The sequence below is a fragment of the Bos indicus genome, chromosome 8 (genome assembly GCF_029378745.1).
Source record: "Bos indicus isolate NIAB-ARS_2022 breed Sahiwal x Tharparkar chromosome 8, NIAB-ARS_B.indTharparkar_mat_pri_1.0, whole genome shotgun sequence".
NCBI lineage: Eukaryota > Metazoa > Chordata > Mammalia > Artiodactyla > Bovidae > Bos > Bos indicus.
This window is the reverse complement of record NC_091767.1, coordinates 89,835,595-89,907,683: the sequence shown is the minus strand read 5'-3', so window position 1 is coordinate 89,907,683 and position 72,089 is coordinate 89,835,595. Positions and strand designations below refer to the sequence as shown.

The window sequence follows — 72,089 nt, the reverse complement described above, 5'->3', positions numbered from 1 at the left end:
GGACTCATCCAGGGAATGAGCTCCTCAGTTCTGAGGGAGATCTGGGCGGCATACCTAACGGTTATTAAATAGTTAATTTTCCCTTTCTCTTGAATGTTTATTATAACTAAAGGAAAGGGAAGCCTCATCAGACAAGGAGCTTCAAGGAAACATGTGCCTGTGAGATTCTGTCAGAGCCTATCTTCCCAGTGAGGACTTGAGAAGCAATCATGGTAGCTACTAGATTTCCATGACCACCCCCACTTTAGTGACAGAAGAACTCTTTTGTATTATAACTAATACCTACATTGTCTCACCTGAACAGATCCTTCCCCACGTTTTAAAAACTACAGTTTTATGTGTAGTCTCTCTGAGTCCAGAATAACAAACTATGATTTTAGCAGTTTATTACAATCTTGCTTGGATGTACTCTGGGAGAGATTTGAGTGGTTTTTTGTTTTTCTTTAAGGGAGATTCTTCTGACATACCAAATTATATCTTCTCAAGTTACATACCAAATTCATCTCCCCACGTTACATACCAAATTACATCTCCTCAAATTACATACCAAATTCAACTCCGGAAGGGAGAAAGCAAGTGAAAAATGTGTGGTTGATCTGGAACTTCAGCAGACGGTGCTACTATCTTACATGAAGGTAGAGATTTGGCAGGAACTTAATCACCTTTTGATGCTTTGTGATTTTCTGGTTTTTAAAGGATTATTTTGAAGAAAAAATTTAATTTCAGTTTTATTGAGGTATGATTGACATTTAAAATTGCAAGCTATTTAAAGTGTGCATCATGGTGATTTGATATACATACACATGGGAAAGGATTCTTCCCATCGATTCATTAATGCATCTGTCACCTCACGTAATTAACCTTTTTCATTTTTTTTGTGAGAACATTTAAGTTCTACTCCCTTTGATGTTGTTCAGTAGCTCAGTTGTGTCTGACTCTTTGCGACCTCGTGGACTGCAGCATGCCAGGCTTCCCTGTCCTTCATCAACTCCTGGAGCTGCTCAACCTCATGTCCACTGAGTCAGTGATGCCATCCAGCCATCTCACCCTCTATTGTCCCCTTCTCCGCCTGCCTTCAATCTTTCCCAGCATCAGGGTCTTTTCCAGTGAGTCGGCTCTTCGCATCCCTTAGTCAATTTCAATTATACAACACAATATTAACAGCTATAGTCGTCATGTTATACATCAGCTCCTGAGACCTTTTTAAAAATTATCTGTTTTTTTTTTTTTTTTTAATTTATATTTTGACTGCACTGGACCTTTGCTGTGGTGCTCATAGGCTCCTGGTTGCAGCGTGAGGGCTTCTCTAGTTGTGATGCTCAGACTCTCTAGTTGTGATATGCCAGCTTAGTTGCTCCAGGATCTTAGTTCCCCAACCTGGGATCAAACCCACCTCCCCTGCATTGGAAGGCAAATTCTTAACCACTGGAGCATCAGGGAAGTCCCTAGAGCCTCAGTTCTTGCTCATCTTATTGCTAGAAGTTAGGACGCTTTTACTAATCTCTCCCTATTTATTCCATCACCCAGTCCCTGGCAACCACCATTATAATTTGTGTTTCTATAAAGTTTTCTTTTTTTAGGATTCCACAAATAAGTCATACCATACAGAATTTGTCTTTTTATGACAGTTCACTTAGCATAAGCCTTTGAGTTTCATCCATTTTGTTACAAATGGCAAGATTTTATTTTTCTTCGTGGCTGAACAATACTTCATTGTGTATGTGTATACCACATCTTTTTACCCATTCATCCTCCGGCGGACACTCAGGTTGTTTTCATATCTTGGCTACTGTGAGTAATGCTGCAATAAACATAGGGATGCAACTATCTCTTTGAGACAGTGACTTGTTTTCCTTCAGACAAATACCTGGACATGGGATTGCTGGATCATATGGTAGTTCTATTTTTAATATTCTAAGGAACCTCCATACTGTCTTTCATAGTGGAGGCACCAATTTACATTTCTACCAATAGTGCACGAGGCTTGTATTTTATTCACATCCTTGTCAGCACTTGTTATCTCTTGTCTTTTTGAAAATAGCCATTCTAACAGATATTGGGGCTTCCCTGGTGGCTCAGCTGGTAAAGAATCCACCAGCAATGCGGGAGACCTGGGTTTGATCTCTGGGTTGGGAAGATCCCCTGGAGAAGGGAACGGCTACCCACTCCAGTATTCTGGCCTGGAGAATACCATGGACTGCATAAGCAATGGGATCGAAAAGAGTTGGACGTGACTGAGCAACTTTCATTTTCAGTTTCATTCTAACAGCTGTGAGGTGATACATCACTGTGATTTTCATTGCATTTCCCTGATAATTAGTGGTATTGAGGACCTATTCCTGTATAGTTGGCCATCTGCATGTCTTTTCTGGAAGGATGTCTATTCAGGTCCTTTTTACATCATTTTTACATCAGATGGTTTGTTTGTTTGTTTGCTATTGAGTTGCATGAGTTCTATATAGATCTAACCAGATATATCATTTGAAACTATTTTCTTTCTTTTGGTAGGTTGCCCTTTCATTTTGTTGATGACTTTGTTTGCTGTGCAGAAGCTTTGTAGTTTTTTTTTTTTTTAATAAATAATGTTGGGCAGTTTATTAACCAATGGAGTATATTACATAACAAACTACCCTCACATCTTTCAGGAAGAAAAACCACTCAGTTTGAAAAGTAAAGATGTCACCCACTGAATTTAAAACACACAATTAAAATGCGCTTTAAATATTTCTTTGGGGGGTTGGGAACACAAGACTTCTACTCAATTAAGAGAAATGTTTTAAGAGTCCAGATCTTTTATTTTCTTTATACTCATCATACCATCAAATCATGGAAATAGGCTTCAACAGTTCAGGCTCCTCTCCAGTGGTTCTCATGAAGCATGTGTCTCTGGGTGGAGCAGGCTGCCTCTTTAGTTGAACCCAAGTACCTTTCTCTTTGTCTTCCTCTGTTTCCTTCCTTCATTTTCCTTCACACCTTTCAGGAAGCTATCTTGGCTCTTAGGATGCCTAACATGCTGAATGTGTGCTAAGTCGCTACAGTCTTGTCTGTCTCTTTGCGGCCCTATGGATGGTAGCTCACCAGGCTCCTCTGTCCATGGGATTCTCCAGGCAAGAATACTGGAGTGGGCTGCCAGGCCCTCTTCCAGGGGATCTTCCTGACCCAGGGACTGAACCCATGTCTCTTATGTCTCCTGCATTGACAGGCAGGTTCTTTACCACTAGCATCACACATGTTGATTCTCTTGGCAAAAATCTTGGTCTTAACTTGTTTGTTTACAATGATGCTAACAGCTTGGCTGGGTAACATCATCGACTCTTCCAGTGTTGCCATGGTAACATTCGTGGGGCATTCCTTATCGAACAGTGTCCATCCCCTTGATATCTACAATCTCACCTTTCTTGTAGATTCCCTTGTATGCAGCCAAAGGAACAACTCCATGTTTTCTAAAAGGCCTAGAGAACATGTCGTGAGAGCCCCTCCTTTTTCCCTCCATATCGGTCATTTTGGTGAGTTACTGGAAGATGGCGGTTCTGGATGAAAAGGCAGAAGCTTCATTGAATTAATATAGTCTCACTTGTTTATGTTTACTTTTGTTGCCTTTTCTTTTGGTGCCATGAAGAAAAAAAATTGCATTTTAAGAACAAAACCCATTTAGTTTAAAAAGTGAATTGCTATTAACATTTGTCTTCTCATTTTATGTCAACAGCGAAGAACATATATTGGTCTTTCAAAATCTTTAATATGATAAAACCTGTAAAATATTAATAACATAATTGAATCAATGCATTTAATGCCTCTTTTGATACATTTATACTACTTTGCACACAAAGAACATCTTTAGGGAATTCCCCAGGGATCCAGTGGTTAGGACTCTATGCTTTCACTGCTGAGGGCCTGGGTTCAACCTTTGTTGGGAAACTAAGATCCCACAAGCTGAACAGCACCCCCAAAAAGAAAAATTCTTTAATCCAAAATTCTCAGTATATTCAATGTTTCTCAATAAAAGAATATTTTGCAAGAAACTACACATTTCTTGCTTTTCCTCATGCTTAGCTGAAGTGGTGTCAGTTATTAAATTTGCTCTGCATATGCATGCCCCATCCACTTATCAGAGAACTTTCTAGAAGCTCACATCTGTTACTGGAACAGCACAAATCCAGTCTTGTGTACATGTACCAGGGTCCCCACCACCTCTTTTGTTTCCCTGTATCCTTGGCAGTCCAATGTCAGCACCCTGACTGGGCTTGTCTCTGGGGGCAGTTCCTACAATGATGATTTCGTAAATTAAAAACAAAAAAGAGTCCAGGGCTCTGGTCTATGGTCAAGAAGAATCATGGAGGAGTGAGAATGGCATCATCGGGTAGCACAGTGCTCTAGGATCTCCCTAGAGAACTGGAGATTGGAACTGCTGATTTCTGGACTCCAGGCTTGCTCTGAGGATGAGGACGTTGTCATTCCTCTAGAGCAGGGCAGCCACCCTGACTGCCTCCCAGACCCCAGGGGCTGCAAGTGAGTGGATGAGCCTGGAAGGACCTGTGTTAACGGAGAACTCACGCCCATCCAGCAAGGTGTCTTCTCCTGCCCTCCACATGGTTCCTGCTGGAGGTTTGGAACTACTGATTCCTGGAGAAGCCAGAACCTAGCCATTTAAAATGTGAGACCTCTCAAATTTTACATGTTGGCAAACATTTACATTTTTTTAAAAGTATAGTGTAGGCCAAAGAAAATAGATGTGAGAGCCCATGAGCCTACAACAACATACATTCTCCTCCAGCCCCTTGTCACTGCAGCTGATTGGGACAGAAAGAAGAGCAGCCCCTTCTTGGGGAGGGCAGCCCATCCGCTGTGTGTCAGTGAGCATCTGGGACAGGTACCCAACCTTGGCTCTGCTGGGAACCCGATGAGGACATGAAGAATCTGGTCATCCTGATGGCCAGACTTGTAACAGAATTGATATTCTTTCTGTCATTTCAGATTATCAACTAAGATTGAGTTTCAATGAGAGTTTTTTGGGGTGGTTAATAAAACCCCCTTGAAAATGTAAACTATGCAAGGGCCTACAGGTGCCCTCAGAGAATCTGTGGTCCAGAGAGACTTGCATCTGAACACAGGCCAGGGCAGGCACCAACAGCCTCTGGCTTGGCGGATCCTCCCTGCATCTACCTGCTCTTTCCTTGTATTTCTACAGCCATTGGAGGTTCCTGCTACATGGTTCCTCCGGGAGAGAAGACAATCAGGAAGTTTTGGATGGCTTTCTCTGCAGAGAAAGAGGAAGGTTTCCATCATCTTTCTGGTTCCAGTTCTGCATGGAAGGGACCTTCATAAATAGAGATGGTCCCAGCAGTTCTCTATTTACTCCCACCCTGTTTATTGTGGTGGTAAAATGATCGCCATTGATTCTTATAGATGATTCTCCTTGGTTCCCAGTGTCATGCTAGGTGCTTTTGCCGTAGTTCTCTCTTTCACTTCTCTTCCAAGTGGGAACCAGTGAACCAAGATGGTTTGCCAAGCAGATGCACTTGCTGAAATGACGCCTGCTGCCTGCCACAGTGTGGTGAGAATCAGAAGGTGAGAAAAAAGACTAACTAAGGAAGGCTTAGTCTCATCTTGCACTCAGCAAAATCTATAGTTAATTTCTCAGCATTTGTATAAAGTAGAAAACTCCTAATAATTTCAAGTGTAACCTATTAGGATGATGGGAGAAAGATTTGAAGTGGTTCAAGGCTATCTTACCTCCATTATCCTTGGTAGGATACAAAGATATGACTTGATCTTGTTTCTGTCCAGAAGAGTTGCCATACATCACCGCCACAGAAGTTCTGATTACATCACCTTTGCAGCACTGAAGTGGTGGAAGGTTTTCCTGGGTGAGAATCACATAGCCTGTCAGGAAATGAGTGCATTTCATACTTAATTGCCATAAGAGTGCTCTCAGCTCTTTGCTATTGGTATAAACTGACTCCAGAATAATAGAGCAAATGCCCTCCATTAAGACTAACTCTTTCCATACCACGCTGCAATGAAGACAGGTGTTTGAGGGCGCCATATGTAATTAGGAACCTCCTGTTATAAAAGGGCATTCACCATAATTTGGCACCTGTCATTGAAACTAACATATGAGCCTGGCTCTAGGAATGTATCTCATTAGTTGGGTTATTTGCAGAAATAGGCAGAAAACTCTTACCTTCACATCACCAAGCAAACTATAAGCAGATTAATCTCAGAGTCCTATTCAGTTCAGTTCAGTTCAGTTCAGTTTAGTCGCTCAGTCGTGTCCGACTTTTCGAGACCCCATGAATCACAGCACGCCAGGCCTCCCTGTCCATCACCAACTCCCGGAGTTCACTCAGACGCACATCCATCGAGTCAGTGATGCCATCCAGCCATCTGTTGTCCCCTTCTCCTCCTGCCCCCAATCCCTCCCAGCACCAGGGTCTTTTCCAATGAGTCAACTCTTGGCATGAGGTGGCCAAAGTATTGGAGTTTCAGCTTTAGCATCAGTCCTTCCAATGAACACCCAGGACCGACCTCCTTTAGAATGGACTGGTTGGATCTCCTTGCAGTCCAAGGGACTCTCAAGAGTCTTTTCCAACACCACAGTTTAAAAGCATCAATTCTTCGGCGCTCAGCTTTCTTCACAGTCCAACTCTCACATCCATACATGACCACAGGAAAAACCATAGCCTTGACTAGACTGGAAAAGTAATGTCTCTGCTTTTGAATATGCTATCTAGGTTGGTCATAACTTTCCTTCCAAGGAGTAAGCGTCTTTTAATTTCATGACTGCAGTCACCATCTGTAGTGATTTTGGAGCCCAAAAAAATAAAGTCTGACACTGTGTCCACTGTTTCCCCATCTGTTTCCCATGAAGTGATGGGACCAGGAACTCTATTTTAAAAAGACCATGTATGTTTCAATAGTCAAGGCATTTAGAATAATTAAAATCTTTATTTTCTTCATCTCTTTAAAATATCTTGAGGCACTACTACTAATGATTTTCTGCTCAAGCCTGTTTATCAAGATGATATTTCTGTGCACAGGAAACTGACATGGTGTATTCAAAGGGCATTTTCATTGCTAGGCTTGGGATTTTCAAAACAGGGCACATAGATTGTACTGGAGTGTTTTAATAAATGCTCTTAATGGGTCACAATAGAACAGGAACTGTTTTCAAAACCAATGTGTAATATGATCCAGACGATTCTCAGAGACAGGCTTCTAAGGACAATGTACCTCATACTGCTACGATGGAACATGTATAAATTACGCACTTTTTATTGGAATAGTTGAATGTCAGTTAATAGAATCAAAGAAGGACCAACAGATCTTACAAGGGCAGACAATTTCAAGAAATCATTCAAGATTATAGCCTGATTTCTTCTTGTTCCACAAGTTCTTCAAAAATAGATGCTTTGGTAGGAGATTTCCTATGACAGTAATTCTTTACTTCATTTGGTTTTTGATGAAAATATGTTCAAATGACATATTCTTTCTCTAGACTAGTATTTGAATGCATGAACTGATTTTCTTATTAAAATAATTGGAACCAATTTTTAACCTCCCAAAGACACATTTGGGTAATTTTTACATCACTTTTCTGTCTACAAACTTGGAAACATTAAACTTGTTATTTAGTTTTTCAAATGTAGTATAGTATAGTAGCTTCTTGTGGTGTTTTTTTTAAGCTAGGAATATTACGAAAATTAGTACTCTTCTAGAGGGGTGTGAATTTCTAGAAGCAACATTTCTACTTTGCCTCAGTTTTGAGGAGATGCAGGAGCAGGCCTGTCTGGGGGTCTGGCACCGCTCGCTCTGCTGGGAGAGCAAGAGCCTCTGGTGCCGCGCCTTCCTCAGTGCTTGCTGTTAGCCGCCGACTGTCTCCTGAGCATCGCCCAAGGGTCATTTGCATTGTAATTTACAGAACTTCAAGCAGGTGTCTCATGAAAATATAATTGATTTCCCCCAAGAAAGAGCCCAGATTTAAATATACTAATTAATAAAATACAGTGACTCCCATTTTTGAGAACAATGGCATTTCCTTAGCTTTCATTCCATAATAAAGAGGAAAGCTTGTTTCCTGAGACTGTGAAATATCAGCGTGACAGTTCAAAGGTTGTTCCATCTGATTGTCCAGTTGTAAGAATGAAACAGTACAGATACAAGGCACGACAGACGTGCATGTAAGAATAAGGATTTTAGGCTGTCATTAGGAGACTGAAATTTTATGACCACCATCTCAGATACCTAATGAGTCCAGATGTTTAAGAATATTTTTCAATTTAATTCTAGTTTGTCATTGTTTTGTTGTGTGTTGTGGTTTTTGGTGGCATGAGGAGGAAAGAATCTTTTTGGACAGGGTCCACAGTAGCACCAGCAGGGTAGAAGCTGCCATGCATGTCAAGGCAACTGGAGCAGGATTTGACCTAGAGGAACATTTCCTGTTCTATTCACAATGACCATTGGGAGCATCTTATTTAGTTCATATTAGCATAGGTTCTGAGACGTCCTGCACAAATACATCAGTATGATCATTTTTATCCACTTTTTCCTCAAAATTACTTTACTATGATCTCTCTCCTTTTTTATAGGACACATTTGAACATTTCCTAGGACACTCACTTAAAAAAAATTAACCAATATTATTGGGACTCCCCTCATGGTCCAGTGGTTGGGAATATGCCTGCCAATGCAGGGGACGTGGGTTTGATCCCTGGTCCAAGAAGTTTCCACATGCTACAAAGCAGCTAAGCCTGTGCACCACGACTCCTGAAGCCTGTGAGCCCTAGAGCCTGTGCTCGACTTTGAGAGGAGCCACTGCCACGAGAAGCCTCAACACTGCAACTGGAGAGTGGCCCTCACTCGCTGCAACTAGAGAAGGCTCATGTGCGGCAACGAAGTCTTAGTGTAGCCAAAAATAAAATCAATAAATAAAATAAAACACATTTTAAATGTTAAAAATTAACCAATAGTATAAAGTATAATTTGTATAGATAGAACACATCTCTTTTCAGGGTATCATTTGATGCATTTTGACAAATACACACAGTTGTGATACCTTGTCCCAATCCACACAGGGAACAATGCCATCACTGCCAAAGTCTCCTTGTGTCCCCATGAACATCTCACACACCCTCCCCCAGCGCTGGACGATTCCTCGTCTGATCTCCATCACTGTGGAGGAGTTTTCCTTGTGTTGGAACTTTATATAAGTGGAATCACTTATATAAAGTGATTTTATACGCATGCTTACCTACACATGCTCCTTTGTGTCTTGTTTTTTTTTTTCTACTGCATAATGTTTTGGGGATCTACTCCTGTTGTGTATCAGCAGTTGGTCATTCTTACTGCTGAGTTGTCTTGCATTCTATCAATGTACCACTTTTCGTTTATCGATTTTTCTGTTGGTGGACTTTTGTGCATGTTTTTTTCAATATTTCTCTGTACTTTTGTACAAACGTGGTCTGTAATTATGTTCATCAAAATTTTAAAATTACAATAATTATTAAAAATTCTAAGTATAGCAGTTTTAATTTAGTAATCAGTAACCCAGAGAGAGACCTTTATGCAGAAGAATAGGTAGTCTCATGGCAAAATCTCAAAGATATATAGTGTATCATTCTGATTTATTTGGTCATTTTCTCTGAAAAAGAATTAAAAATTTGTTTTCATATACGCTTTTAAAAGCACAGAGATGGCTTATGTGAAAAATTATGCTAGATAATATATTAAATTTTCAACCTATAAAACCAAAAGCCAAGCAAAAGCAGAATGCAAATATGCCAGTAGTAAAGGTCAAAGTAGTTACTGGAATTGAGCTTATAGTTTGACTGGATTCTTCTTGGCAAGAATTCACACCAGGACCTTCCTGTGGCCCAGTGCTAAAGAGTCTGCCTGCCAGTGCAGGGAACACTGATTCAACCCCTGGTCTGGGAAGATTCCACATGCCAAGGGGCAACTAAGCCTGCATGCCACAGCTGCTGAAGCACTCTAGAGCCCGTGCTCTCCAGCAAGGGAAGCCACCACAAGTGTGTAATACTGTTATCTACAGGCACAACACTGTCAGCAGAGCTCCAGAATTCGTTTACCTTGCATAACTACCACGTTATACTTGTTTAACAGGAACTCCCCATTCCCCTCCCCCCAGCCCCTGGCAACACTATTCCACTCTCTGCTTCTAAATATCTGACTACTCTAGGGACCTCATATAATACTTGTCTTTCTGTGACTGGCTAACTCCATGTAGCATGATGTCCTGAAGGTTCATCCATGCTGTAACATATGGCACAATTTCCTTCTTTTTGAAGGCTTAATAATAGTCTAGTGAATGTATACACCACATCTTCTTTATCCATTTATCTATCAATGAACATTAAGGTGGGATTCCCAGTGGTAAAGAACCTGCCTTCACTGCAGGAGATGCAGAAGACACAGGTTCCATCCCTGGGATAGGAAGATCCCCTGGAGGAGGGCATGACAACCCACTCCAGTATTCTTGTCGGGAAAATTCCATGGCCAGAGGAGCCTGGTGGACCACATTCCATGGGGTAACAAAGAGCTGGACAGCACGCACGCATAGACGTTAAGGTGCTCGCCCATCTTGGCTCTCGTGGCCACATTTTTTTCTCTCTTCTTTGCACATGGACCAGCTTTAGTCCAGGCAGATGCAACTTCTTCTGTGCAACACTTACAGCAACAATTTAGTGAGTGTTTGAATATTCTTGGATCTCAGCATTTCTGAATCCCTCCCCCACCAAATCCTTCCAATGAAGCGGGGGCTCAGATGGGTCCCAAATACACCTCATCTGATGTAGTTGCATGGATGTGGTCACACCTTTTAATTTGGAGTCTCCAAGGTGTGGCTGGTACCAGGACTTCCCTCGTGGTTCAGATGGTAAAGAATCTATTTACAATGCAGGAGATCGGGGTTTGATCCCTGAGTTGGGAAGACCCCCTGGAGAAGGGAATGGCAATCCACTCCAGTATTCTTGCCTGGAGAATTCCATGACAGGCCATGGGGTAGCAAAGAGTCAGACGCAACACACACACACACACACATACACACACACACTTGGTGTGGCTAAATGTGTACCTCCAGACTTTCTCAGCTGGAAAACCTGATAGCTTTGCTATATGAAATTTGCTATATGCTGCACAGAGTTGGACACGACTGAAGTGATTTAGCAGCAGCAGCAGCAGCATATAGTTTTGCTATATAAGAAATGGAGTGTAGATATTAATATTTTCTCTTGCCTCCTGAGAGGATAAGAAAATAAAGCCTTCACCATCATCAAGGAAAAAAAGAACTGGATTTTGTAGGTCATAAAAAGATCTTTGAGGATTAGGGACAATTAGAGTTTCAGCATGTCAGGTGGAGGAAATCCCTGAGGGAAACAAGAAGAGGGAAGCATTTTCCTGAAATGGAGGAGGAGTCAGAGAAGGGATATGCAGAGGGAGAGTGACAAGGCTCTGCTTGGGCTCTGAAGCCTCACCCCTCCCAGGGCTCAGAACCCTACGCTCCACCTGACTATTCCAAACAGTTCCCCACGTGGGGAAAGTCCCAGGATACCCACAAACCCAGGACAAGAGAAGGGAAATACAATGTGGTGAGAGTGGGGAAACCCCATGCTTCCTTCCCGCTAGCATAAAGCTGGGGGTCTCACTTTGGCCAACACAGCGCTCTATGAACTGCGTTCCGTTGGGGCTCCCATCACCCAGACCTCACGCGCATGACCTTCATGTCCGCTGTTCCCTTGGATCTTTCTCCAGGTTCTCAGCATTTGCTGTATCCACATGGCCCAGTACCTACAGAATCTTCAGAAATCAACTAACTGTGAGAGGCCCTTCATGACTATCTGATATAAAAAGAGCACCCCATAAGTCTCTATCATTTTATTTTGCTTGATTTTTCTTTGATGCCATACCCTGACGTTATTTATTATGTTTTTTCAATGAGAATATAAGGGTACAGAAAATAATTTTTCTATTTCATTTTATTGTTTCTGCAGTCTCTGGAAAGGTGCCTGATGTTTAGTGGAATGTCATTCTTAATTAATATTAACCTGAGAGGACAGATTTTCCCTCTCACCCATTACCCAGGTCAGGTGTTGTTGTTCAGTCTCCAAGTCGTGTCTGACTCTCTGTGACCCCATAAACTGCAGCTCGCCAGGCTTCCCTGAGCTTGCTCAAACTCTTGTCCATTGAGTCGCTAATGCCGTCCAACCATCTCATCCTCTGTTGCCTGCTTCTCCTCTTGTGCTCAATCTTTCCCAACATTGGGGTCTTTTCAAATGCATTGGCTCTGCATCAGGTGACCAGAGTATTGGAGTTTCAGCTTCAGTATCAGTCCTTCCAATGAATATTCAGGACTGATTTCCTTTAGGACTGACTGGTTTGATCTCTTGCAATTGAGGGGACTCTCAAAAGTCTTCTCCAACGCCACAGTTCAAAAACATCAGATCTTCAGTGTTCAGCTTTCTTTATAGTCCAACTCTCAAATCAATATATGACTACTGGAAAAACCATAGCCTTGACTAGACAGACCTTAGTCACCAAAGTAATGTCTGTGCTTTTTAATATGGTGTCTAGATTTGTCATAGCTTTTCTTCCAAGGAGCAAGCGTCTTTTAATTTCATGGTTGCAGTCACCATCCGTAGTGATATTGGAGCCCAAGAAAATAGTCTGTCACTGTGTCCACTTTTTCCCCAGGTGTGAACTGAGCAAATGGGAGAAACTGCAATGGTCTGAAGGAGCAGCAGATGGCGCTATAAACACAAGATGCATGAACCTGAAAGTGTTCTATAAAGTTATTTATTTTTTAAAGAAAGAGAAATTTAGACAAAATTGAGCAGTCTGTAGGGACTGCTGGTTTTGTAAAATGTGAGTGACGCTGTAAGACTTGGCCACCATCATCTTCCGCCTTTCACCTCTAAACTGCCGGAAATCCTAGTGTGATAAGGTTAGTGCCAGTGACCAAGACAGCTGAGCCACTGGATTTCCCACACTCACTGTGAAGTGGTAGGATGTCTCCTCGCATCATCAGCCTGTTGCCTGGATACCCCGTGAGGAAATATCTAACACATTTGGAAGGGGTCATATTGATGAAGTAGCAATACAGGCACATTATTAGGAAATATGGCGATAAATGGAACTCCCTAGGTGCTGCTAGTGGTAAAGAATCCACCTGCCAATGCAGGAGACAGAAGAGATGCGGTCTCAAGCCCCGGGTCAGGAAGATCCCCTGGAGGAGGGCATGGCAGCCGACTCCAGTATTCCTGCCTGGAGAATCCCGTGGTTAGAGGAACCTGATGGGCTACAGTCCATAAGGTTGCAAAGAATTGGACACAACTGAGGCGACTTATCACGCATTCATGCATGGAGATAAATACCAAAAGGATGAGCAAAGAGAGCAGAACTGACCTGCCTCTGGGGACTTCCCTGGTGGTCCAGTGGCTAAGACTCTGAGCTCCCAGTGCAGGGGGTCTAAGTTTCATCCCTTGCCAGGGAACTAGATATCACATGCTGCAACTAAGAGTTCTCATGCTGCCAAAAAAAAAGGATCCTGCATGGGGCAAAGAAGATCCCACATGCTGCGACTAGGACCCAAAGCAGTGAAATAAATAGAGAAATGACCTGCTTCTGCTAGGGTGACCAATGATTCAGATTCACCCAGGTCTCTCCCAATTTTAGCATTCATTCAAGCCCATGAGATTGACAACAGGTTTTAAAACAATTTAAGATATCAAGTGATGACTAGGACCCAATGACACAGAAATTCTTATCTTGCTAAGTGGAAGAATAAATTGGCAAAGCCATCCGAGAGTAGTTGGGCAATATCTGGAAGAATTGGAAATGTTCTTCCTTACGGCTAAAAAAAAAAAAACACCCAAAAGTCCACAGACTCCCAAACTCTTTTGCATGTGTGCACCAAAGTACCAAACATGTATTCATAGCAGTAGCACTATTCATAAGGGGAAAATAAAACCCTGGAGACATCCAAAAATGCTTAGAACGAGGAATAAGTGAATATAGATTATACAATAGAATATTACAGTGAATAAGATAAATGACCTAGAGCCATATGTATCAATGTGTATATATCTTAAAAAATAAAATTGATAACAAATACAGTTTCAAAATGAAACATAAGGCTAGCAGAAAGCATGTACCAAATGTAGGGTAGTGGCTATCTCTTGGGACTGATGAAGGGGATTGGGGCTCAGAAAACCCAAAGGGGTAATTTCAACTTCATCGCCAATGATCTCATGTTATAGAGATAAAGATCTAAAGTAAAATGTCTACATGCATTTTTCTGTGTAATGGATACAAAGGTGTTTATGAAATTATTCTGTTGTTGTTCAGTCACCAAGTCGAGTCTGACTCTGCGACCCCATGGACTGTAGTGCTTCAGGTTTCTCTCCCAGAGTTTGTTCATACTCATGTCCATTGAGTTGGTGATGCTGTCTAACCATCTCATCCTCTGTTACTCCCTTTCCTTTCGCCTTCAATCTTCCCCAGCATCAGGGTCTTTTCCAATGAGTTGGCTCTTTGCATCAGGTGGCCAAAGTATTGGCCTTCCAGCATCAGTCCTTCCAATGAATATTCAGGGGTGATTTCCCTTAGGATTGACTGGTTGGATCTCCTTGCAATCCGAGAGACTGTCAAGCATGTTCTCCAGCACCACAATTAGAAAGCATCAGTTCTTTGGTGCTCAGGCTTCTTTATGGTCAATTCTCACATCCTTACATGACTACTGGAAAAACCATAGCTTTGACTATATGGACCTTTGTTGGCAAAGTGATGTCTCTGCTTTTTAATAGGCTGTCTAGATTTGTCATAGCTTTTCCTCCAAGGAGCAAGCATCTTTTAATTTCATGGCTGCAGTCACCATCTGCAGTGATGTTGGAGCCCCCAAAAATAAAGTCTCTCACTGTTTCCATTATTTCCCCTTCTATGTGCCATTAAGTGAGGGGACCAGGTGCCATAATCTTAGTTTTCTGAGTGTTGAGTTTTAAGCCAGCTTTCACTCTCTTTTTTCACCTTCATCAAGAGTCTCTTTGGTTCCTCTCTGCTTTCTGCCATTAGGGTGGTAGGATCTGCGTATCTGAGGTTGTTGATATTTCTCCCGGCAATCTTGATTCCAGCTTGTGTTTTATCCAGCCCGACATTTCTCATGATGTACTCTGCACATAAGTTAAATAAACAGGGTGACAATATGCAGGCTTGTCGTTCTCTTTCCCCAGTTTTGAACCAGTCTTTTGTTCTATGTCCAATATTAACTGTTGCTTCTTGACCTGCATACAGATTGCTCAGGAGACAGGTAAGGTGGCCTGGTGCTCCCATCTCTTTAAGAATTTTCCACAATTTGATGTGATCCACATGGTCAAAGGCTTTAGTGTAGTTATTCTCTGTATCTGCCTGTAATTTTTAATTTCTCCAAATTAAAGAAGAGCTAAGTATGAAATACTATGAGATCCCTCAAAATAGTGAGACTACACAAAGTAAGGTTTTGTTAGGACAAGCTTTCCCTCTGAAGAGAAAGGATGAGTTAATTTATCTTAAGTCAAACAATGTTAAATAGTCTTTAAGAGCTGAGAAAATAACACTAATGCTGAGACATTAGTCTGGATTCACCAGAAAGTAAAGCCTGAGTCAAAGGTGAGTGTGTAAGTTATTTTGAAACATGACTCCAGAGAGCAGAAGTGGAGGATTGTGGAGACTGTCACAGGAAAGGAAGGGAGGACAACACGAGCATAAATTCTCAAGTCAGTCATCGTGGTGGGCTGTGGGCAATGGGGACTCTCTCTCTGTCCGACAGGACTCTCTGTGGAGCTGTGAGAAATGACTCTGGGAAGTGTCTCCATCTGTGCCTGTTGCCAGTGACCAAGGGCTGCCTCTCATTCCATGGCTATAAGGGAGGTGCGCGTGGTGTTGGAGATACCTGGGTCCAAGGCAATGATACACCACGAGTTGGAGGCAAGATCCCCCCAGGTGCTCCCTGCATGGAGCTTGTTATTGCCTTAGTTATGGGAGGAACGCAGGCGGAGTGGATATGAGGGAGGCAGGCACACGGCGTGCCTGGTTGGGGATAGCATTTCCATTTTCCCAAGGTAATAAGAAGTCTGCATTGAAATAGTAAGGAGGGAAGTCAGACATTGGAAAATGCTCCCAGGCTTAAAGGATATGAGCTCCAAAAAGAATTAGGAAGGAAGGAAGGATGGCTGACTTCCCTGGAGACTTTATTGGAAAGGTTCCAGAAGTATCTTTCCACAAGGATAGGGCTGAATGGAAGAAGAAGGACGTTTGAGACTTTCTTGACAAGCCAATAATTTTGAGAATTTTAATTCTAATTGTAGATTCTCTTTTTCTTCCCTCTCTCCTTTCCTCCAATCATACTTCTTTCCTTCCTTTTTGTCTCGCAAATCTCTTCAGTCGTTTTATACCACAGTCTTCTTTTCTAAGCTGTATTCTGAATCCTATTCAATTTAAACTCATATTTATAACAGAAAGTAGATTGATAACTGGATAGTCTTAATAAATGATTTGAGGCAACATAGGCAGATATTTTATCTGATTCCGTCACCAACAAGTGGTTCTAAAAAAAAAAATCAGTTTTTCTTATCTTCAGCACTGAAGTGTTATAATGTGAAATCCATTCCTTTAATAATGTGATTTTGGTCCATTTATTTACTAAAGTTAAATAAACATTTTAAATATCTATGATGTACTTTTTTTCTTTTAAAAATAAGTTTAAAAGTTTTTAAGTTTCTTTTTGTCATTTAAAAATATTTTACAAATTTACATTGTAACTTTCTCCTCTCCCTTTTCATGCCCTCCCTCCACTGCTCCAAGTAAAATTTATGTCTTTGGCTTTTATTTCCGCCCCCCCCCACCAACGTAATATAATGACATTAAAATATTTTTCAATTGCATATAATTGATTGGGCTTCCCTGGTGGTGCTAGTGGTAAAGAACCTGGCTGCCAATGCAGGAGATGTAAGAGACATGGGTTTGAGCCCCGGGTCAGGAAGATTCCCCTGGAAGAGAGCCTGGCAACCCACTCCAGTATTCTTGCCTGGAGAATCCCATGGACAGAGAAGCCTGGCAGGCTATAGTTCATGCGGTTACAAAGAGTTGGACACAACTGAAGCAACTTAGCATGCATGCATTATTGATTACATATTATATGTTACAGGTGTACAATACAGTGATTCACACTTTTTAAAGGTTATAGTCCCTTTATAATTATTATAACATGTTGGCTATATTCCCTGTGCTGTACAATACATCCTTATAGCTTATTCATTTTATGCATAATATTGTAGTTTGTACCACTCGACTCCCTCCCCCTCTTTTCCCCACTGATAAACACTAGTTTGTTCTCTATATCTGTGAGTCTGTTTCTTTTCTGTTGTATTTGCTTATTTATTTTTTAAGATTCCACAGGGGACATGATTCCTCCAGCTCTGTTCTTCATTCTCAAGATTTTTTGGTTACTTGGGGTCTTTTGTGCTTCCATGCAAATTTTAAAATTACTGGTTTTAGTTCTGTGAAAAATGCCATTGATATTTTGAGAGGAATTGTACTGAATCTGTAGATTGCTTTGGGTAGTATAGTCATTTTAACAATAATAATTTCTTCCAATCCAAGAACATGGTATATCATTCCATCTGTTTGTGTTGTCTTCAATTTCTTTCATCAGCATTTTATAGTTTTCATGTCTTTTACCTCCGTAGATAGGTTTATTCCTAGGTATTCTATTCTTTTTGATGCAATGGTAAGTAGGATTATTTCCTCGATTTCTCTTTCTGTTAGTTTGTTGTCAGTGTGTAGAAATGCAACAGATTTCTGTATATTAATTTTGTATCCTACAATTTTACTGAATTCATTGATGAGCTTTAGTAATTTTTTGGTGTCATTTTTAGGATTTTCTATGTATAGTAGCATGTCAACTGCAAACAGTGACAGTTTTATTTCTTCCTTTCCAATTTGAATTTCTTTTATTTCTTTTTCTTATCAAATTACCCTAAACTAGGACTTCGGATACTATGTTGAATAAAGTTGGGTTAACGCTGGCCTAACTGGCTGGTAGAGTTGGGTCCAGGAGTCTGCTTATAGGGCTCAGGGGTCCTGGAGCTAGTGTCAGATCTTTGGTGAGGCAAAGATTGCCAGACACAGTTGGAGAAGGGCCTGGGGCGTCCTGACGCTTGTGTTGGCCTGCTATCAGGTGGGCCTGGCACCCCGTCATCCAGGGCAGGACTTGGCCAAGTCCTCAGGCTGTGGGATTGTGATTTTCTTAGGTCTGTGCTATCCCTGGCAGGTGAGGCTGGTCCTGAAGGTAGAGCAGGATCCCTAGAGCACAGGGTGAGGGTTCAGGGGATTGGGGCTGATGCCTGCCCACTTGTGGATGGAGCTGGATCCCAGGCCCTCTGGTGGGCAGGGCTCTGTAGAGCAGCAGCTGTGGACTCAGGGGCCTTAAAGCAGCCTGTCTGCTGCTAGGCGGGCTGTGCCCCATCCAGCTAGTTGCTTGGCTTTAAACAGATGGCTCAGCTGGTAAAGAATCCGCCTGCAAGGCAGAAGACCTGGGTTCAGTCCCTGAGTTGGAAAGATCCCCTGAAGGGAATGGCTACCCACTTCAGTATTCTGGCCTCAAGAATTCCATGAACTCTACAGTCCATGGGTCGCCAAGAGGCGGACATGACTGAGCAACTTGCACTTCACTTCAGGCATCCCAGCTCTGGTGCCTGCAGGTTTGTGGGCCAGAGTGGGGCTGAGTCCTGGTGCTAATAAGCTAGAGGGAGGATTCCAAAATGGCACTTGCCAGAACCAGCATCCATCTCATAGAATGAGCTCCCCAGCTCCACCAGTATCCGCGTCCCCAGAGTGAGCACCAGTTGCCTGTAGGCTTTCACGGAGACTCTCCAAGATGAGCATGTCGGTCTGACCCAGGCTGCTATCAAATTACTGCTTCTTACCTGGGTCCTAGATCATGTGAAACTTTGTGCACACCCTTGAAGAGTGAAGAAGTCCCTTTGGCACTCCTGAAGGTAAGCCCCACTGGCCTTCAAAGTCAAACACTCTGGGGGCTCATCTTCCCAGTGCAAGACTGCTGGGCTAGGAAGACGACATGGGGCTCAGATCTCTCACTCCTTGGGGAAAACCTCTGCAGTCATAATCATTCTTTGGTTTGTGGGTTGCCTACTCTGGTGCATGGGACTTGACTGTATCACATCTCTGCTGGTCCTACCTATTTCATTGTGGTTCCTTCTTTATATATTTTCTTTATTTGTAGCTCTTTTCTGGTAAGTTCCAGTCTTTTTCAGTGATGTGTTTCTCAAGTAGCTGTGATTTTGTAGTGCCCATGAAAGGAGGTGAGCTCAGGGTCTTTCTACTCTGCCATCTTCTGTCTAATAGTTTTTATCAGACACGATTTCATGACATTTTCCACATACTAAAAACGGTCTCAACTTATCTAATTTAGGTACGTTTGGGAACTTTCCATATAAAGTGTCACACATGAATTTTATTTATGAATATGTATGTATTATTTAGATATCATCATAATCTACAGGGTCTGAAACGATATGTGAGGGTAAGGACTATGTTAATAGTCTGTGGTCATAAAAGTGTAAACATTCAAACTAATTTAAAAAATTCTGCTTAGCAAAACAAGCAACAATAAAATCCCAAAACAAAACACACACACACACACACACACACACAGAGACATCTGCTGATTTCCGTACTCTATACTTGGGAATTGGCCAAGGCAGGATAAGAGACACACTGTTAAATGTCTTTGGCATCTAGATGGATAATCTAAATAGATAAAACATTAATAGGTAGCTATGGAGACTGCAGTGAGCTGCAGAGTGCACACCACACCCAAAGATACTTACCAATTTTATCTTTCCTTCTGCAGCGGGAAGAGGTGTCAGCATAAACAGTATGAGGACAGGCAATATGTGGAAAATTGAAAGTACTTGGGAGTTAGGTAATACATAGAAAGGAATGATGAAAAAGTATAAAGATTTTTAAAGACAAATGCTACCTCTATTACACAAAAGCAGGGGACCATTTCAAGAGGCATCTGGTAGTCTCAGAAGCTCTTGAAGTCTTATAATCTAGTTAATAGGTGGTGCTAGTGGTAAGGCAATGGCACCCCACTCCAGTACTCTTGCCTGGAAAATCCCATGGACGGAGGAGACTGGTAGGTTACAGTGCATGGGGTCGATAGAGTCAGACACGACTGAGCGACTTCACTTTCACTTTTCACTTTCCTGCATTGGAGAAGGAAATGGCAACTCACTCCAGTGTTCTTGCCTGGAGAATCCCAGGGTCGGGGAAGCCTGGTGGGCTGCCGTCTCTGGGGTCTCACAGAGTTGGACACAACTGAAGCAACTTAGCAGCAGCAGTGGTAAGGAACCTGCCTTCCAATGCAAGAGATGCGGGTTCAATCCCAGGGTTGGGAAGATCCCCTGGAAAAGGAAATGGCAACCCACTCTAATATTCTTGCCTGGAAAATTCCATGGACAGAGGAGCCTGGCAGGCTGAAGTCCATGGAGTTGCAAAGAGTCACGTATGACTAAGTGACTGAACACACATATATACGTAACAACAAATAATAAATTAATTAAAAATATATTTGCATTAAGTTCTTAGCTAAGAGGTAAAGCTAGGATGTACTGGTTATCTCCGTAGTGATGGAAGAGACAGAGCTCTTCAAATCCATGACTTTGGCTTTTTGCTCTGACCAAAGCTCAGCATCTCCTCCCATCCTCCTGACGCACTCCCCCAAACACAATGGGTCCTCTTCTTCAGAGCACACATTAGCAGATATAATGTTTGTCATTCTGATGTCCATTTAATTTGTTTCCAGAAAAGTTCAGACAGGATTTTATTTGCAAAATGAGGAGGAAAGGAGAAAGCATTATATGTCTGGTATTATTCACAGAAACCAGACAGGTTTTATTTCAGGCTATAATTCATTTGAGAAGACAAAGAGAACTTTGACCTTAGTTCATTTAGTCTTGTTTTTAAAAAGAGGAACATCATTTGCTTACCTTTAAGGTGTTTTTAACTTCAGGCTTGGTCAAACATGACATTTTATTCCAGAGAAAAACTCATTTTGGAAGGCACTATGAAGTAGATAATAAGAATCTGTGGATCTCAGTTCAGCCATTACTGTGTCTGTAACCTTGAGTTAGTTACTCTTTTCCATTAAAGTTTCTTTATCAACATCCCTGTTCAGTTACCTTAACTTTGCCTATACTTTTACTGGTAATCTCTTCATCAATATATGGTTTTTCAACTTCAGCAGCCATTGGAATAGCCCAAGAAGCCTGGTTCCTATTACCAGACATGGGGAATTTGAAAGGTCTCAAGTAATTCTAATGGGTGGCCAGGGTTGAGAGCCACTGTGTTCAAAAGTTTCTCAACTTGAAACATCTGATGTGAATTCTATTTTATGCTTGGATTAATTCTTTTATTAATTCCTTTAATTGCATCTTACATTTACTCCTGCTAAATACTCATTGAGATTCTGATAGGCTATTGGAACAGATAAATTTTTTAAAATTTCCAATTTTTAAGAATGTTAACTAATGTGTAGGAGATGCATTTAGAATTCAAATAGCATAGACCTTAGCTTAAAAGGTACACACTGTTATTTTTACCATATTTATCATCATATATTGCTCTGATAGTATATTGTAGATGATAGTATATTGTAGATGAGTGAATCAGCGAACTAAAATGGACTGGAATGGGTGATTTTAACTCAGATGACCGTTATATCTGCTACTGTGGGCAAGAATCCCTTAGAAGAAATGGAGTAGCCATCATAGTCAACAAAAGAGTCCAAAATGCAATACTTGGATGCAATCTCAAAAATGACAGAATGATCTCTGTTCATTTCCAAGGCAAACCATTCAATATCACTGTAATCCAAGTCTATGTTCCAACTAGTAATGCTGAAGAAGCTGAAATTGAACAGTTCTATGAAGACCTACTGGAGAAGGCAATGGCACTCCACTCCAGTACTCTTGCCTGGAAAATCCCATGGACGGAGGAGCCGAGTAGGTTGCAGTCCATGGAGTCGCTAGGAGTCGGACACAACTGAGCGTCTTCACTTTGACTTTTCACTTTCATGCTTTGCAGGAGGAAATGGCAACCCACTCCAGTGTTCTTGCCTGGAGAATCCCAGGGACGGGGGAGCCTGGTGGGCTGCCGTCTATGGGGTCACACAGAGTCAGACACGACTGAAGCGACTTAGCAGCAGCAGCAGCAAAACAAAGTCAGAGAATTGAATTTACTCCAACTTCAAGTCTTATTATGAAAGTTACAGTAATCAAGACAGCATGGTATTGGCAAAAGAATAGACAAACCAATCAGCAGAACAGAATAGAGAGCTTAGAAATAGACCTACACAGATACAGTCAATTGATCTTTGTCAAAGGTTAAAGATTTTTAAGGTCTCCCTGGTGGCTCAGACGGCAAAGAATCTGCCTGCAATGCAGGAGACCCAGAGACAATGAAAAGATTAGGGGCTGCAAAGGTTTGGGGATAGGGAAAGGAAGGATGAATAGGTGGAACACAGGATTTTTAGGGCATTAAAATTATTCTGTGATACTATAATGGTGAGTACATGACTTTATGCAGTTGGCAAAACTTAAAAAACCATACAATACAAAGAGTAAATCCTGAAGTAAACTATGGACTTTGGCTAATAATAATGAATGAATATTGATTCATCAATTGGAGCAAACATACCACAACAAAGCAAGACGTTAATAGGGAAAACTGAGGGCAGAGGGTGAACGGAGAAGGTAAGACGTCTCTGTAGTTTCTGTTCATTTTTTTTTTTTTCTGTAAACCTACTGCTGCTACTGCTGCTAAGTCGCTTCAGTCGTGTCCGACTCTGTGCGACCCCATAGACAGCAGCCCACCAGGCTTCCACGTCCCTGGGATTCTCCAGGCAAGAACACTGGAGTGGGTTGCCATTTCCTTCTCCAATGCATGAAAGTGAAAAGTGAAGGTGAAGTCGCTCAGTTGTGTCCGACTCATAGAGACCCCATGGACTGCAGCCCTCCAGGTTCCTCCGTCCATGGGATTCTCCAGGCAAGAGTACTGGAGTGGGGTGCCATTGCCTTCTCCGCTGTAAACCTAAAACTTTCCTAAAAAATAATGTCCATTAGTTAAACAAATACACCACAGAAATATCACAGGCCCCACTTAATGAAATTATTTCTCATCAGCATCTAAAATTTTTTAAAAATTATTAATAAAATCCGGTTGATTAGAGATAGTCCAAATGATGGTGAGGTGGGGGAGCACTAATGGCCATTTGTGTCCGTGGAATAGGGAGCTGTTATGAGCTACAGTGGGGAGAATATCCACAGACACAGTCTTACCAGGTTGGCCTGTATCTTGTCTTTCCCACTAATAAACAGGTGTCCAGTCCAAATGCATTAGTGGAAATGTTGCCCTGCCTTTCGATTTTGGAGTCACTGGTAAGACTAATTCTTGCAGAACTTGAAGCTGGGTAGAAAGTAGGAAAGATAAAATTTGTGGCAGATGGATGGGTCTCAAGAAAGTCTTCTCACATAGATTTCATTTTCCCCCAGCTGTAAACAAGGGCAAGTCAATGGATGATTTGGAAGTTTCCTCCCAATTCAAATGATAGGAATCTTTGATGTTTTGGGTACAGTAGGAAAAATGTTTAAAAGTATGTTTAGGAGATAATAAGTCTTGGGCTTGCAGTCATCACTTAAGAGTGGAATTTAAATTTTCTCAACTGAGCCTTAAAAGCAGGAGCAGGCAAACTTGTTCGGTAAAAGTTTAGACAGTAGGTGCTTTTGGTTTCATGGGCCATGCAGTCTGTCACAACTATTCAACTCAGGTGTTACAGTAGAAAGCTGTTACAGACCCCTATTGTTTTGTCAAGAAAACAGAAGCTTATCCGTTGGTAAGTGGAAGATGGATGAATTCCTTTTAAATGGCACCCCATTCCAGTACTCTTGCTTGGAAAAGCCCATGGATGGAGGAGCCTGGTGGGCTGCAGTCCATGGGGTCACACAGAGTTGGACACGACTGAGCGACTTCACCTTCACTTTTCACTTTCATGCATTGGAGAAGGAAATGGCAACCCACTCCAGTGTTCTTGCCTGGAGAATCCCAGGGACGGCGGAGCCTGGTGGGCTTCTGTCTATGCGGTCGCACAGAGTCAGACATGACTGAAGTGACTTAGCAGCTTAGCAGGGAGATCTAAGACTTTCTCGAGAGCTGTGGGGGCACATGTAAATTAGCTCAAGCCCTTTCTTTAGATATAAATACAAGCTTATTCATTGTGATTTATTATGTTAATATCTGGAAGGTGGTGCCTTAGAAAATATTTTTTAAATTCCTGTGGCTAAAATAAAGCAGAAATCCATCGTTATTTAGGTGAGGTTACAATGAGCACCTCCCCTCACCTGAATGACCCATATGGTCCATTTCCTGTGTGGTACCAGATGCATTACATTGATTGCTTAACTCCCATCCAGCACTTCTTTTTGTTTTGACTTTGCATTTTTAGCTTACATGTCTCTCTCCGAGGAGAACAATATGGTACTGGGGAGATTAAAGCTGAGATGATAAATGCTTGGGATTTGAGAATTGTTCTCCGAAGAGAAATAGAATCGGTACAACTTGCCCAGGAAAGATACAAATTTCAACATCTCTTTTAACACCTGCTCTTGTGCAATATATTATGGAAAACTGTGCCTAACACAGCATGATTCTTCTTCCATTCCTTGCCTCCTCCCAGGGGACACTAAAAGATGCTAGAAAATCCAAAAGGCAGAGGGAACCCCCAAACTTGGCTTCAAACTGGGACAGAGAAGCTAACACAGAGAGGGAGAAAGCCTGCAAACAAGCTAAAGTACATCAACAGGCACCCAGCACACCATCTTTAAGCCAAGGACAGAGAAACAGCAATGTGGCAAAAACATTATGGTAACATTAATAAGTAATCAGAAAGTTATGGAAAAGATATTTCCTCTGCTTGGAATATGGGACCAAGAAAAACCAAGTTGAAACTTGGGATTGTATTAATGCCTGGGGGCACTCGTGAGTCACAGCAGATGGTTCTCGGTCCTGTAATTAATTGCTCTACATGAATATGAGCGTTTTGTCCTTTAAAAATTTTAAATTCTGCCTTGTAACCACCATATGGTCCCCTGTCATCTACACAGTTTTCTGTCACTTAAGCAGTGACTTATTATTTATTATACTCCAAAAAAATTTGCAGAGTGAATTGGTATGAGTAAAATTATTCAGTAGAAACCCGTTTCTGAAAGTGATTGCTGAGTGTCTCGGGGCATCATCTCATGTCCCTGAAAAACTCACAAAGTAAATATTTACCACAAGCAAAGCACGGAGCAGAGTTACTCTTATTTTCAACATCATCTTCATGGCGATACTCTGTGCTAACTAATTTTTCCTAATTTTGCACATGTTGAAGAAAAACTTTGCATAATTGTTAAAAATGAACACCATCTCTTCGACTCCAGCAGCCTTGCACCCTTGTTACCATGGACAAACATTTGATTGTTGTTCAATTTTTCACCTCAGCTCAAGGAGGAGTGTGGAGGCTCAGTTCCAGAAAAGAACCCAGGTGCCTGTCATTCCATAATCATGGATCTACACCCTGGGCCTGCTTTGTATTATGTGTCTGTCTTGTGGTGATGGGTTTGTGAAGATTGGAGTTCTTCCTTGCTAAGACTCACAGCAAGGCTGTGGTTGTCCCCATGGGTCTCCACATCGTGATTTTTCAAGTGAGCACTGGGTCATCTGAAGAAGCAAATATAATCTGACCTCATTCTGATACCAAGATGTGACATAATTGCTCACAAAAGGGACCCAGACAATTCCTTCACTTCTTTGTTGAGTAGAGGAACAGCCACAGCTCATTTTCCTTTGGGAGATTCTTCCCAGGACTGTTTTCCTCCCCAAGGTAGTATAAACTGAATTTGAGGCGCCAGTCTCATTCTGTGTTATACTTACTGCATAATTGAGTTTCTCCATTTTCCTTTGAAGAAAAGGGTAAGGAAGATGGGAGAACGGAGAAAGGAGAAGAAAGCACAGCCAGTGCTGCATCTTTGTCAACCTGGACATGAGAAAGGGGTCCCTCCAAGGACACAGCTACTTTTAACTCATGTCACCAGCATGTGAGTGGTACACTGAACCTCTTCCATGGGTGAGACGGAGACCATGGCACTTCTGGAGAAAAGAATAAATAACTCTTCAAGATATTATCCACCCAGGTGGCTGGGTCATCTCTACCAATAGCCATGGAGCAGAACATGAGAAACACACACACACAATTGATCATCAGCCAGCCAGTGAGGAGAAAGGTTGACTGAGAACCATCGTCTCTGAAAAGTGATGGCCAGAGAAAGAAAGAGAGCAGCTGGCTCAGTTTGGAGAAGCTTCTGGGCTTGGTTTGGAGCAGTTTCTTCCTCTTTTTTTCTTTTAAAAGATCAATGAAACCAATAAGCCTCTTTGTTGTTGTTTAGTCTTTAATTTGTGTCCGACTCTTTTGCGACCCCATGGACTGCAGCCTGCCAGGCTCCTCTGTCCATGGGATTTCCCAGGCAAGAATATTGGAGTGGGTTGCCATTTCCTTCTCCATGGAGGGGTTTCCAACCTTAGAACATTCCCCCAAATAAGGGAGAAGTGGGTGAACATTTCCTGAGGATTCTCACAAATGGTCCTCTTCCTATCACCTGCTACTGAGAAAAGGAGTTAAACCAGGAAAAGGTACAAAGAAGCCCCTCAGACTGGCTGCAGGGGCAGGGTGGGCTGGGACAGCTGAGGCCTTCACTCACCGTTCATGTTTCTTCAAGCTGGGAGGAAAGTAGAGAAAAGGCAAAATGATTACACTTGCAAAGAGCTAATATTCTTCATTCATAAACAAACACCTATGGGAAGGGAAGAGAAAAAAGGAGCAAAAACCATCCACTCCCTGAAGGAGAGATGGTGAAGGATGAAGACACGCTAAGAGTGATGTTTTGGGCCCATCCTGGGAAGGAGAGACCCACAAGAGCCAGCAGACATAGAGGAGAAGGCTCCCAAGGTGGCAAAAGGAGGCTGTTTCCCAAACCTGAGGATCAGTCCACAGTGATAAATGGCACTGGCATATGATTTAACCAAATTGCCGAGCAGTGGGAGTGGGAGAGTCTCAGCCAGCTGAGCTTCCCAATCCTGAAGTGGCCACTCCCCAGGAAGGCAGAGGACATAGGGGTGGCCATGTCCAAGCCTAGCGCCCACTGGGAGTGGTGCCAGCATCATTCAGGGGGTGGTGCTGGGACATTAAGCCCATTTCAGAGATTAGAGCTGCCTCAGGGAAGCGAGACTTCACAGACTGATGGCAAAGACTTCACAGACCTCTCTTTTCTCTTAAACCTTCAGAAGTGACAAGGAACTTAGGAACAGATATGGAAATTCCAGCTTAAATAACATGAGAACACCTCTAATGCTACCTCAATCTTCTTGAATTGGGATACCTGAAAGTGAAAAAGTGAAAGTGTTAGTTGCTCAGTTGTGTCTGACTCTTTGTGACCCCACAGACTGTAGCCCACCAGGCTCCTCTGTCCATGGAATTCTGTAGGCATGAGTACTGGAGTGGGTAGCTATTTCCTTCTCCAGGGGATCTTCCTGACCCAGGGATCGAACCCAGGTTTCCTGCATTGCAGGCAGATTCTTTACCACCATGGAAGCCACCAGGGAAGCCCAGGATACTTGAAGGCAGTATGAATTCAAACACTTTGATAATATGGTGTGAGCAGACTTTATATGCAGGTGGGAGAGCAGGAGAAAAATGGACCAAACAAGCTGGTGCTCCCAGCCATGTGTCAATTGGCAACGTGAGTCAGGTTTCATAGAAAAATTTGATGAGAAAACCGTAGAGGAAAAGCTCTTTGAGAATTCAGTACTGTGATGGCTCCTGTGATCAACAGCAGAAATGAAGACAATGGTGGGTAGAACCTGTTCTTTCTGGTTGCCATGGGAGCTTGAGGAACAGAGGCAAACCAAGCAGGGTGCATGTATTGTTTAATTAAAGTCTTATCTTCCATGTTTGTAAGATCTATGTGAGTGGCTTTCAACCTATTTTGTCCTGGACTGTGAGTAAGAAAGGCATTTTCTATTACACATGCACAAGTTTGTAATACTAGCAAAGTTTTCATTTAAAAATACATACTCATACTACATATGATGCATTCTGAGTGTTACTGTATATTTCTATTCAATTTTTTAAGTGCAGCTGTGGTGATAAGACCTCAAAATGATCCCTGATGGTCTCTATCTCCTAGTGTTCCCATCTTTGTATGGTTTGATTATTAGTATAAAACTTTGCTAGAAAGGGGGAAAAGTAGAAAAATGCACAAAGAAAATGACTTGAGTAAGCAAAGAAGTGAGATTGGCTTGGGGTTCTTATGGTTAGCTTTGGAGCCCAGATGCAGGCTCATACATGTGGGCAGGGGCTCAGTGGTTTAAATAAATCTCCTTTGGCCCCACACAAGGGAAAGGAAAGGGGTGGGGCTTGATGCTATCAATAGTCATATATCAAAAATGGGGTCAGAGACTTCCCTGGTGGCCCAGCGGCTAAGACTCTGCTCTCCCAATGCAGGGGGCGAAGGATCAAGGAACTAGGTCCCACACGCTGCAACTAAAGATCCTGCATGCGTCAACAAAGATTGAAGATCCTACCTTCCCACAACTAAGACCCAGCACAGCCAAATAAATAAATAAATATATATTTAAAATGAGGTCAGACCCTATTATAAAGCCAAGAATTTGATTTTTCGTCAAAAAAATCCCTGAACAGAAAAGTAAATGAGAAATTTGAAAAACCATATTCAAAAGCTTCCACAGAGTGTGGATGCATTTCCAGAACAAGGAACAGCCAAAGTGTGTAATCACTGGGGGCTCAGTCATCATTATCTTATAACAAAACCATCAGCCTTCTTACTTTCAGTGAACTTGTCATCTGGGATCAGATGGAGCTCAATGTAATATTTAGTGAAAAATAAGAAATCTTTTTGAATTTATGGGTTTAAGTGCAATAAGAACATCCTGAATTGTCTGATAAAGCCAACAAGTTCCAGCTCAGTAGTTGTGGCTCATAGGCTCTAGAGCACAGGCTCAGTAGTTGTGCATTGCCGTGGGGGATGTGGCATCTTCCTGGACCAGAGATCAGACCCATGTCTCCTGCATTGGCAGGCGGATTCTTAACCACTGGACCACCAGGGAAGCCCTGAGGACAGTATTCATTTTCAATGGAGCAAAAATTAACACATTCACTTTCATGGAAAACTGGAAGATTCTTCCCTGAGGAAATGGAAGCCAAAAACTTCTTGACTCAGAGTCATCAGTTAAACAGTAGGCAGGGGTGAGATTTGGACTTGAAAACAAGGAGATTGATGATGAAAGGTGCATTGCTCTACCTACTTCTCTGGCATTTGTTAGTGCCTCAGATGGTAAAGAATCTGCCTGCAAAGCGGGAGACCTAGGTTCAATCCCTGGGTAGGGAAGATCCCTTGGAGAAGGGAATGACTCATCCACTCCAGGATTCTTGCCTAGAGAATTCCACGGACAGAGGAGCCTGGAGGACTCCCAAACAGTCGGACGTGACAAGTGACTAACACTTTCACATTTTTTCAAGAAGATGAGAGCAGCCTCCCTTAAGAAACTCAGGGAACCCAGAGGGTCCCAAATGAGGACCTTATCAGCCTGCTCCAGTGTGGTGCTACATTATCAGGCCCGAAGTGATCTTTCAGTTACAACAAGCAAAGTCATAGATTTTAGAAAATCCAGCTTTCTCCGCAGTCATGCCTCCTCTTCACCACTCCTAGTGCAGGAATGTCAAGCAATTTTTAGGTGCATGACTCACAAATATCAAAGAACAGTCAAATGTAGGACAGGAAAAGTTTTTTTCCCTCTGTCCTCTTAGGTTCAGGGGTTGCTCAAAAATCAAACTGATAAAAGAGGTCAATAAGAGGGGGAAAACAGTTTATTTGTGCATGCAATGTGCATATACACAGGAGAATTCAGTGATGAGTAACTCAAAGAGGTGGTTTGAATTTGGAACTTTTACACCTTCTTAACAAAGAGCAATAAATTTCTGGGGAAGTGCCAAAGTGAAGGAAAAGGGGTGTGGGCTTTTAGGGGTGGTAAAATGTGGGATGGTAGATACACAGAAAAGTTAGTGGAAATGATGGAATATTTCAGTAAGTTTCATTTGTGCAGGCCCAACTCAGGGTCACTTTTCTGTCTCTAGTGATAATTGTTGCTTGGTTGTGATAATGGGAGAAGAGATGGGGAATATCTTCAAAAGGAAAGTTTATATCCTGCCTTCTGGCAGAAAGGAGAGGATAGAGGACTTTTCCTCAATCTGTTGGTTCTCAACTGCCTTTTGCTCAAAATAATTCTTATGTCAAAGGGCATATTTTGGGATAGTGTATTCTAATCTCCTTCACAAGAATAACCAGATATTTGAAAACAGCCTATAACACAAAAGCAAAAAAGAAAACAGAAAAGAGAATGGAACACAGAATAAATATCAACAATGTGGACAGTAAAAGACAACTTCAGAAAAATCTGCAATTAATATGTTCAGGGATATAAGACACAATAGTTCAGTTCAGTTCAGTTCAGTCGCTCAGTAATGTCTGACTCTGTGACCCCATGAACTGTAGCACGCCAGGCCTTCCTGTCCATCACCAACTCCCGGAGTCTACTCAAAACCCATATCCACTGAGTTGGTGATGCCATCCAACCGTCTCATCCTCTGTCGTCCCCTTCTCCTTCTGCCCTCAATCTTTCCCAGCATCATGGTCTTTTCAAATGAGTCAGCTCTTCTCATCAGGTGGCCAAAGTATTGGAGTTTCAGCTTCAACATCAGTCCTTCCAATGAACACCCAGGACTGATCTCCTTTAGGATGGACTGGTTGGATCTCCTTGCAATCCAAGGGACTCTCAAGAGTCTTCTCCAACACCACAGTTCAAAAACATTAAATCTTCGGTGCTCAGCTTTCTTTATAGTCCAACTCTCACATCCATACATGACTACTGGAAAAACCATAGCCTTGACTAGACGGACCTTTGTTGGCACAATATTGAATCTATAAAACAGGAACCTGATGTTGTGAAAGGAAAACGTAAAGAGTAAGAAAATGCTAAGTAATTAAATATGTAGTGAAAAGTAGGACTTCAGAAGCAGTATTGGACAATAATGTCAAATCAACCTTTGAGAAGGTAAAATAAAAACTAATGAATTCATGGAAACAAAATGAGTGGTTAAGTCTGGGTTTGATATTGATGGATATTTGACTAATGGGTATTTGAGAAAATTAGGCAGTAGGAGAAACTTACCAAAGAATCATACATATGAATTTCTCCAGAAGGGAAGGACTTGACTTTTCAAACTGAGAAGGCTACCGAGTTCTTCCATCAAGGGAAGGGATAGTTAGGGACTTTGGGAAGGTTATATATTTTAAATGGTGGTTAACAGCATCCCAAGATAGTCCTAAAGGCAAGTCCCAGGACCACTGATTGGCAGCAGTTGAGAGAACAACAAATGCAGATTCAAGGAGCAAGAGCATTGCAGGGGGGCGGTGCAGAAATAGAGAAGAGAGCCCACATATAATTCAATCAAATGATCAGATTACATGCAGAGTAGACAACTGCGTTGAAGAAGCAAGAGGGTGAGATAAGATAAGGATAAAGAGAAGCACAGAAATGAAAAAGATGTGGAAATTATTAGCTAAGAACAAAAAAATTTGTAATAATGGATGATATATAACTTGACTCATGGAGAATAGATTGTAATGGCTACAAGTATGAAAGCACCACAGACCAATTTAACTAAAAATATGTTTAATGTATTGGTAGTGAGAGAGGGGGAAAGGTGGGAGGAAGAAATTGAATATCCAAGTCCTCATCTCTCATAACAAGACAATAGAAGGAACTTTGATGACTCAAGACACAGTAGACCTGATAAGTAACATGAATTTACTGTTTAGCATAGGGAATTATATTCAGTACCTTGTAATAACCTATAATGAAATATGATCTTAAAAAAGTATAACTGAATCACTTTGCTGTACATCAGAAACTAACACAATATTGTAATAAACTATACTTCAAAAAAAAAAAAAAAGACACAGTGGATCCATTTAAAGAGTCCACCAATGCTAAGTGTTTAAAAAACTGCTCCCATCAAAATTTCTAAAGACAAGCAGACATTGATTGCTGATATATCAGGACCACAATATTCCACCCAGAAAAGGGAAGAAGATCCTCCATGAAGGTCTGATGCATTGTGACTGTGGAAATTAAGTGAACAGCAAACTGTCTAAAGCATCACTTGCTCAAAGAAAACACTTGGGCAGCAAAGAATCTCTACACACAGAACATCTGGTGCACCTCCCCTTATTTATCTATGGAAAGACCAAAGCAAACAAATGGAACCCCACAAACACATACAAATAACAAAGAAGGCCCATAATTTTGGAGTTATTCTCTCAAAACTAACTTAAGGTGCTTCTTTCTTCCTATCAGAGATGGCTCCCATGGCAAATTCACTTATCTGTGGGAGCTCACTTATCTCACTCTCTGCCTCTATGACACATTGAGGCAGTAGATCGAGTACTTGTTCCCAAGTTTTTAATCCCTCCTTCTGCATGAGACCCTGTGGTACAGAAAGTGTGCTTCCCTGCCCCATGGCTTTGCCATGTGACTTGCTTGACTAATGGAATAATACCAGAGGTAATACAAGCAGAGGCCTTCAGTGTTCTTGTGCAATTCAGGTTTGTGCTCCAGTGATCTACCATGAGAAAAACATGTGTCCTATTGTTACTGAGCCAAGGAGACTGAAAACACATGGGCAGAATTGAAGCCAGCCTAACAATTGAGGTCAGACCAGCTGACCTGAAGCTGAAAGAAGAGCCAACCTACAGAATCATAATGAAGGAAAAATGCTTGCATTTGTAAACCATTGAGATTGAGGATATTTATTACATAATATTGTAGTAGCAATAGCTAACTAACACAAATGGGAAATGTGTGGACTTTGGAGTTAGAGACATCTGGGATCTATTCTTGACTATGCAGGCACCCACGCATGGATACAAAAGTCTGCCTGTATAGTGTTTCTATTCTGGGTCTCTTCCTTCTAATATAATTTACTTGTGTATGTTGAACCAACTGTGCATTCCTGGGATAAATTCCACTTGATCACGACACATAATCCTTTTTACATACTGCTAGATTCAGGTTGCTAGTATTTCACTGAAGATTGTTGCGTCTATATTCACATCTATGCATGCATGCTGTCATTTCAGTCGTGTCTGATTCTTGGTGACCCCACGAACTGTAGCCTGCCAGGCCCCTCTGTCCACGGGGATTCTCAGGCAAGAATACTGCAGTGGGTTGCCATGCCCTCCTCCAGGTGATCTTCCTGACCCAGGGATCGAACCAGCGTCTCTTGTGTCTCCTGCATTGGCAGGCAGGTTCTTTACCAATAGCGCCACCTGGGAAGCCCAGCTGTATTCATGAGGGATATTAAAATACAGCTGTCTTTTCTTTGTGATGTCTTTACCTAGTTTTGGGATGACAGTGGTACTGGGTCATAAGTTGAGTTAGGAAGTATTCTGTACTCTTCCATTTTTTAGAAAAAGTTTGTGAAGGAGTGGTATTAATTCTTTAGACCTCTGATACAATTTACCAGTAAAGCTCTCTGCTGCTGCTGCTGCTGCTAAGTTGTGACAGTCGTGTCCGACTCTGTGTGACCCCAGAGATGGCAGCCCACCAGGCTCCCCTGTCCCTGGGATTCTCCAGGCAAGAACACTGGAGTGGGTTGCCATTTCCTTCTCCAATGCATGAAAGTGAAAAGTGAAAGTGAAGTCGCTCAGTCGTGTCCGACTCTTAGTGACCCCATGGACTGAAGCCTACCAGGCTCCTCCATCCATGGGATTTTCCAGGCAAGAGTACTGGAGTGGGGTGCCATTGCCTTCTCCGAAAACTCTCTAGGATTGGGCTTTTCTTTGTGAGAAAGATTTTTATTACTAGATTAATCTCTTTACATTTTATGAATCTATTCAGATTTTCTAAATCTATTCAGATTTTCTAATTCTTATTAAATCAATTTTGACAGTTGGTGTCTTTCTAGGCATTTATCCATTTCATCTAGGCTATCTAATTTGTTACTGTATTAGATTCCCCTTGTTGCCAAAATAAATCAACTCCAATTTATAAATGAAAACAACAGAAATGTATTAAACTTATTATTTAATAATTTTGTAGTTTAGAAGTCTGACATAGGTTTCACTGGGCTATAATTAAGGTGTCAGCAGGGCTATATTACTTTCTGGAGGTTGGAACGGAGAATCTAGCTTCCTCTTCCAGCTTGCAGAGGCCTCCTGCACTTCTTGACTCAAATGCCTCTTCCTTCATCTTCAAAACCAGCAATATTTGGTCATTTCCTTTTCATTTTGCCATATCTCTGTTTCTCCACTTCCAATCTGGAGAGGTCCACTCCATTTAAAGACTTAATGTGATTAAATTGGCCTACATGCATCATCCAGGATCGTCTCCCCATCTTAAACCTTAACCTTCAGTCAGTCAGTCAGTTCAGTCGCCCAGTCGTGTCCGACTTTTTGTGACCCCATGAACCACAGCACACCAGGCCTCCCTGTCCATCACCAACTCCCGGAGTTCACTCAAACTCATGCCCATCGAATCAGTGATGCCATCCAGCCATCTCATCCTCTGTCGTCCCCTTCTGCTCCTGCCCCCAATCCCTCCCAATATCAGGGTCTTTTCCATTGAGTCAGCTCTTTGCATGAGGTGGCCAAAGTATTGGAGTTTCAGCTTCAGCATCATTCCTTCCAAAGAAATCCCAGGGCTGATCTCCTTCAGAATGGACTGGTTGGATCTCCTTGCAGTCCAAGGGACTCTCAAGAGTCTTCTCCAACACCACAGTTCAAAAGCATCAATTCTTTGGCGCTCAGCCTTCTTCACAGTCCAACTCTCACATCCATACATGACCACTGGAAAAACCATAGCCTTGCCTAGATGGACCCTTGTTGGCAAAGTAATGTCTCTGCTTTTGAATATGCTATCTAGGTTGGTCATAACTTTCCTTCCAAGGAGTAAGCATCTCAATTTCATGGCTGCAATCACCATCTGCAGTGATTTTGGAGCCCCCCAAAATAAAGTCTGACACTGTTTCCACTGTTTCCCCATCTATTTCCCATGAAGTGATGCGACCAGATGCCATGATCTTCATTTTCTGAATGTTGAGCTTTAAGCCAACTGTTTCACTCTCCTCTTTCACTTTCATCAAGAGGCTTTTTAGTTCCTCTTCACTTTCTGTCATAAGGGTGGTGTCATCTGCAAATCTGAGGTTATTGAAGTCACATTTAAAAAATCCCTTGCCATGAAGTATTATGTATTCATGGATTCCAATGATTAAGAAAAGACATATTTGGGTAGAAAGGGACCATTATTCTGCCTACCATAACTGGCATACGATTATTCACAGACTTCCCTGATCAGCCTTTTTATTTCTGTGCTCTCTGTAGTACTGTCCTCTCATTCTTTCCTGATTTTAGTTATTTTAATTCTACTCTTTTTTCCTTTGTAAATCTAGCCAAAGTTTTGTCAATTTTACTAAATTTTAAGAACAATTTTCTATTCTTTCATGTATTTCTGCTCTAGTTTTTTATCATTTCTTTTCTTATGCTTGCTTTGGGTTTAGTTTGTTGTTCTTTTGGTAGTTTCTTAAGGTGATAGTGTATGTTACTGATTTGAAATCTTTCTTCTTAATTCGGTATATGCTTTTATGGCTATAAACTTAATGCTCAGAATGGTTTTAGTGGCCTCTCAAAAGTTTTATTTTTATTCATTTATTCATTTATTGGCTGTACTGGGTCATTGCTGGATGCAGGCTTTCTCTGGTTGTGGCAAGAGGGGGCCAGTCTCTAATTGCAATGCTCAGACTTCTTATTGAGGTGACTTCTCTCATTACAGGGCACAGGCTCTAGAGCGTAGGCTCTGTAGTTATGGCTCAAGGGCTTAGTTATCCTGATGTGGAATCTTCCAGGACCAGGGACTGAATCAGTGTCCCCTGCATTGGTAGGTAGATTCTTAACCACTGGACCACCAGTAAAGTCCTCTCATAAGTTTTTGTATGTTGGGGTTTTTTAAGATTCTCTCTTTGCACAGATGTAAAGAACAGACTTTGGGACTCTGTAGAAGAAGGCAAGGGTGGGATGATTTGAGAGAATAGCATTGAAACATGTATATTATCATATGTGAAATAGATCACCAGTCCAGGTTCGATGCATGATACAGGGTGCTCGGGGCTGGTGCACTGGGATGACCCTGAGGGATGGGATGGAGAGAGAGGTGGGAGGGGGGTTCAGGATGGGGAACACATGTACACCCATGGCTGACTCATGTGAATGTATGGCAAAACCCACCACAATATTGTAAAGTAATTAGCCTCCAATTAAAATAAGTAAATTTAAAGAAAAGGAAAAAAAAAAGATTCTCTCTTTGCTTTTGACAGTTTGATTTTGATGTTTCTAGATGTGGATCTGTTACCTTACTTGAAGTTTTTTAGTTTCCTGGATATGTTCATTAATACATTTTCTACACAATTTGAGAAGCTTTGGTCATTTTTCTCCAAATATTCTTTCTTCTCCTTTCCTCTCCCTTCTTTTCTTTTGGAACTCCCATTATGTGCATGTTGGTATATCTGATGCTATCTCACAAGTTCTAGGTTCTGTTCATTTCTCTTTTTTTCTTATTTCTCAGACTGGATAATCTCAATTAACCTGTCTTCATGCTTGCTGATCATTTCTTCTGGCTGTTCAAATTATTTGTTGGAATCCTATCATCAAATTTTCATTTCAATTGTTATAATTTCAGCCCCAGAAATTTTATTTGTTCTTTTTCTTAGCATCAAAAAATTTTGTTGATGTTCTGTATTTGGTGACACATTGTTCTCAATCATCTTTAGTTCTTCAGACATGGTTTCCTTTAGTCTTTGAACATAGTTTTAAAAGTTGACTTAAAGTTTTATCCAGTAAGCCCAGCATCTGGAGTTTCTCATGAACAGTTTCTACTGGATACTTTATTTACAATGTATGGGCTATGTTCACCTAGTTCTTTGTGTGTCATCTAACATTTGTTGAAAACTGGACAATTTAATAATATAACATCGTAACCTTGGTAATCAGACTCCCTTTCCTTTGTGGTTAGTTGTTTTTGTCAGACTTTATTATTGTCACTATTTGTTTAGTGATTTAATTGAAATAATTCTTTAAAGTGTGTATTCTTTGGCATGGGTGGCCATCGAATCCTCTGCTTAGTTAGCCTAATGATCAGCTAATATTTGGGCAAAGAGTTTCTTAAATGTCTTGAACCAATTAATCTCCCAGGATTTTCTGGGAGATTAACGTGTGCATTGGGGAATCCCTTAAATGCCCCAGTTGGAAGTTTAAAACTCTGCTTTGGCCTTCACTTCTTGTTTACACAGTGTCTTGAGGTCAATCAAAAGTGAGACATTGGGGCTTTTCCAAGTCTTTCTTGGGCTTGTGCATGACTCTCACATGTGTGTGGGCTTACAGAATTCCAGGATTGTATTGGAGTTTCTCAAAGCTCCCTTTGGACATCTCATTAATCAGTCTCTCGTTTTAAGTTTTTAACTCAAATTTTACAAGGACGTATAACCTAACGCTGGATCATGGAAAAAGCAAGAGAGTCCCAGAAAAACATCTATTTCTGCTTTATTGACTATGCCAAAGCCTTTGACTCTGTGGATCACAATAAACTGTGGAAAATTCTGAAAGAGATGGGAATACCAGACCACCTCACCTGCCTCTTGAGAAATCTGTATGCAGGTCAGGAAGCAACAGTTAGAACTGGACATGGAACAACTGACTGGTTCCAAATAGGAAAAGGAGTATGTCAAGGCTGTATATTGTCACCCTGATTATTTAACTTATATGCAGAGTACATCATGAGAAACGCTGGACTGGAAGAAACACAAGCTGGAATCAAGATTGCCAGGAGAAATATCAATAACCTCAGATATGCAGATGACACCACCCTTATGGCAGAAAGTGAAGAGGAACTAAAAAGCCTCTTGATGAAAGTGAAAGAGGAGAGTGAAAAAGTTGGCTTAAAGCTCAACATTCAGAAAACGAAGATCATGGCATCTGGTCGCATCACTTCATGGGAAATAGATGGGAAACAGTGAAAATAGTGTCAGACTTTATTTTTTGGGGCTCCAAAATCACTACAGGTGGTGACTGCAGCCATGAAATTAAAAGACGCTTACTCCTTGGAAGGAAAGTTATGACCAACCTAGATAGCATATTCAAAAGCAGAGACATTACTTTGCCAACAAAGGTTCGTCTAGTCAAGGCTATGGTTTTTCCAGTGGTCATGTATGGATGTGAGAGTTGGATTGGGAAGAAGGCTGAGCACCAAAGAATTGATACTTTTAAACTGTGGTGTTGGAGAAGACTCTTGAGAGTCCCTTGGACTGCAAGGAGATCCAACCAGTCCATTCTGAAGGAGATCAGCCCTGGGATTTCTTTGGAAGGAATGATGCTAAAGCTGAAACTCCAGTACTTTGGCCACCTCATGTGAAGAGTTGACTCATTGGAAAAGACTCTAATGCTGGGAGGGATCGGGGGCAGGAGGAGAAGGGGATGACAGAGGATGAGATGGCTGGATGGCATCACTGATTCGATGGATGTGAGTCTGAGTGAACTCCGGGAGTTGGTGATGGACAGGGAGGCCTGGTGTGCTGCGATTCATGGGGTCGAAAAGAATCAGACATGACTGAGTGACTGAACTGAACTGATAACCCAATGAGCACATTGCTGGGGCACTGTGTAGAGGCAAGTGCATAGAGTGGTAAAAATACAGTTGACTGGCTAGATATCCACTTTGGTTTGTTCATCAGTGGTAGGAAGAATAGAAGGAGTCATCTTTTCTAAGTAGAGATCATAGGCTATGATGAAAGAACAGGAAAAACAAAGGTGGAAAGGATGAGAAGATGAGAAGGACCTGGTCCCAAGAAATTCACTGTGAGGCAACTTCAAGCGATTAGTCTTCTGTGCCTCAGATGTTTGTCCTTGAGTTAAATGAACTTTGCCTTTGATTATAGTCAGTTAATTCCAAGTTTCCTTTACTCAGTCTTCCCTTTCTTTACCTTACATTTCAGTCTCTAAGGAGGACAACAGGGTCAGAATATGGAAGATTGTCCATATCTCTGAACAGTGTGTTTCCTTGTTTATGTAGGCAACACAAAACATTTTCTCCTTCTTTATCATTTTTGCTGATTGTTGAGAGAGTGGTGGTTGGAAGCTAACAGGAAGAAGGGGTGAGAGTGTGGAGTCATGGATATATTTCATTATTTGCATAGATTTCATAAAATCTTCTATAGAGATGGAAATGTCATCTGGAAATAAAGCTGTGTCTTCTTTCACTGACTGGAAATATCAGAGCAATGGTAAGTGGAAGGATGAGAAGAGGCATAATGCTGGCTTCATAGGATGAGAAGACATCACCACCTCGAATTTTCTGAGACTGTGTAGGAGTGATGTTACTTTCTCTAAAAAAGTTTTGTAGAATTCACAAGTGAAACCATCTGTGCCTCAAGTTTTCTTTGTGGGAAAATTATTAACTAGAAATTAAAATTCTTTTATAGACATAGGCCTACTCAAATTATCTGTTTCTTCTTATCTTTGATAAGTGATCTTTGATAGTTTGTGTTTTTCCAAGATTTTGTTCATCTAAATTGTCAAAATTATTGGCAAAAAAGTGGTAAAAATATTCCCCAATTATCCTTTTAGTATCTGCAGAATCTGGTCTGATGCCACCTCTCTCATTACTGATATTAGTTATTTTTGTTTTCTCTCTTTTTTTCTATTCAATCTCCCAGAAGTTTTCAGTTTTACTGATTTTTTTCAGAGAACTAGCTTTTGAATACATTATTTTTACTCTTTTTTTCCTATTTTTTATTTCAAAAATAAGGTTTATTTTTTCTTCTGCTTGCTTGCATTTTGATTCTTTTTTTTTTTTTTTAAGTTTCCTAAGGTAATGGCAGCAGTAGGAAACTTGATATAAATTTTGGAATCTGGGAGTAAGGTGCTGCTATTATCAGTCATCACAAACTTAGTAGATTAAAGCAATACAAATTTATCATCTTACACAAATGTATTATCTTATCTTACCTTTTATGGAGGTAGAGGTTCAAAATGGGTTCACAGGGTTATGTTCCTTCTGAAAACTCTGGGAAAAAATATCTTTCTTTGCTTAGAAAAGCTTCTAGAGACTACTTACTGTAATAACCATATTTTCTAGTTTCCGTATTTGATCCTCTGATATCTTGAGGCTGTGCTGACCCTGGAGGGATGTCCGTCCCAGGGCTAGTTAACTCCTGGAGATATTATGGGACTCTTCTGCAAGAACTCCTCTCATATGTAAGCCAAACAATCCAGAGTCCACACTTCAACTACCTACTTGATCAGCTCTCACAACCAGACCCATTACCTGCCTCCCCTAATCAGCCCAGGGCCAGGTGCCAGACAACCAGGACAGCCCTGACACCTCAGAGAACCTGTTGAAATGATGCAAACTTAGAGATATTACTTTGTCAACAAAGGTCCATCTAGTCAAAGCTATGGTTTTTCCCGTAGTCATGTATGGATGTGAGAGTTGGACTATAAAGAAAGCTGAGTGCTGAAGAATTGACGCTTTTGAACTGTGATGTTGGAGAAGACTCTTGAGAGTCCCTTGGACAGCAAGGAGATCAAACCAGTCCATCCTGAAGGAAATCAGTCCTGAATATTCATTGGAAAGACTGATGCTGAAGCTGAAACTCCAATTCTTTGGCCACCTAATGCGAAGAACTGACTCACTGGAAATGACCCTAATGCTGGGAATGATTGAAGGCAGGAGGAGAAGGGGACATCAGAGGATGAGAAGTTTGGATGGCATCACTGACTCGATGGACATGAGTTTGAGCAAGCTCCAGGAGATGTGAAGGTCAGGGAAGCCTGGCATGCTGCAGTCCATGGGATGAAAGAAGAGAGTGGAAAAGTTGACTTAAAACTCAACATTCAAAAAACTAAGATCATGGCATCTGGTCCCATCACTTCATGGCAAATAGAAGGGGAAACAGTGGAAGCAGTGACAGATTTTATTTTCTTGGGCTCCAAAATCACCGCAGATGGTGACTGAAGCCATGAAATTAAAAGACGCTTGCTCCTTGGAAGGAAAGCTATGACAAACCTAGATAGCACATTAAAAAGTAGAGACATCATTTTCTCTCAGCTTACTAATATTTTCTTCTGAAATGTCTCATCTACTGCAATGGTCATCTGGTATGTTTTTCCATTCAGTTATTGTAATTTTTGTCTCTAGAAGTTTGATTTGGGTTTTCTATGTCTCTACTTAGCATTTTCAATCTGTTTTCTCACTTCTTGAACATATGGAATACAGTCAAAATTATTGTTTTAAAGGCCTTGCTATTCATTCCATCATCTGTGTAATTTTGGAGTCAGTTTTGGTTCATTGATTTTTCTCATCAAGATGGGTTGTGTTTTCCTGCTTCTATGAATATCTGGTTATTTTTTTACTGAATGCTAGACATTGTGATGGAGAAGGCAATGGCACCCCACTCCAGTACTCTTGCCTGGAAAATCCCATGGGTGGAGGAGCCTGGTAGGCTGCAGTCCATGGGGTTGCTATGAGTCGGACACGACTGAACGACTTTACTTTCAATTTTCACTTTACACTTTCATGCACTGGAGAAGGAAATGGCAACCCACTCCAGTGTTCTTGCCCAGAGAATCCCAGGGATGGGGGAGCCTGGTCAGCTGCCGTCTCTGGGGTCGCACAGAGTTGGACAAGACTGAAGCGACTTAGCAGCAGCAGCATTGTGAATTTACCTCATAGGTTGATGAATATTTTTGTATCCCTATAAATGTTTTTGAGCTTTGTTCTGGGATGTGATTAAGCTAACTGGAAAGAGTCTGAGCACTTCTGGGCTTCATTTTAAGATTTGTTCAGCAGAAGCAGAACTGAGTTTAGTTTAGAATTAATTCCTCCCTAAAGGGGTAAGACCCATCTTAGTACATTACCCAGTGTCCTTTGAATTATAAGATTTCCCCCCTGACTTTGGGGAACAAGCCCTGTTTTGGGGCTGTGTGCCCTATGAGGCACTGTTCTCTATTATATTTTGGATAACTCTTTCCCCATCCTTGGAGAGTTTCATCACGCTTATGTCTTAGGCAGTACTCTGCTAAATATTCAAAGCATCCTCTGCAGGGTCTCTTCCTGTGTAGCTTTCTCTTCTCCAAAACTCTTGTTATTAGTTTTCCCAGGCTCCTAGCTCTGCTTAATTCAGAGAGACCATCAGCCTCCCCACTGCCCCTCTAGGCAACATAGCTTTAAACCTCTCTAAGCGCCATAAGTTGGACAATCATGGGGCTCTCCTTATTTTTTCCTGCTTCTTTGGGGATCATTAACTTTTTTTGTCTGATGTTCAATGTCTTACATTTTTTTGTTTCATGTATTTTGTCCTTTTTCTTAAATTTGGTCCGTAGGGTAAACCTGGCCACTGTTAATCCATTTTAAGCAGATTAAAGTCTATTTTAAATTCCTTTTAGTTTTACATTGTCTTCTCCATTTTCAGAGGCATCTGCCAAAATTCTTTGGAATTCCCATGATCTCTCTTTGAATAGTAAACCTAAATGGCTACTTATCTTTAACACTGGGAATATTAGAACTATTATAGTCGAAACTCATTTTCATATGTCAATATCGAGCTTCTTTCAAATAACAGTATTATTTTCTTCTTTAAACTTACTCATATTTCAATTTTTCTCAAAAATTGCTGTGAAACTACTCTTAAAGGTGAATCATGGAACTACGTAGCAAATGCCAAGAACTAGGACTATGGCTTTGTTGTAGTAAAGGAGTATCACTCTCATACTTCTTTATAAAGCAGAAGTGTTGTTATCAATATCGTGACTTAATTTGCCATGGTAGTGTTTTCAAAAGTGAAGTAATAAGTACTTTAGTATTTTTTAACTTGTACAATAATGTACCAAAAAAGGTATGCATCATTGTCCTCCAGGATCCTTTTTTTCTTGGCTGTGCTGGGTCTTCATTATGGTGTGTGGGCTCTCCAGTTGTGGCTTGAGGCTTGTGGGATCTTAGTTCCCTCACCAGGGATCAAACCTGTGTCCCCTGCATTGAAAGACAGATTCTTTTCTTTGTAGTAGTAGTGCTGGGTCTTCATTGCTTCGAGTGGGCTTTTCTCTACTCACTAGTTGCTGTGCGAGGGCTTCTCATCGTAGTGGTTTCTCTTGTTGTGGAGTACAGGCTCTAAGGCACTCAAGCATCAGCAGTTGCAGCACATGGGCTCAGTAGTTGTGTTTCCTGGGCTCTAGAGCACAGGCTCAGTAGTTGAGGCACATGGGCTTGGTTGCTCTCTGGCTTATGGGATCTACCTAGATCAGGGATCGAATCCGTGTCTCCTACATGGCAGGCAGATTCATAACCACTGGGCCATCAGGGAAGTCCCATCTCCAAGATTTTTGAAGACCAAACAAATATAACAGCATGTCCCATTATTTGAATCGTAGAGACTTATATTCCATTATTCTCCTCTACTAGACAAATGGCATATCCTTCATCTTTTTGGTAAAGTTTGGGGTTTTGTATCAATAAGGTACATTTAAGAATTTCCATGACTGAGTTACTGACTCCCTGACACTTTCTGATCCACCAAAGTGGAAGATTCCAAGACCCTCTCACAGCTGCCCTTGACGGCCCCCACCTCTGTGCTCTCTGCTTCTCTTAGATAAGCTTCCCCCACACATCACCATGGTGCGCCATTCATCTCACCCTTCCTTAGAAAGCCTGTCCCAACACTAAATCCAGAAAACTTCCAAAATTTCTTTTGGCCTCAACTCAGCTTTCCCTCTGGAAATTCCACTATATATTCTTTCTTTTTTTGGCCACACCGCGTAGCATGTGGAACCTCCCTGACCAGGGATCAAACCTGTGCCCCTTGCAGTGGAAGCCCAGAGTCTTAACCACCAGACCACCAGGGAAGCCCTGTATATTCTTTTTGACAGTTTTCTGTTGCACCTTTATTCACCTTAGTTTGTTAAAATTGTATCTATTTTACAGATCCTCTAGATAGAATGACCACCCACTTCAGTTCAGTTCAGTTCAGTTCAGTCGCTCAGTCGTGTCCGACTCTTTGCTACCCCATGAATTGCAGCACACCAGGCCTCCCTGTCTATCACCAACTCCCGGAGTTCACTCAAACTCACGTCCATCGAGTCAGTGATGCCATCCAGCCATCTCAGCCTCTGTCGTCCCCTTCTCCTCCTGCCCCCAATCCCTCCCAGCATCAGAGTCTTTTCCAATGAGTCAACTCTTCACATGAGGTGGCCAAAGCATTGGAGTTTCAGCTTCAGCATCATTCCTTCCAAAGAACACCCAGGACTGATCTCCTTCAGAATGGACTGGTTGGATCTCCTTGCAGTCCAAGGGACTCTCAAGAGTCTTCTCCAACACCACAGTTCAAAAGCATCAATTCTTCGGCGCTCAGTTTTCTTCACAGTCCAACTCTCACATCCATACATGACCACTGGAAAAACCATAGCCTTGACTAGACGAACCTTTGCTGGCAAAGTAATGTCTCTGCTTTTGAATATGCTATCTAGGTTGGTCCCACTTGCTGCTGCTGCTGCTAAGTCGCTTCAGTCATGTCCAACTCTGTGCGACTCCATAGACGGCAGCCCACCAGGCTCCCCCATCCCTGGGATTCTCCAGGCAAGAACACTGGAGTGGGTTGTCATTAGTGGGATACAATAAGTCACCCCTCTCAATGTGATATTTTTGTCTTTGAAAAGCAGAGTTTCTTATAGGAACCTTATCAATCACACAGTAGTTACAAGAATGTCAGATATAATGATGCATACAATCTAAACAAGAGAAGCTATTTAAGAATTTACATACTGTAAAAATATGCACATTAGAAGTTAGTCGTGTGGAGAGATACAAGCAGCTGGAAGAGTAGTTGATTGGGGTTGAAGGATATTTATATTTAAGGATATTTAAGGATATCCTTAATTAAATTAAGCAGTAATATTGCTTTTTCTTCCTATATATGTTTATTTATATGAATAAATTTATTTATTACAATAAATAACTGCCACTAACAGACATAGGTTCTCCACACACATCTAAATACACAAGAGTAAATGATGACCTACTGCGTGTACAGTTCCAAGTGGGTTTGTGATCCTGTGATAGCTCTCATGAAAATGGTACATAGTAAACCCCATGCAGGCAAGCACTGGTTATTAAGTCTAGTTTTAATTTGAAACTGTTTAACTTCTGACATTATTATCTGTGAAGAACATGTTTTCTTTTACTGTTTTAAAAATTGATATGCATGCAGAGTGGGGGAATTTTGATGGTTGCTCCAACTAACAGTGATAGCTGAAATATCCTTAAAAATACTTCTTAATAACAGAATTTATTCACATATTTAACGTAGACCGTGGGTCATCTATAGCTTCAAATCTAAAGATAGAGGAAGTGTATTGGAATTTTAATGCTTTTAGTTTTAGTATCCTATAGTTTCCTACCTTTGTCCCAAAGAATGAAATCCATGTAACTGCTTCTGTGTTCACCAAAGCAGGCACCACTTTGAGCTCTTAAGAGAATATTCAAAACAAAAAGTGTACTTTATCTTCCTCTGCACTTTTTGAGAAACTTGACCAAAATTATAAATTACTCAAGGTTCCTGTTGAGCAGAGGTGTTTTTCTGTGTTACTGTCTAGAGAACAAACCAAATGAGATCTTCGTGAGAAAAGTGCTGACTTGGAACACATGTTATCAGCAAGCAGGGACCCTGGACAGCAGCTTAATTTTCTCATTTACAAAACACCCCCATTCACTCTGCTTTTCACCAACTATTAAAGCAAAATCCTGGGGGGTGGGGATTGGCTATGCCTAACAACTTATGCTTAAAAAGATCCTCCCAAGATTTCTCTAATCAAGGAAAATCCCTTCTGTAAGAAGTTGGCAGGTTCTGTGAACCTAGAGGGAAGACTTAATATCTCTGCTGCTGCTGCTGCTAAGTCACTTCAGTCGTGTCCGACTGTGTGCGACCCCATAGACGGCAGCCCACCAGGCTCCTCCATCCCTGGGATTCTCCAGAATATCTCTATGGATGCTTAAATTACAAGTTCTTTTGGGGGAAAAGACATTAAAATAACTTGAAGGTCTATTTCATTGGCAACTTAGAATAAAAAATATTAAAATAACTTGAAAGTCTATTTCATTGGCAACTTAGAATTTTATTTTTAAACTTTGAAATTTGAAAACAAGACAGCCTATCTTGAATAATAAAGTTTCCCAATGCTAAATGTGCCCATCTGGAGCTTTTTTTTTTGCCTGAAGTACAAAAGCCAACTTTCTAAAACTCCTAGATAAGGACAGTACTGTTCGGATGATCTGTGATTAGATGAACTGATCAATCTCAGTCAGTAACACCCCTTTTTTATTCCTTGGTAAGGGTTTAAAATATTCTAGAAAAGACTCATTTTTCTAGTCTTACATAGACAATTTCATTCTCAAGTCTCCTGAGAGGTGTATGCTGTATACAAGAATCCATATTTATCCTTCTCACTTACATACACTTCACAAATTGGATGGACACACTCATTATATTTATTCACTATCAGGAAGGAGATGATTAGCATTGAGCTGTAAGTACATTCTAATTATCTTGAAGAGCTCACTCATGTTGACACGATCAGGCACCAGGAATTTTATTTTATCCAGGACCAGAAGCTGTTTCTCAGCTTTGTATTTTTCTATTATTACCAAGATTTTGGCAGGATGCTGCTCTGGGATAAGTTGAACATCTTCTACTCTTTGTTTGAAGGTTCTGAGCTGTTAGAAGGTTTTCTCCTGCAATAGCAACTTCTCTTATGTCTCCTCAGCCCGCAGTCATCCCACTGTATTTTATTTGTACCTTTTTCAAATCTGGCAACCCATTCCAGGACTCTTGCCTGGAAAATCCCATGGATGGAGGGACCTGGTGGGCTGCAGTCCATGGGGTCGCTAGGAGTCGGACACGACTGAGTGACTTCACTTTCACTTTTCACTTTAATGCATTGGAGAAGGAAATGGCAACCCACTCCAGTGTTCTTGCCTGAAGAATCTCAGGGACGGGGGAGCCTGGTGGGCTGCCGTCTATGGGGTCGCACAGAGTCGGACACGACTGAAGTGACTTAGCAGCAGCAGCAAATCTTGTTTTAGAGTCTTTATTTGTATTTTGTTTGTTTGTTTTTGCTGTTTTGCATCTGGAGCAGCAATTCTCAAACATTATGTGCATCAAAATCACCCCCAAAACTTGTTAGAACAGAGTGCCTGACCTCACACCCAGAATGTCTAGGGTCCAAGAACTTTGATCATGCTCTCAAGTAATGATGCATGGTACAAGGAAACACTTTGAGCACCAGAAGCTTTCACAAGACCCACAGTCTAGGTCCTTTGAAGGCAGGGGCCATGTCCCTGCATGGACCTTTCATTCATCTTTCATTCCGCACAGGATCCAACACAGTGACTTGTAAAGAGCTGTTCAGTAGGATGATTTCATTAGTAATGAATTTCTGGACTTCAAAGGTGTGTCACAGAAATTTCATACACATTAATATTCTAAGGAAGAATCAGAGTTACAGTGAAGAACCCACAAAGAGTGAAGGAGAGCTCGTGATCCATTCCGAAGTCAGCCTGCATCATCAGTGAATAAAGCAAAAGGGGAAAGTGTAAAGCTGGGTAATTTTCAATGTCAAACAGGCAGCAAGTGTTAGATTAATTATTTTAGCTATTATGCAAAAAAGTTTTTTTTAAACTATAGCCTATTTCCAAGTGGTTAATAAATTCAGCAAGAGTGTTTTATTAATTACTACTAGGAAAGCCAATACAATTAATGTACATTCAAAAATTGTCAGACATGGAAGTTAAAAAAACAGAGACCACCATGAGATGGGCAGTGGATGCCTGGCTTTGAGGCCCAGCTGTGCCCTTGATGCCCATGTGCATTCAGGTACTCAGTTTCTTCTTATGTAGAATGGGTAGCAAAACAATCATGTCTGCTTTTGAGAGATAAGTCCTCAAAACAGTACCTGGCACACAGTAAGTGTTTGTTATATAAAACAAAATACTAGTAGAGAAATGTAAAGTGGTGCAGCTGCTATGAAAAAGAGTACAGAGACTCTTCAAAGAATTAAAAGTAGAACTGCCATATGATCCATCAATCCCACTTCTGGGTACTTACATGTATACCTGTGGCGGATTCATTTTGATATTTGGCAAAACTAATACAATTATGTAAAGTTTAAAAATAAAATAAAATAAAATAAATGAAAACAGGATCTCAAAGAGATATCTGTACCCCCCTGTTCATTGCAGTATTATTCATATTAGCCAAGGTATGGGAACAACCTAAGTAATCTCAATGGGTAAATGAATAAACAATATGTGGTCACCATATACAATATAGTATTATTCAGCCATAAAAAGCAAGGAAATCCTGCCATTTACAACAACATGGATTGACCTTGAGGGTGTAATGATAAGTGAAATAAATCAGACAGAGAAAGTCAAACACTGTAAGATGTCACCTACATATGGGATCTAAAACAACAACAGCAAGTCAAAACAAAAACCAAATCCATAGAAACAGAGAAATGGTGGTGGGCGAGGGACTCAAAAGATTCAAACTTTCAGTGTTAAAATAAATAAATCCTGGCGCTATGTATATATAGCACAGTGACCATAGCTAATAATAACACTGTATATTGGAAAGTTGCTACGACAGTAGATCTTCAAAGCTCTCATTAAAAAACAACAGTAAAAAAATAAACTAATATGGAATCTTCTCAGGTTAGTCTATGCCTTTGGTGATCATATTTTGTCCACCTGAAATTTAGAACAAAGATGATAGATACTCAGGCCACTCCTGGGAATAAAAGGCTTTCCAAAAATTCTGTGATTCTCCAAACAGGGGTTACAGAAGCCAACGACAGTGTTTTGTGTACAGAGAATGTTCTGGACACCCCAGGTTGTCTGGTGTTCATATCTGTGTATTCCCAGCTCCTCTCTTCCATTTCCCCCCAAATATCCTGCCACCCCAAGAACGGAGAGAGAATGAGAACAGGAAAGGTAAAACTCGTGTCTTCATCAGCTTTTTCAGTCATGATGTGAGTGGATTTTTGTGGAATGGAAGTAATTTCATGGTAATGTTCCCCACTGGAGCCCAAGAGAGCCTACATCTTGGACCTTAAGTTTCAGGGTGTTGGCTAGTGTGTATACACAGAATAACCAACGGAAACCCAACCAACACACAGGCAATCTCTCAGCAATGTTCTTCCTTTTAAAACATGTTAATGTTTCCACTGAGAGCCCTGGAATTTACTGTACATTTTTGCTTTTGCTTCTTATGGCAGCAAAGGGAGGCACTTACAAGTAAGAGACTCATAAAGTGCAAAAATCACTCAGAGATGATGTTTATCCAGCTGGACTTCTGCAGTGAGAAACACAATTCAAGAATACAACTGAAGGCAAAGAGCCAGTCCCAAATTATGGATGCAAAGATTGGACAAAGGCAGCAGAAAGGGAAAAGATCATGTGTCAGACTGCTAGTCTTCCTGCTACTTCTCATCTGGCAGTGTTGATCCCACTCATGGAGAAGGCAGCTGGCCCCCACAAGAAGCTCCAGAAACTGCCTACACCATCCTTTCTTCATGCTCAGACACATGCTCTGTCCTTCCTTCCTCCCTCCCTTCTTTCCTCCCTTCTTTCTTTCGTGCCTTCCTTCATTCCCTTCTTTCTTCCTTCCTTCCTTTCTTCCCTGCCTTCCTCTCTCTCTCCTTTCTTTCTTTCTGGATTTCTTTCTCTCTCTTTTACCCTTCTTCCTTTGTCTGAGCTATCTCTCTTGTTATAGAGATTCCCAAACATACACAAAAGTAATGAGAAACACATAACAACCCCCCCAGCTATCTATCACCTGCCTCAGGTATATCAACTCTGTGCCAGCCTCAACCTCCTAGCTGTCCACCCCAACTCTCCCTGCAGCCCAGTGTTTTCCTGCAGCATTTAAAAATAAAAACGTTACTCTTACATGTGTCATTATGTGTCTGTAAGAGAAACTTACTTTTTAAAAACCTAACCAGGCTTCCCTGGTGGCTCAGTGGTGAAGAATCTGCTTGCCAATGCAGGAGACATGGATTTGATCCCTGATCCAGGAAGATCCCACATGCCGTGGAATCCTGATCCAGGAAGAACCCACATGCCACGGAGCAACTAAGCATGTGCACCACAACTATTAAGCCTGTGCTGGACAGCCCAGGAGCCACAAATACTGAAGCCCAAGTGCCTAAAGTCCACGCTCCGCAACAAGAGGAGTCACTGCACATAACACCTAAAGAAAAGCCTGCATAGCAACGAAGACTTAGCACAGTCAAAAATAAATAAATAAAGTTTATTAAAAAAAAAAAACTGAAATGCATTAGCATACTTTTCAAAATTAACTATATTTCCTTGAGATCAGTGTATTTAAAAATTTCTCAAAAAATGTTTTTATAGTTATTTTGTTCAAACAAACTCCAACCAACCTCTACATGGTGAATTTAGTTGAGAAGTTTCTCAGTCTTTTTCATCGTGTTTTCACGCCTCATGTATGACCTGCCCAATTTCCCAATCTAGGTTTCGCTGAATTGTATCCTCACGGTTGTCAAAAGTTCAGGAAAAACAACAACAGAAGTAAAGTCAGTGAATCACTGAAGTACTAATTAGTAAAAGTTATAGGGAATTCTGCTCAATATTACGTGGCAGCCTGGATGGGAGGGGAATTTGAGGGGCCTATGGGTACGTGTATATGTACAACTGAGTCGCTCTGCTGTCCACCTGAAACTATCACACCATTGTTAGTTGGTTATGCTCTAATATAAAGTAAAAAGTAAAAAAAAAAAGTTTATTGTGTGCAGACCAAAAAGACAGTGTACAAACGGGGAGCACTCAAACCCAAAGGTGGTATATTGTTGTAAAGCAGTGTGAAGGCAGTGACTGTTTATTTTTCAGAGTAACTGATTAAAACATTAGAATTTTCTTGAATGAAAGGGAATTGGTTAATGGTTACCTCATAGCAACTGGGAGGAACAGTTCATATTTTTTGCTTATGATTTTCAGAGGCATAAGCAACAAGTGACCCACGTCAAGTTACCCTCACTTGTCCTACAAAATCAGCTAAATAAAGCTTTGTTTGTATGACTAAACTGGTTTTGTCTGCTCAGGGAATTTTCAAGTCTGGTCTCTGTTTGAGTTTGATTTGAGCATGATTTAACTAACACATTCCTTTGCTCCCATAGTTTGGAGGTTTGTTTAGACTGGGTTATGAACTTTTCAGTGTGAGTCGTCCATAGGTGGTGTTGGTGGTTCCTTTTGTACCCCTAATGTTTTGTTACCCAGGTTTAGTGGATTTGAAATTAATCAGTAGTAAGCTGAGGTATTGTCATCCTGATCCACTCATCAAATGTTTCCCATCAGCCTCATGTTAATTACATTCATTTATTGCCCAGATCTGTTTTTCATTCAGTCAGTTCAGTTCAGTCACTCAGTCGTTTCCGACTCTTTGCGACCCCATGGACTAAAGCACGCCAAGCCACCCTGTCCATCACCAACTCCCGGAGTTTACTCAAACTCATGCCCATTGAGTGGGTGATGCCATTCAACCATCTCATCCTCTGTCGTCCCCTTCTCCTCCTGCCTTCAGTCTTTCCCAGCATCAGGGTCTTTTCAAATGAGTCAGTTCTTTGCAACAAGTGGCCAGAGTATTGGAGTTTCAGCTTCAGTATTAGTCCTTCCAATGAATATTCAGGACTGATTTCCATTAGGATGGATTGGTTGGATCTCCTTGCAGTCCAAGGGACTCTCAAGAGTCTTCTCCAACACCACTGTTCAAAAGCATCAATTCTTCGGCACTTAGCTTTCTTTATAGTCTAACTCTCACATCCATACATGACTACTGGGAAAACCAAAGCTTTGACTAGACGGACCTTTGTTGGCAAAGTAACGTCTTTGCTTTTGAATATGCTGTCTAGGTTGGTCACAACTTTTCTTCCAAGGAGCATCTTTTAATTTCATGGCTGCAATCACCATCTGCAGTGATTTTGGAGTCCAAAAAAATAAAGTCTGTCATTGTTTCCCCATCTATTTGCCATGAAGTGATAGGACCAGATGCCATGATCTTCGTTATGTTGAGCTTTAAGCCAACTTTTCCTTTTCTCCTTTCACTTTCATCAAGAGGCTCTTTAGTTCTTCTTTGCTTTCTGGCATAAGGGTGGTGTCATCTGCATATCTGAGGTTATTGATATTTCTCCTGGTAATCTTGATTCCAGCTTGTGCTTCCTCCAGCCCAGCATTTCTCATGATGTACTCTGTATGTAAGTTAAATAAGCAGGGTGACAATATAAAGCCTTGACGTACTCCTTTCCCGATTTGGAACCAGTCTGTTGTTCCATGTCCGGTTCTGTTGCTTCTTGATCTGCATACAGATTTCTCAGGAGGCAGGTCAGGTGGTCTGGTCTGGTTTTTTCATTAGTGGTTGCAAAATGGTGATTTGTTGTTGTTTGTTCTGAATTTATTACGATATCGCTTCTGTTTTTTAGTTTTTTGGCTACAAGGCATGTGGACTCTTAGCTCCCCTACCAGGACTGAACTCGCACCCCTTGCACTGAAAGGTGAAATCTCAACCACTGGCCCACCAGGGAAGTCCCTGTTCTGCATTTATTAGCATAACTTCTATAACTATTTGGTTAACCTGAAACAGAATTTGTATAAGAAAGGCAGAATCAATACATAATGCCTTCTCTCACTGAATTTTCAGAATAATTGTGAACCTATAATGAAGACGACTTCCTTTTTTTTTTTATCATTATAAACATGTAGAACATGTGTCTGCTTTATTTCAATACATTTAGTCACTTATTTGACTGTGTGGATCACAATAGACTGTGGAAAATTCTGAAAGAGATGGTAATACCAGACCACCTGACCTGTCTCTTGAGAATCTGTATGCAGGTCAGGAAGCAACGGTTAGAACTGGATATGGAACAACAGACTGGTTCCAAATAGGAAAAGGAGTATGTCAAGGCTGTATATTGTCACCCTGCTTATTTAACTTCTATGAAGAGTATATCATGAGAAACGCTGGACTGGAAGAAGCACAAGCTGGAATCAAGATTGCCGGGAGAAATATCAATAACCTCAGATATGCAGATGACACCACCCTTATGGCAGAAAGTGAAGAGGAACTAAAAAGCCTCTTGATGAAAGTGAAAGTGGAGAGTGAAAAAGTTGGCTTAAAGCTCAACATTCAGAAAACAAAGATCATGGCATATGTTCCATCACTTCATGGGAAATAGATGGGGAAACAGTGGAAACAGTTGTCAGACTTTATTTTTTTGGGCTCCAAAATCACTGCAGATGGTGACTGCAGCCATGAAATTAAAAGACGCTTACTCCTTGGAAGGAAAGTTAAGACCAACCTAGATAGCATATTCAAAAGCAAGACATTACTTTGCCAACAAAGGTCTGTCTAGCCAAGGGTATGGTTTTTCCTGTGGTCATGTATGGATGTGAGAGTTGGACTGTAAAGAAGGCTGAGCGCCTTTTGAACTGCTTTTGAACTGTGGTGTTGGAGAAGACTCTTGAGAGCCCCTTGGACTGCAAGGAGATCCAACCAGTCCATTCTGAAGGAGTTCAGCCCTGGGATTTCTTTGGAAGGAATGATGCTGAAGCTGAAAGTCCAGTACTTTGGCCACCTCATGCGAAGAGTTGACTCATTGGAAAAGACTCTGATGCTGGGAGGGATTGGGGGCAGGAGGAGAAGGGGACGACAGAGGATGAGATGGCTGGATGGCATCACTGACTCGATGGACGTGATTCTGAGTGAACTCCGGGAGTGGGTGATGGACAGGGAGGCCTGGCGTGCTGCGATTCATGGGGTCTCAAAGAGTCGGACGCGACTGAGCGACTGAACTGAACTGAATCACTTATTGTCTGTGGCCCATCAGTTATTCCATCTTTCGCCTGTAGGGGCTCCTCCAGTTTGGCTCTTGGACACAGTTCCTTAGTTTCTGGCAACAGCCCTATTTTGGGCCACAGTACGTCTCAGGATCATTTTGTACTGTACCTGCCCCAGAACAGCCATTTCTCTAGGAACTCTGCTTCCTGTTAGTGAAAAATAGCATTTGGAGACCACAATCTGGGAACTGGGAGTGGAAAGTGTGTGTGTGTGCCCACTGAGACTGTCTAGTCCTTGAATCTAGGCTTCTTCTTTGCTGTTGTTTTTAACAACACATTATATAAGCTCACATTATAAGCATATACTCACTTTTCCAGAACAAATATAGGATGTAAGTTTGTAGGGTTTTAAGTGTGATGATAAGAATGTATTCCTTTATGTACATTGAAATTTTTAGTTTCTAAGGATTCCTACATAATTACGTATTTGATCTCTTTGGTCTTTCTGTATCTCTGTGTATATGTGCATGTGTGTGTGTGTGTGTGTGTATGTGTGTGTACACATGTACATACATATGTTTTTCTATATACGTCTATGTGGATAGTTCAAATAGCAATGTCAGTATTACTATTAAATGTAAGAATCTAAAATGAAAGAAAAATTTGTGAACTGAATGGCAAGAAGCCATAGCGATAACAGTGCACTTGAAGTGCATGAAGAGTTTCTGTATTCAATGAAAATGCCAAAATCAAGAGGAATTAAAGAGGATTTCAGTGTATGTACTTACCTGACTGTGAGATTGCTCTGAAACTAAATCTCTGAAACCATGTTCTTAAGGAATCTTGCCACTAAAAATATTTAACAATAGACAGTTATTGGTGTCCAGGGTCTTAGGTAAGAAGAGACAGAAAGATCTTTTCATCTGCTTCTAGGAAGATTTACAGAGAATATGTTGACTATCTTGATTTTAACTGTTTCTTGTAGGTCTGTAACTCCTTCCTTTTAACTTGGACCTAGGGGTGGCATCAAAGAAGTGAAAGTGAAAAGATGATTGTAACTTTTCCAATTTCATCACTTTTCTCTAAGCTTTCTCACTTCTCTCAAACTCACTGTGGGTTGTTTTTAGAAAGTATCAGCCTAATAAGCATGATACAAAGTTAAGCCAATTTATACTCTTGCATTTGCGTCTTAAAACCTTCTCTGATTTTATTAAAGAGGCATGTTAAAACCTTCCTCTGTTTATTTCCTTTCCTGTCAGCTGTGTTTCATCTTATCCTGCTGTTGTTCACAACATGCCCCAGGTTTCATGTCCAGGAAAAGGACCGCATGCTGACATACCCAGTTATATTTAAAGTGACTAGCCCTTGATTTGTTTAGTAATTAAGTTAATAATCATATATTTTACTAAGTTTGTTACTTAATAAATAGGATGATTGACACTTTATTATAAGCATTGCCAACTACTCTTAGAAAATATTAACTCATTATTTTAAAAAGCTGTTTTGGAGTATTGACTATGGGATTAATCCTGAATTTTCCTGAGGATGGTGATGCGGGTACCTGTTTGCAGCTCACTTGAAATGGCCCCAGTTGTCAGTTTGGAAAAACATGGAGAAAACCAGACAGGATAAGCTCATTTTTGAGACTGACTTGTATGCCTGCCTGCACTCTTCTTTAATTTAATTTCCCAGAGCACCATGGTCCTAGGGGTAGAATTCTATCCTAAAGCAGGGATTGAAAACCATGAAAGGATTTGCTCACAGTCGCAGCTAATAGGTGACAAGAGAGTTTTAATCCTGTCTTCATCTTTCACATACATATCCCTGCACCCTAGCTGCCTTTCCCTGAACCTGGTGGGAGAAACCCATCTGCGTTGAACCTTAAAGTGAAAGAATCCAGTTAAAGAGTGAGTGCGTGGGGTCAGGAGGTGTCCTATCTCCCGCTGACAACACAGCATCTTACTCAGAGTCAGGTTCAAAACTGTGCTTATTGAATGGAAGACGTTGATGAAAGCCAGATTCTCAGGACTTCAGATATAAATTTGTTATTCTCAACTGAGAGGTCCTAGAGTTTATTAATACAATCTATATGTTGTAAAAGTTTTATCTTATGGCCTTTGTAATTTTAATCTGCTCACTGTAGCTCTAGTCCTTTCTGTTTCTCTTTTTCTCATAAACAGAAATTAAAGCAAGAAAAATTTTAAAAATATTTTAACATTTCTTAAGTTGTGAGAATCTTAAACTAAATATATGAAGAAGTTAGCAGTTTACTCAAACAACTTAGACACTTGTTTGGAAACTGATATCGTCAGTGTCTGTGCTTGTCATCTTCTCTGATGAATGCTCTTTGTTCACTTTCAAAACTCACCAATCTGCCAAATATTTATTTGCTGAGAAGTTAGCATGTCTGGGAAGTAGCACATTCTTTTTGATTTAGGCATGGATAAATATTCTTTTAAATCGGATATATATTTTTAAGAAGATATCTTTAGTAAACCTGGGATTGAAATTTATGTATTCATTTCTCCCCTTATTTTTCCTATACCTTTAAAAGATTCCCCTTGGGCACTTGAAGCAGGGGAGGCAGCGTCCAATGCCACAAAGGAACAGCAGTTGAGACAAGATTTATGTATTCAGGGCCCCAAACAGACTCATGGCTGCCTGTAAGAAGGAGCCGAATCCCTCTGCACCAGAGGCCTGGATGGAAATCATCAGCATGCATGTGAGCTTCATCAGTGGGTGAAGAGCCAAGTCATTAACCCATGTGTTAATGGGGTCTGATTGGGAACCATGTGTGTGTGTGTGTGTGTGTGTGTGCGAAGTTGCTTCAGTTGTGTCTGACTCTTCTCCACCCCAGCCTGCCAGGTTCCTCTGTCCACAGGATTCTCCAGGCAAGAATACTAGAGTGGGTTGCAATGCCTTCCTCCAGGGGATCTTCCAGACCCAGAGCAAACCCTAGTCTCTTACATCTCCTGCACTGGCAGGCAGGTTCTTTACCACTAGCGCCACTTGGGAAGCCCTGGGAGCCACGTACCTGTGGGTTAACGTGAAAGTGCTTCACAGGGAGACAGGAGTGCCTTGGGACACCAAGGAAGTTAAATTCCCACAGAAGACAAGCTCACACACAAGAATTACAAAACATAAGAGAAAGTCCAGTGTTATGAAAAATAGCCAGAAGACCCAGGTCCACTGCATGTAGTTTACACAATTATAAATTGTGCACCAAACAGTTATAGGTGTGTCATTCAGATTGACCACAATCACATTTATACACACACATGCACACACACACACAATGTAAAACTTGAGAATAAGAATTTTAGGGCAATCTAAAAAAGATGTTAAATTCTCAGGCTGATAAAAAGAGGGGATTAGACTCATGGAATAAGAACATTTAAAATAAAAACATACCATTATGCAAAAGAACAGGTGATTGTGAGAAAAAACAAAATCAGATATCTTGATAATTAAGTCTTAGAGTATGTATTTAATAGAGGACATATCCAGCAAGCAAGAGATTTAATAAATTAAAAAGGAAAACTAATTTAGAGGGAATATGACCCTGCCAACACCTTGATTTTGATCTAGTGAAACTGATTTTGGGCTTCTGGCCTCCAGGACTGTGAAATAATAAATTTCAATTGTTTAACTCACCAAGTTTGTGATAAGTTGATAGAGCAACCATAGGAAAATAAAATACTAGGCAAAGATGGAGCATTTTGAGCATCATCAAATTAATAGTTGTAGTGAATCACAGCATATAAATTGGTTTTAAATAATTTCACGAGTTCAAAATGATACTAACACTATCTTATACACACAAACTCATTTGTCACTAAGTAACCAATTCATCTTTGGGGCTGCACAGAGTCAGACACGACTGAAGCGACTGAGCAGCAGCAGCAGCATCAGCAACCAATTCATTGTCCTGAAAACTGAAATAAAGGGAAATAACTGTACTTCAGAGTAATAATACAGTTGATAAGGAAAAACTTTGCTTGATGGAAAATTTTAAAAAAGAAGGATTTGTAGAATTAAGATATTATCATTTTGTCATTTGTTGTGAAATAACAGACTTAAGCGATGATTATTAATAGCTTCTAAAACCATTAGGTGAAAAAGTTATGAGAAACTTATAATCAGGCTGATAACTTCCAAACCCCACAGTTTAATTTCAGCATTAAAAAGACAAGAGCAAACTGGCATATGTACCTCCTGATGTCATGCAGTAGGAAAGAAAACACCGACTTGAAATTTTCCTGAAAAAAATTCAAACTTGAATCTGATCAAACTTCTATTAATAGATATGATTACCAGCTTACAAGAAATACTGGGGACAGGGAAATATGTTAAGTAATACTTCTGGGCTGCTACCAGCAAAATTCAAGGTATGGGAAACTATTGAGGAAAAGACCTGGTCTGTTCAACAAATAAGTTATAGAAACAAAAAATGTAGAAGAAAGAATCTGTAATTGAAAATATTTAAGAGATTAATCTTAAATCTTGGAGAAGGAAATGGCAACCCACTCCAGTGTTCTTGCCTGGAGAATCCCAGGGATGGGGGAGCCTGGTGGGCTGCTGTCTCTGGGGTCGCACAGAGTTGGATACGACTGAAGCGACTTAGCACTAGCAGCAGCAAGAGATTTGTCAACCCAATGAGTCCTGATTCAAATAACCCAACTGTAAAACAACCATCACACAGTGGCAGACATTAAAAATGGATTTGCAATTTAATTAAAGAATTATTCTTATTATTTTAGGGATGATATACTTGGATGTGTTTTAGAAGTGATGTCTATTAGCTAGACATCACTTCCCTGGTGGCTCAGATGGTGAAGCTTCTGCCTACAATGCGGGAGACCCAGGTTCAATCTCTGGGTTGGGAAGATCCCCTGGAGAAGGAAATGGCAACCCACTCCAGTATTCTTGCCTGGAAAATCTCATGGATGGAGACGCCTGGTTGGCTACTCTCCATGGGGTTGCAAAGAGTCGGACACGACTGAGCAACTTCACTATCTATCTATCTATTATCTATAATAACTAAGAAATATATACTGAAGAATAGATAAACAAAATAATACGGTATTTGGAATTTATTTCAAAATAGCCTAGCTGGAGGTGGAAAGTTAATGAGAGTAAAAGTAAAATGAAATTTGTCAAGAGTTGGTATTTGTTCTAGTTGAATGATGGATATATGGGAATTTCATTATTCAATTCTCTCTACTTTTGTATATGGTTGAAGATTTTCATATTAAAGGTTTCCTTTAAGAATATGGCACCCCACTCCAGCACTCTTGCCTGGAAAATCCCATGGATGGAGGAACATGGTGGGCTGCAGTCCATGGGGTCGCTAAGAGCTGGACACGACTGAGTGACTTCCCTTTCCCTTTAAGAATAAAATAAGGAAATAAAACTAAGAAAATCTCTCAGAACAGAGCTAAGATGAAGAAATGGAAATTAGAAAAAAATAAAGTTAAGATATATACGTATATTTGAAGAAGTATGTGAATGAAAGAATAAAGCTGAATTAGTCAGAGTTCTCCAGAGAAATAGAAGCCATAGGAGACATATAGATGATAGACAGGTAGATAGATATAGATGATGTAGACATAGATACAGATTGGAGAAGGCCATGCAACCCACTCCAGTATGCTTGCCTGGAGAATCCCATAGACAGGGGAACCTGGCAGGCTACAGTCCATAGGGTCACAAGAGTTGGACATGACTGAAGCGAACTAGCACTCAGGCATAGATATAGATACAGATACAGATACAGATATAGATATAAACAGGGACCGAGTAAAAGGACAAGTTCAGTTCAGTCTCTCAGTTGTGTCCAACTGTTTGCGACCCCATGAAGGCTGAGCACTGAAGAATTCATGCTTTTGAACTGTGGTGTTGGAGAAGACTCTTGAGAGTCCCTTGAACTGCAAGGAGATCCAACCAGTCCATCCTAAAGAAGATCAGTCCTGTGTGTTCACTTGAAGGACTGATGCTGAAGCTGAAACTCCAATACTTTGGCCACCTGATGAGAAGAGTTGACTCATTAGAAAATACTCTGATGCTTGGAAGGATTGGGGGCAGGAGGAGAAGGGGATGACAGAGGATGAGATGGCTGGATGGTATCACTGACTCAATGGACATGAGTTTGAGTGAACTCCAGGAGGTAGTGATGGACAGGGAGGCCTGGCGTGTTGCGATTCATGGGGTCACAGAGTCAGACACGACTGAGCAACTGAACTGAACTGAAGTGAACCACAGCACACCAGGCCTCCCTGTCCATCACCAACTCCCGGAGTCTACCCAAACCCATGTCCATTGAGTTGGTGATGCCATCCAACCATCTCATCCTCTGTCGTTCCCTTCTCCTCCTGCCCTCAATCTTCCCAACATTAAGGTCTTTTCAAATGAGTCAGTTCTTTGCATCAGGTGGCCAAAATATTGGAGTTTCAGCTTCAACATCAGTCCCTCCAATGAACACCCAGGACTGAGCTCCTTTAGGATGAACTGATTGGATCTCCTTGTAGTCCAAGGGAATCTAAAGAGTCTTCTCCAACACCACTGTTTAAAAGCATCAATTCTTCTGCACTCAGCTTTCTTTATAGTTCAACTCTCACATCCGTACATGACTACCGGAAAAACCATAGCCTTAACTAGACAGACCTTTGTTGACAAAGTAATGTCTCTGCTTTTTAATATGCTATCTAGGTTGGCCATAACTTTCTTTCCAAGGAGTAAGCGTCTTTTAATTTCATGGCTGCAGTCACCATCTGCAGTGATTTTGGAGCCCCCCCCCCAAAAGTCTGACACTATTTCCACTGTTTCCCCATGTATTTGCCATAAAGTGACAGGACCAGATGCCATGATCTTAGTTTTCTGAATGTTGAGCTTTAAACCAACTTTTTCATTTTCCTCTTTGACTTTCAAGAGGCTCTTTAGAAATAAATGTTTTTCTGGAACTCTCTTGCTTTTTCCATGATCCAGAGGATGTTGGCAATTTGATCTCTGGTTCCTCTGCCTTTTCTGAAACCAGCTTGAACATCAGGAAGTTCATGGTTCACATATTGCTGAAGCCTGGCTTGGAGAATTTTAAGCATTACTTTACTAACGTGTGAGATGAGTGCAATTGTGTGGTAGTTTGAGCATTCTTTGGCATTGCCTTTCTTTGGGATTGGAATGAAAACTGACCTTTTCCAGTCCTGTGGCCACTGCTGAGTTTTCCAAATTTGCTGGCATATTGAGTGCAGCACTTTCACAGCATCATCTTTCAGGATTTGGAATAGCTCAACTGGAATTCCATCACCTCCACTAGCTTTGTTCGTAGTGATGCTTCCTAAGGCCCACTACGCTTCACATTCCACGATGTCTGGCTCTAGGTCAGTGATCACACCATCGTGATTATCTGGGTCGTGAAGATCTTTTTTGTACAGTTCTTCTGTGTATTCTTGCCACATCTTCTTAATATCTTCTGCTTCTGTTAGGTCCATACCATTTCTGTCCTTTACTGAGCCCATCTTTGCATGAAATGTTCCTTTGGTATCTCTGATTTTCTTGAAGAGATCCCTAGTCTTTCCCATTCTGTTGTTTTCCTCTATTTCTTTGCATTAATCGCCGAGGAAGGCTTTCTTATCTCTTCTTGCTATTCTTTGGAACTCTGCATTCAGATGCTTATATCTTTCCTTTTCTCCTTTGCTTTTTGCTTCTCTTCTTTTCACAGCTATTTGTAAGACTTCCCCAGACAGCCATTTTGCTTTTTTGCATTTCTTTTCCATGGGGATGGTCTTGATCCCTGTCTCCTGTACAATGCCACGAACCTCATTCCATAGTTCATCAGGCACTCTATCTATCAGATCTAGGCCCTTAAATCTATTTCTCACTTCCACTGTATAATCATAAGGGATTTGATTTAGGTCATACCTGAATGGTCTAGTGGTTTTCCCTACTTTCTTCAATTTCAGTCTGAATTTGGCAATAAGGAGTTCATGGTCTGAGCCACAGTCAGCTCCTGGTCTTGTTTTTGCTGACTGTATAGAGCTTCTCCATCTTTGGCTGCAAAGAATAGAATCAATCTGATTTCGGTGTTGACCATCTGCATACATAAAAAACAATAATTTATGAAAAGGTGACACTTCAAAGTGAAAGACCCTCATTGTCCTGGGAGCTAAAGTAATTTTTCCGTAGTGGCATGACAGTCCCAGTTTGGCCATGGGGGACGAGAAAGTTCCCTTTCCCAGCCTGGAGGAGGAGCTGATCATGGAAACGTGATCCTGCTTAAGAATGAGGAAGAAGGTGATTTTTCCCCATCTCCTCACTTTTCCTTTGATTTTAAAGCTGTAGCTCACTAAGTTCTTGGGGCACAGATCCTGTCACCTACCTGCTTGGGAGTCTCACAAGTGTCTGAATAAATCACTTCTTATCTATCACTTTGCCTCTCTATGTGTCTTTTCTGCACTGAGACACAAAGGACTGAGCTCTTTGGAGCCTCTCGATATGCCACCAAACAGTTTCAGAGTTAGACATAGATGATATGAAGGAGATTTATTATCAGGAATTGGCCCTTTTGATTATGTAGGCTAGGAAGCCCCAAGATCTGCCATCTGCAAAGTAGAGCAGATGTAAGACAGTGATGTAATTCAGTCAGAGTCTGAGGGCTTAAGAACCAGGGGAGCTGATGGTGTAAAACCCAGTCTGAGGGCAGGAAAAGATGAGATGCCCCAGCTCCAGGCAATTGCCTCCTTCCTTCACCTGTTGTTCTAGTCGTGCATTCAATGGATTGGATGGGCCCACCCACAGTGGGGAAGGCCATCAGCTTTTACAGAGTCCATCAATTTAAATGCTAATCTCCCCCAGAGACACCCTCATAGACACACTCCAGAATACTATTTAATCTGGGTGCTCAATCACCAGCCTAATTTACCCTTAATTAACCATTGCAAAAGTGAATGTTGAAGATAATGAAAGAGATAAAAGCTGAGATTTTCCAAAATTGAAGGACACGAGTCCTTACATTGAAAATTCTACCTAATGTTGAATAAATAGTAATAGTAATTTCCCAACCAGATCCATCATAGTGAAACCTCAGAACTTTAAAGATAAAGAAAAATCCTGAAAGATAACCAGAGAGGGGGAAGACTCACATATAAATAAAAAGAAAGTAATAAAGAAGAACAAACTATCAATATAGGAAACAACAAGGATGAATCTCTAGGGTGTTTTACCAAGTGAAAGAAGCCAGTCTCTATCAGTTACATTCTGTATGACTCATTTTACGTGACATTCTGGAAAGGCATGAGGAACGGAGAAGTGAGCAGAGTTCCTAGAGGCCGGGGAGGAAAAGGGTGTGATGTCAAACTACCATACACCTGAGAGTTTATTTCTTAGAGATGAAGCTATTCTATATCCTATTTGTGGTGGTAGTTATACAAATCTATATATGAGTTAAAAGTCACAGAAATATATGGACTCCCTGGTGGTCCAGTGGTTAAGAATCCGCATTCCTATGCAGGGGACATGGGTTTGCTCCCTGATCTGGGAAGATTACACATTCCATGGGGAAAACTAAGACCGAGCACCACAACGACTGAGCCCATGCCCTAGAGCCCATGCCCTGCAACAAGAGAAGCCACTGCAATGAGAAGCCCATGCCCTGCAGCTAGAGCGTAGCCCCTGCTTGCCACAACTAGAGAAAGCCCTCAAGTAGCAATGAAGACCAAGTGCAGCCAAAAATAAATAAATAAATAATTTTTTTAAAGTCACAGAACTTTAGACCCTCCCCAAAACATCACTAGATAGATTAAATGTAATTAATTTTAAAAATTGATGCATCTTGAATATATGGCAATGAAAGGACAGTATTGGATGAGACTTAAAATCAGGATTGATCATCTTTCCTTAATGACCTAGTAGTCACATACCAACTAATTGGATCGCCAGCTAATTCCAAGGCATTGGCCTGGTCAAGAGAGGGTGGAGTTTTCTGAAAATTGTGTTTTTCTTGAATATTCTCCACACTAAGTACATGCTGTAGATAGAAATATATCTTGTGTCCTCTAAAGCTCTCTAGCAGATGTGGCAATTTGAGATGACTTTCTTTTATTAAAAGTTATTATTACATGATAACAAGGAACTGATAACATTCCCAGCAATATTCTTAAAATATTAATATTCTCAAGGAAGTTTCAATTAAGTCAAATGGAAATACATGGAAGCATATTAAAAGCTATGGAAAAGCCTTTAAACATGAAAACCAAAGGTTTGAAAGATATACTTTGTCTCTAAAATTGCATGTGAGGGAAGACAAAATTTGCATAATATTTCAGGACACACTGAGTTTGCCACAGTTTGTGGCATTACTGTTACAGCTTCAATTTGGAAAGAGTTAACAAAATTTTGTTAAACTGATGTGAAGAGCCAACTCATTGGAAAAGACCCTGATGCTGAGAAAGATTGAAGGCAGGAGGAGAAGGGATGACAGAGGATGAGATGGTTGGATGGCATCATCGACTCATCAGACATGATTTTGAGCAAACTACGGGAGATGGTGAAGGACAGGGAAGCCTGGTGTGCTGCAGTTCATGGGGTCACAGAGTTGGACACAATTTAGCGGCTGGACAACAAAAACAAGTGTTTATAAGATGGTATCCTTTATTTGTCCGTTTCTCACAAAGGCTCAGCTAAAGGCATTTATCACTCAGCCCCCTCCACGAGCAGATTGGGGCCTAGTAAAATCATGGTCAGTGATCCCTTTTCCTCCCTGGCTTCATGTCCTAGGACAGGTGGGATTGGTTTGGAGCCAAAGCTTCTGGGTCTGTAACTGAATAATCACAGGTTTCTCCATGTTTGAGATCAATATATTTATTACACAAGATCACTGAACTGCTGTATCTACTTGGTTTAGAAAAATGAAGTGTGTTTCTTTAAAAGAGATGCTTTGTTCCTGTCTATCATGTGCCGTCTCACAGCATTCAACTCAATTCCAGGGAGAGCTGCCTTGCCCTGAGAAATGGCTCCTGATGGAGAAGAGACATTCAGAACCAAGGGATAAGACATGCCCCTCTCCCCCATCACTTTACCTGCTGAGAAGACACTCACGGAGTCCGGGAAGATAAAGTTACTTGGGAAGAAATTGTCTGCAGTGGACCAACTGACTTACTCAACCAAAAGAATTGCCAGAGAAGGCTGAGGGTGAGGGTGGGTGACTCATATCAAGAAAACAACAAGCAGTAAATAACTATGGCACAGCCATTGGCCATTTCACCTTAGCAAACCTTCTCTTCAGAAGAAAGAGAAGTCAGTTTCCAAGTTAAAGAGCTGTGGGGAACAGAGCTGAGATCTGCACTCAGGCTCCAGACCCAGGGCTGACCGTGCTGATCCGAAGGTGGCACAGGTGGGCATCCCGGGGAAGCCTCTAGGGCTAGCTCTGCAGTGGCCCTCTGGGCCCCTGTTGGCCCACACTGGGTCCTTTCCAGGGTTGAAATCACAGTAAATGTGTTCCCATTTACACATGACCTGTAAGTACTGATGAAGGTGTGTCAGATACACAAGTTGGAACAGGGATTTCTCTGACCCAGACATAGCTGTGCAACCCAATGCCATGTTATGTTAGTCACTCAGTCGTGTCCGACTCTTTGTGACCCCATGGACTGTAACCCGCCAGGCTCCTCTCTCAAGCTGGAAAATCAGATTAAGAAACCTTGTGGGAACCAAGGCACCAAGAGTGACTCCCTTTTGAACCCTCTTATACTGTTCCCTCATAGCTCAGTTGGTAAAGAATCTGCCTGCAATGCAGAAGACCCGGGTTCGATTCCTGGGTTGGGAAGATCATCTGGAGGAGGGCATGGCAACCCGCTCCATTATTCTTGCCTGGAGAATCTCCATGGACAGAGAAGCCTGGTGGGCTACAGTCCATCGGGTCACAAAGAGTCATTTCAACCTCATCAACCTCACACGACTAAGTGACTGAGCACAGCACAGCACACATATAATGGAATATTCAGCTCAGTTCAGTTGCTCAGTTGTGTCTGACTCTTTGTGACCCCATGGACTGCAGCACACCAGGCCTCCTTGTCCATCACCAACTCCCGGAGTTTACTCAAACTCATGCCCGGTGAGTCAGTGATGCCATCCAACCATCTCATCCTCTGTCATCCCTTTCTCTTCCTGCCCCCAATCCCTCCCAGCATCAGGATCTTTTCAAATGAGTCAGCTCTGTGCATTGGGTGGCCAAAGTATTGGAGTTTTAGCTTTAGCATCAGTCCTTCCAATGAATATTCAGGACTGATCTCCTTTAGGATAGACTATTTGGATCTCCTTGCAGTCCAAGGGACTCTCAAGAGTCTTCTCCAATACCACAGTTCAAAAGCATCAATTCTTAGGCACTCAGCTTTCTTTATAGTCCAACTCTCACATCCATACATGACCACTGGAAAAACCATAGTCTTGACTAGATGGACCTTTGTTGGCAAAGTAATATCTCTGCTTTTTAATATGCTGTCTAGGTTGGTCATAACTTTTCTTCCAAGGAGCAAGCATCTTTTAATTTCATGGCTGCAGTTATCATCTGGAGTGATTTTGGAGCCCCCAAAAATAAAGTCAGCCACTGTTTCCACTGTTTCTCCATCTATTTTCCGTGAAGTGATGAGGCCAGATGCCATGATCTTAGTTTTCTGAATGTTGAGCTTTTAGTACTGTATAATTCCATTATCTTGGTATGCCATTGTTTATTTATCCATTCACCTACTAAAGGACATCTAGTTGACATCCAACTTTCGGTATTTATGAGCAAAGCTGCTACAAGCATCCGTGTGCAAGTATTTGTGTGAACACAATTTTTTAACTCCTTTGGGTAAATGCTAAGGATCATGATTGCTGAATCCTATGGTAAGAGTATGTTTAGTTCAATAAGAAACTGTCAAAAAACTGTTTTCCAAAATGGTGGCAGACTTTTGCATTCCCACCAGCAATGAATGAGCGTCCTTGTTGCTAGACATCCTTATAAGCATAAGTGTTCTGGATTTTGGCCATTCTAATGGTTAACGAAAAGTTAGATTCTTTTTAGCAATAGGATTGACACATCCCAAATATGGGTGTGGTAGTGGTTGGTTTAACTTCTAATATACTCTTTGTGATTAAATATCCAGAAACATCTTTTAGTTTAGTGGAATCACTTGTCATCATGAAACCTCAATGGACTCATGCAAGTTTGAGTGATAATATCATCTTTTAATTATGATACAATCAGTGGTCTTTTATTACATGGAAATGAAACATTATAACAAAGTTTTTTTCAAAAAAACTCAAAGTAAGTCCAATTTTAAGTTTCTTCTTAGCACCATCTACATGCATCGACATACCCAATAAAGCATCAGAAAAAAAAAATCAGATTCAAACTGATGAGGACAGCACATAGTACATTTGATCAAGTGACTGAGAAGCAAGAGCACATACAGTTTAGAACCATAATTATCAATGATGTCTTAGGAAGTTAAAAATGTAGGAGAAGAAGGATGTGATAAAAATCATCAAGAGGTGATGGGGCACTAAGAAAAGATTCCTTTGATGTAAGGAGAAAGAGAAAGTATCAGTTATCCTATGATCAATGGAAGAAATCTTCACTCCAGGAGACAAGACAGGGGGCATCTTGGCAAAGATTCTCAGGCAGAAAACCTCTGTAGACTTCTGGGCCTTAGTTTCCTCCTTTGGGAATAAAAGAGAAGAAACTAAAGTTAATGATGGTACACATTAATTTTGCTGCTCTGTTATATACATATTTAATGGTGTCTCATCTAAAATTGTCAGACATTCTTAACGTACTTAAGAAGATGAGAGGTGGCTAGTCCAGCTTCAGGCACGTGTGGTGAACATGCTGCACTGGCCATGGGAAAGGACTGTCAGCAGCCCTGAGGTCACCCACACATGCATGGCCAGAGGATAGAATCTAGAGTTGCCTCCAGATGGTCCCTTGGTCTCCTGATGTACTGACTCCAGTCTATGGGCTTGCTTCTCAGCCAGTGTTTCTGCCATTCAGGCAGCTCCTATAAAGTATTCCAGTATTTTGACATGGCTATTTCAGAGAAAGTCTGTATGCTAATGATTTCTTTGAGAAATGTTTACTTCCACATAACCAGAACTCCACCCTGATATTATCAATCAACTTTGGAGAAATTGTGGTAAATTTATTTATTTTTCTTAGAAATTCAGGCAAGCTATGTGGAAACCTTCATTCCATCATGTTCTACTCAGGTGGTGCTTGTAAGCTCATTTCAATGCAAGGAAGGTAAAAAAAATTAATGAATCATGTTATAGTCTTTCATATATCCCAGTCCCTATTAAAAATAGTTGGTTTATTTTCAAATGTTTCCACTCCTACATAATGAACTTTTGACAAAGTAATTTTATGGTACTTGAACTAGATCAATAAATTCTGATCAATACCAATGAAAGTGAGTTTGTCCAATATGGCAGCAACACAAGAGGATGCCAACTGCTGCTGGAATCAGTGAAGGCTGGACACAGTTCACCTTTATGACTGCAATCAATTTCCCAGAGAACTAATCAAGATAAAATCATTGCTTTTTTCTTGTCTCTAATAGTTTTCTGATACTGAAGCTTCAACTTCTCAAAATGTTAATTTTGCCTGTTAAAAACACATATAAATTTTAAAAGTTAAGGTAAAAAGAAAAATCTAACACAATAGCATGTAACTGGATCTAATCTATTTTATTACTCTTTGGGGTTTTTTTTTTTTTTTTTGCTCATGGGAAAAGCCAGGAGATTTAAGAAATCTACCAAAGAGATTAACCAGACATCCCCTCTTTGGTCTCTGATATATCAGAGAGATCTATAACTCCCATCTGGTTATAATAAGGATACAAGTTTGAAACCTAAGGTTTTATAGTTACTTTAAAGAATCAAATTTTTTATTTGAAAAGAGAAAACTGAAAGCCAGTTGAGGAAGGAAGTCTAATATTCCCCTGGAGCAAATGTGAGTTTCTTTCAGCTTAGAAATAATAATAAGTCACATTATCTGAAATACAGAAACACTTTTTTCCTTTAGAGAAACCAAGAAGCATCACCAAATACCTCTCAGCTTAGGCCTCCCATCCTGCCATATGCGTAGCCTGAAATTTACCTCTCATGTGGTCACTCTGGTTTCCTTTAAAATTCAACATCTGAAATTGACTTGGAAACTACATATGAGGGACATCTGTATTTTGCTTTTTTAAGAGAAATTTCCCAGGGAACAATTATCTAGTCTTTAAGTTTTACAGAATATATCTGAGGTTGATGCTTTTGCAAGAACTTGTGTGCTTGGCCAAATTTCCATTTTGTAGATTGCTTATGCTGAAATGCCTAGTCTATTATCACTAACTTATTCATATTAGAGTGTAAGTGACCAAAATCAATGTAAATTATTACCTCTCTAGTTAGGTTTACAAATTGATGAGGGAACAACCACTCATTCTTTAAAATTCTTTAAAATTGTACATATCAATGTACAGTATTGCTGGTCTCCCTACATTCATGAAGGAGAAATTCTAGAGTAAGAATCATGAGAATGGAGGGCACAAAATAATCAATGAATTAAGAAGAGGAAAATAATGCAGGTTTTCAGACTCAAAACAGCTTTGCCCTTAGTGACTTTATGATGAGATTTCTAAAGTTCCAAGACTGAAGGAGGAAAAATTTCTCAAAGCTTTCTGAGAGAAAGCAATAGCTTACTTATAGAAATATAAGAATTAGGTAGGAAACTCATGCAACAGCTTACCTACAGAAACATAAGAATTAGGTAGGAAAAATCATACAACAATAACCTTAAAGTTCCAAAAGTAAAGGATTTTGAAACTAGAATTTTATTTCTGGCCAATGTTGATTCAAATATGAAGGTCATTTTCAGATCTGCAAAGACTCAGAATAATTTTACCCTTACAGCTTCTATTAAAAAAATTAAAGAGACTGTACTTCAACAAAAAATTAATCCAAGAGAAATTTTACAATGCAAGAAAGAGCAGTAAGCAGGAAAAACAGTAAATATATATATATATATAGTTTTATATGTGCGTGTGTGTATATATATATATATATATATATATGTGGTTAAGATATAGTGAAGGGTAAATAATTGCCAGTTGTGTAAATGAATATATGAATGAAAATGTGGAAGTAAAATTGCACTGGATTTCAGTATGGCAGGAAGTTGAGAAGAGGTCAGAGAATCAAATGTGTATTAAGAGCCGAAGTAGATGTATTAAAAAATACTTTTCCCAAAGCCTGCCATTGTGCGCTCAGTTACTAAGTCATGTCCGACTCTGCAATCACAGGGACTGTAGCCCTCTAGGCTCCTCTGTCCATGGGATTTCCCAGGCAAGAACACTGGAGTGGGTTGCCATTTCCTTCTCCAGGGGATCTACCCAAACCAGGGATCGAACCCACATCTCCTGCATTGGCAGATGGATTCTTTACCACTGAGCCATCAGGGAAGCCCAAATGCTGTCATTAGCTGATTCAGAATTTCAGAGTAGTAATATTTGCAGTTAATGGCAGAAAATCTATGTAGTATCTAAAAACAAACCTAAGAAATATGAAAGACATATATACCTCTACTGGAAATTATAAGAGAAAACTTAGAGAGGTGGAAAATTATACTGTGTCTTACCGAATGGAAAGTCACTAATATGATAATTAACTGCCCCTAAACTAAATGATAGGCTTCCCTAGTGACTCAGTTGGTAAATAATCTGTCTGTAATGCAGGAGACCTGGGTTTGATCCCCAGGTCGGGAAGATCCCCTGGAAAAGGAAATGGCAACCCACTCCAGTACTCTTGCTGGAGAATTTCATGGACAGAGGAGCTGTGCAGGCTACAGTCCATAGGATTGGAAAGAGTCAGACACAACTGTGAGACTTTCACTTCACAAAATAAATGATAAATTTAAGGAAATGTCAGTCAAAATTCTAACAAGTTTGACTACATGTCGTGATATGCGTGTCAGTGAAGTTTCTAAGTAAATGGATGCAGTATTAATTTTGACAGATATTGTCAAATGCTTTCCAAAGTCATAGCAGCCTGGGAGAATACCTGTTTTTCCAGGTCTTCTCCATCTATGTTTACTATCAAGTTAAAAAAAAAACAACCAACTCTTTGCTAATTCTAGTAAAGTATAAGTGACCTCATTGTGATTTTAATTTTATTTATTATATGTATTAGGATGATCATGGCATAATTGGACAAAATAATATAATATATGAAGTAAGGTAACAAAAAATGACAAAATATTAGAAATATCCAAAACTTACATTCATATGTCAGCGAGGTAAATAAACTGCATTATATCCATAAAGTAGAACACATGTGGAAGAAAGGTAACATAGATGGGTGGGCAAATGTGGAGTATTCTTCAAAATATGTTTAATTGGAAAAAGCAAGGCATAAAATACCATTTATAGAACTTTTCCAATTATGTGACTCCTTGCAACCCCATGGACTGCAGCCCACCAGGGTCCTCTGTCCATGGGGTTTCCCAGGCAAGAATACTGGAGTGAGTTTCCATTTCTCTCTTCATTGTGACTATATATCTATATTTTATATGCATGTCAGAAGTATAAATCGTAGATTAGAAATATATTTATACATACACATATATATTATATAGATACAACAAGCACACACCTGGATTATTTCTAGGAAACAAAGATTTTTACAAAGTGGTTGCCACTGGGAAGGGGGACTAGAGTAAAGGGAACAATTACCTTCATTTTTTACTCTTTTGTACTTTTTAACTTGGGTTAATAAATACTTAACTAATATGAATCATAATACAAAAATTCTACCTAAATATTAGCTGATTAAAAAATGTTCGATAATAGGTAATAATAACAATACAGGCACAGGTATCTTGAAAAACAGGC

General features: G+C 40.8%; 2 pseudogenes; both read right to left on the bottom strand.

Annotated features, from left to right (window-relative positions):
* Positions 1-2,819: 2,819 nt before the first annotated feature.
* LOC109562581 (large ribosomal subunit protein eL21-like) lies at positions 2,820-3,502 on the bottom strand (annotated as a pseudogene).
* Positions 3,503-46,724: 43,222 nt separating this feature from the next.
* Positions 46,725-54,370, bottom strand: LOC109562582 (microtubule-associated proteins 1A/1B light chain 3B pseudogene; annotated as a pseudogene).
* Positions 54,371-72,089: the final 17,719 nt, after the last annotated feature.